The sequence below is a fragment of the Centroberyx affinis genome, unplaced genomic scaffold (genome assembly GCF_046629955.1).
Source record: "Centroberyx affinis isolate AG114_WGS23_722 - 3 ecotype Tasmania unplaced genomic scaffold, CSIRO-AGI_Caff_v1 ptg001699l_1, whole genome shotgun sequence".
NCBI classification, from domain to species: Eukaryota; Metazoa; Chordata; class Actinopteri; order Beryciformes; family Berycidae; genus Centroberyx; species Centroberyx affinis.
This window is the reverse complement of record NW_027280114.1, coordinates 13,220-74,571: the sequence shown is the minus strand read 5'-3', so window position 1 is coordinate 74,571 and position 61,352 is coordinate 13,220. Positions and strand designations below refer to the sequence as shown.

The window sequence follows — 61,352 nt, the reverse complement described above, 5'->3', positions numbered from 1 at the left end:
CTCAGGGTCTAATCACATTCTAACATCATGACAGAAACAAAAACGCAGTCAGTACTGCTTCCAGCCCATCACTGGCCTAACATGAGAGCGGATGTCATGGCTACACCAGGCAGACATCTTATAAATATTGATCAGTGATCAGTAATCAATAAAAGTATTCCGTTTGGCTAAGTGCCCACTCAGGTACTCTCCTGTAGCTTTGTGCATTCATAACAGCATTACGCAGGTCAGTGCATGTTGGTCATTGTTCACCCACTTTGTAGTTGTCATGACATTCAGAAAGAAAACATAACCAGAACAAAGGGCGTATTTTAATGTCATTCCTGGCCGCATAAAAGACATTGTTGAGCGGAAATCTTTTCAGTATACGTCAGTACAAAGCTATTATGAGCTACCCTCAACAGTTAATGTATTTACCAAAACAGTTTATTCACTTGAAAACAGAATTGCCCATTTTGAGTTACTATTTAAATTTGAGTGTATTTTTTAGTGCCTGTGTGTCTATCTTCCAGTCTATGCATTTTTCAATTGTGATCCATTCCAACCCATTCTCATCTGTTGGAATGACAAACAATGCAGTCGAGGGTGGAACAATGAGAGGCTCTCAGTGGGCCTTATCTCCCCAGCACAGGTGCATCCTAGCTTAGGGATCGCCAGTTGTGAGGAGAGGGGAGGGGGTTGGAGTGGAGGAGAGGGAGGGCTTTGGGGTGGGGGGTAGGGGTGGGGTGGGGAGGATTAAAGTGATTCGTCACTTGATTCTGTGGTTTCCTCAGGCGTTTTTATGAACCTCTTCTCTTCCTGGGGGTTTGGTGCGGCACACTGTCATTGGTTGGAGCGGAAGTCGGATGGCTTGCCTCGCCGTTTCTTTCTGAACAGTGGGTGTATTGGGTAGGTGGCAGGGGACTGAGTTTAGTCAGTGGGAGAACCGTTGAAGGCTTCAGCACTGACTCATTTAGTATACCTAACACCCAGTTTGGGTGTCAACCGTGTCAAGCTAGGGTGTATTTCCTGACGGTAAGGCTATGACTCAGCGTATGTATAGTGGAGGCTATAGTTTGCTTGGGGCAAGGGAACGGCCACAGGTTAAGACATGACCTAAATATATAGCTGTGTTACCTAATCTTTTACATCTGCATCTATTCCTGCATTATCACAAAACATGCTGTTTTTGAAATGATTTTCGTCCTACTGTGAGGCATCAGAGAAGGAATGCAGAGTGACCCCCCCCCCCCCCTCCTCACACTCCTAGCTCTTCACCTCCATAAGCCCCCACCATATTCACCTCACTAACTCACACAATCCACCACCCACTCCAGGCGAGGACTGACCTTCCCTCTGGCCCTACTCTCCTGCTCTGGTGGCTCTGATGGAAAAGACACTGTGTTGAAATGACAGCTAAATAGAGCCCTCCCCTCTTTATACCCCCCCCCCCACACACACACACACACACACACACACACACCCCCAAAGGTACCCCACACATTCTCTTGCTACCCCCTCTGGGAACCTTCGGCTCCTCCGACCTTGTTATTCCCCTGGCTTCTGCTCGGAGCCTAACTCAATCAATCAGCACAACCAGGTCACAGTTCTGGATCTAACCATGCCAACTGTGTGTGTGTGTGTGTGTGTGAGATCTAGGGCAGTGGTTCCCAACCATGTGCCATCGAGGCCCAGGAGTATGCAGGTTTTCATTCCTACCAAGCAGTACAGCAGCTGATGACACTGATTAGCACCTTCAACCATAGAGGGGGAACTAATCGGTGAAATCGGCTGCTGTTTGGTTGGAATGAAAAACTGCATGTGCCTTGGGGCTCGATGGCACATGGTGGAGAACCACTGATCGAGGCACATTGACCTGTAGTGCTAATGACCGAGAACTGCAAAAAGTGAAATGTTCCCTTTAGTGCCCCATTTAGTTCTTTTTCCCTATTGATTTTTATTTTTATTTTGGATCTGCATCAGATTGACATTACAGAATTATTTAGACTCTGCTCCTTTATCAGAATACATCGCTAACACTAAAATGTTACACAAGCCTCAGTCTAGAATGCCAAGCTATGATTATTAATATTTTACAAGATCAAAATATTAATAGCATGAAGGATCAGCAACTCTGTCAGTGCCATTCCTACTTCCAGACCCTCGATTTATGCAATGTAGCAAGCGATGTAAAGGACTGTTCATGTAGCATGGTGCCCGTCCATATTTGGCTTTTCTTGCCATCAGCTGAGCCAGAAGGGGATCTTGGTTTGGCCCGAGCAGGCGTCTGCTGTTGTTCACATGCCATCACCATCCCAGAAATAACGAGTGTTGTTGTCACAACATTGCCATAGCTCACAGATCAGGCCCAATATGTGTGAATACATGTGCATCTTTTAGAGAGCAAGAAGTGGGAGAGCAGCACAGATAGATGAGAGGAGCAATGGGGAGAGAGTGGAGCACAGGGAGAGAGAGGAATGCTGGGAGAGAAGAGCTGCTGTAGCTTTTTCTGCCTCCTTATGCCCATTTATCCATCTCTGCTCGCTCCCTCCAGCTCCCCCACCATTATTCCTCACTCACTCATGCAAACACAAAATAGCTGTTGGTTGCTATGACAGCATCCCCCTCCCTCCTCCCCCACAGGGATTGTGTGTTGGATGGAGACTAAATTAGCCGGTTCCCCGGCTTCTAATATCTCAGGCACAGGGAGGGGATGCTAGTGGCTAGCTGAGGTCACTGCTCGCCAAAGCCTAAAAAATGTCTCTTTCTTTCTTTCTTTCTTTCTTTCTTTCTTGTCACATAGCAAAGCCTGTTGAGACAGCAGGAGCGAGTGGAGGAGAGAGTGCAGGACATCGAAGAGCAGCTTTGTAAACTCGACTCTGACAAGTGTGTGGTGGAGGTACGTTTGGCACCCTGCACTGTGGGCGTTTACAGAATTATACTAATTTTACAGAGATTCCACACAGTGTTATGTAATGTTAGGGAAATCGTGAGTGGATATCTGTATTAACGTGTGTGTGTGTGTGTCCATGTTTGTCCTCTATAGGACAGGGTGTGTGAGTTGAAAGAGGAGGTGCGTTTGCAGTACCAGCGAATGCATCAGCTCTTGGAAGAGGATCTCGGTCGGACACTGGAGGCTCTGGACCGGGCCCAGTCCCGGTTCTGCCAGGAGAACGCCGCCCAGGTTCTGGCCCTGGGAGAACAGCGCCATGAGGCCCAGAAGCTGCTGAGCTCGGTCCAGACGGCCTTCGGCAAGGCAGAGGAGCTCAGCTTCATGAAAAACACCAAGCCTGTCAGAATCCTCATGGACAGGTGAGAGAGATGTTACTTGTACTTGTATCTTCAAAATGGATATTTTGCTTTTTACACTTGCTCATGTAACTTATGTTTCTGAGCAGACCTCTTATCTTGCATTCTCTCTGCAATTTGCAGGTCTCAGGCATGTGTGGGCAGCGCTCTCCCCCCTTATAAAGTGGGGAGTCTAAATTCAAAGCTATTCCTTTCTGAAATTTCAAAGAGAGAGAAGAGCTTGAGGAGAACGCTGGAAGGTAGGAGCTCAAACACACTTATCAGGTTTTAATCCAGGCCATGGCTGTCGTAAATGTGTCAAACTTCTAGCAGATTATATTTTACCAATCTGAGTCATAGGTTTTTTTTTACCTTCTCTCACCACCCACTCCTCCCTATTTCTCTCTCTCTCTCCTCAGCTCCCCTCACCCCTCCCTCGACCTTCCTGCAGTCTGTTCCTGCTTATCCCAGTGGTCAGAGCTCTGGCTCCGGAGCAGAGAAACGGAAACACTCCACTGCCTTCCCAGATGGAAACGGGAACGTCGGGAAAACCACTGCCCCCGGTTTCAAAGACTCCTCCTCTTCCTCATCTTCCTCCTCATCGTTGGCCAAGCAGCCCTACCTGGGTTCCAGCTCCGCCTCCGGAGAGGGCCAGTCCACCAATCAACAGCCTCTAGGCCCCTGTGGCCCTTCCCACATCAGCGAGGGCAGCGGGACAGGAAGCGGCAGTGGCTCTTTGACCAACCACCATTCAGGCTCTGTGTTCGGCTCCTCCCACTTTCCTCCCGGAGGCAGTAGCTCCTCCCATTCCTCCCAGCAGGCGGTGCTGCCTCAGTACGGCGGCCGTAAGATCCTGGTGTGTACGATGGATAACTGCTACTGCTCCGGAGTCCCGTCTGTGTCGGGTCACCGTAGCCATCCCCCCTACCCACGTTCGGGCTCTTTCCCCTGGGTCAGCGCCCAGGACTACCCCCTCCCCCCGGCCTGGCCTCTGGGGGTCCGTCCATGCAGGGCTTGGCAGTGAGGGACTGGATAGATGCCTCACAGACACACAGACATGCAGACTTCTATGGGCTCTACGGACAGCCCTCTGCAAAGCACTATGTCACCAGTTAACATAGACACACACACGATACACACACACACACACACACACACACACACACTTAGATTTAGAGACAGACACCCAAATAGTACACCTTTACAGGCTTTATTGACAGGATAATACACATGAACACACTCAGATTTAATGCAATTACATGCACACACTTAAATAGATGTTTATATCCTCACACACACCACACACACACACACACACACACACACACAGATCTAGAACATGTACACACTTTCGGGGGCAGGGTTGATCTCTTTGTGTTTTATTTCCTTGATTTTTTTTTTTTTTTTTTTCTGACATTGACTCATGTAGTGTATTATACATAAAGTGTCAGTGCATAAACAGCAGCCATTCACACTAGCTCAGCATAGCATTTTCCACATACCAACATTCATCGGTCAGAGCAGACACACTGAGCCCTGCACTAGGGGCCTTGGGTGAGAGGATAAGATGCATCATTTTATTTATAGAGCAGGAGAGGGATTGATAGAAAAGGAAACTTATATACTTTTTTTTTAATCTTCTCACACTTCACATAAGCAGAGGCTGAGGCTAAAGGGAATAGGGATAATACGATGCAGTGCTGAGCTTTCTGGTTTTAGTCCCTTAGCGTCTGACGTTTCCCTATGATATTATCCCTCCCAGTTGTACTAAGGTCAATTGCCTTATGTTATTACCATCATATTTTTCTCTGCCCATCGGACTATGTTTGACAGATCCTTTAAGAGGACAGCGGCCTCTTTGTGTCTCTTGATTTTGTTGCTGCACTTAGGCCTCCTTTCTTTGCTGAGTTCAGGGATGTATCGTACGGCTTGAACACAAAACGCTCTTCCATGTTCCCCACTGTGTGGAACACCCACAATGCACTTGTGGACGCCTTGTTATGCCTGGACTACAGATGCCAACCCACAGAAGGACATTAGAGCTGCATCTGAGGGGTTAGTTGACCCTGACCTAGTCCTCTGAGTTCTGGGAATCCAGCTCCTATTCCTAGCACTCCCTTTCTGGAGTTGGGATCCAATCCCCCTTCCTGCTGCCAGGCTTCCCGTAGGACAGAAATTCTTCTGAAAGAGACTGTTTCCATTTAATAGTTACTATGACTTTGTGTTATTTGCTACATCCGTAGGTTTCATGTTTTGTCTAGAGAGACTCTTTGACTCACAGAGACAGAGCCGAGACTGGACAGACCAAACCAATCAACGCAAGCATCTGGAGGATTGACGATGCTGTAATTGTACTTCCTGCAGGGCAAAGATGTCACTTCCTCTCAACAAGCACACTAGCTCCTGGCTTCCTGTTTGCAGCTGTAAGCATGTGGGGAAGAGTTTTATAAGCACTCAAAAAAAAGAACAATGGGAAAACTGTATGCAGTTTTAAAAGAGTGTATGAAAGAAGGGTGGGAGGATTTTTTTCATGAACTTTTTCTAAAGAAAGAGACTGGACTGCTTGATGTAAGCAATGGTCGTCATCCTAAAAAAGAGTTGTTACAACAGTCAACATACAGAAAAAAAAAAAACAAAAGTATCTTTTTTGTAAATATTTTGTGAAATGGAAAAATTACAGACATGTCATTTGGAGGAGGGTTCCAAATAAATCAACAAATTTAAACCGGTCTCTCCTGTTAACTCTGTATGTACAAATCCCCCATTTTCTCACGCTGGCTTAATATTTCTCACATCTGTAAGAAAACAGAATGTCAGGGTTTGTATGTAGCTCAGAGGTTTTCCATGTACACCATAACTCATATCGCTGACATTCAACAATAGGTCATATTGTCATACAGTCATCTGCGTACTCTACAAATGACCTGAAGAGAAACTGGCACCTCCCACTGTACCCCCACCAACATTATATCATGCAAGCCTGAGTCTGCCGTTACTACATATACATGCAAATGATCTGCTGGCTGCCCTGTCTGCTTGACAGTTTATATATTAGCGCATTTATTTATCTCGCAAGAAATATTAATAGAAGGACAGACGCATGTAACCACAGCTTTAAATGTCTGTGTCCACCCAGTACAAACAGGACCCATGAGTATGTGTGGGCGGAGGCCTGCAGAGAGAAAACAGGATGGAGAAGAGGAGTCTCGAGATGAGTTGTCATTCAAACAGAGACTCTGTGTGTGTGTGTGTGTGTGTGTGTGTGTGTGTGTGTGTGAGTTCCTGATTAAGCTGTTGCATTACTGCTTTCCCCCATCCAGCACTTGGAGCTTCAAGCTCCTTCAGACAATAGGGATGATCCACTGTGTATGTATGTGTATGAGAGAGTGAATAAGGAATAGAAAGGAAAGATTAATACCTTTTAGTGTAGAAGAGAGTCAGCCGTTTTTGTTCATGAAGACTAAAGTTTCAAAATGGTTCATGTTTTTGTGTGACATTTAGTTGCTTAAACGCAGGAATGCAGGAATTTCTGTCGCTCCAGCCATAATCAGAGCAGTTAATGTATATGTACATAACAAAATTATCATCTTAAACATTCTGCTTCCTGCTCCACCCCGCTCTCTCTCTCCAACTCCCACCTCTTCCCCCTCTTGAGTCGGTGGAATGAGAGGTCCAATGTGCTGCCTTTCTCACGTCAGCAAACCTCAGTAGAGGAAGAGAGAGAGCCAAGAGCTGTGGTGTCAGAGGTGCAGCATAAATTACAGGACTACTTTTCTATCTCTCTCTCTCACACACACACAAACACACCCCACCCCCCCGCCCCCCTTCTCTCTCTGACACACACATTTTCTCACACTTGCACACACAGCTGCCGAACAGCTGTCTGATCCATGAGGAGAGAGAGGCAGTAATCCCGTCGCCTACGTCTCGGTGATATGTATCTCTCTCTCTCACACACACACACACACACACACACACACACACACACTCGCAGACACACAAATACACTGTCTGGCTCCTTTAAATCACCCACACACTGTGGGGGGAAAAAAACGCTTTTATTCACTGATAAAACAACCACAGAACTTTGTGTTCTCTCCTTCAGAGGTTTCGACAGACGCCTGTAGATAAAACACTAAATAGACTCTGCCCAAAGGAAAATTGGCTCTTTGATTTTTTTTTTGAGTTCATGCAGCCAGTAAAATATTTAATTTTTTCATTACCCTCAAAGCACCGATCCATAAAATGCCTTTGTGCTTCTAAATATGATTCACTGTCTGCGTGTATCATAGTTTCCATAGTGCTTTGTCAGAATTTAACATAACTGGGAGTTAAGTACCAGAAATGAGGAACAATACAAGTACATTCTGTATGTCTGAGTGGAGAGGAAGATTGGACAATGAGAATCTTTGTGAGAGAAGAGAGGCCGTTTGAAAGTCTCCGAGGCGCTCTGAAGCCACATCCTATCCTAGAGACACACACACGCAAAGTTAGACATGAACACACGTAACACACAGAGCACGCTCTTCGAAATGCAATACCTCTTTCTGTCTTCTGAGCAATAATTTATGGCCCCGAATGTAGTTCAGTAAGTATGCCTGTAGGGGACATCAAGCACTTCTTAAGACACACACTGTCTCTCTGTCTTAAAAGTCATAATGAAATAAAAAATTACTTTTTCACCTTGTTAGTTCATTTTGTCATAATACACACCTCTTTACCAGTATGCCAAAGAATGTGCTTTATTTTTATTTTCTTGCTTTTTTTTATATCAAAATCCCATTACTTTTACTTCCTCATAAATTCCAACCAATAAAGCCATCGCATAGTTTGAGCAATAACGCTCCTCCACCTTTCCCATCAAATAAAAGTGCCTTTCTCTAAAGGATACAACATTTGTTTAATTTTTTGAATGACCCCCCCTTAAATTACCCCCTCAACTGTAGTACACATATAGGACACAGTACTGCTGAATGCAAAGCTGCAGCAGGAGACACACACACACACACACACACACACACACTCTGGCCTGGTCTGCTGTCTCCCACAGCGGCCTCTCCAAACAGGCTTTATCACTGTCATCACCAGCTGATCCCACCTGCCATGGCTGTGTTTGTGTGTGTGTGTGTGTGTGTGTATGCAAATGTCTGGTAAGATTAAAAAAAAAATCCCTTCCTGATCTGAGTAAACAGGCGTGCATGAGTAAGTGGAAGCGATTTCTGACTGGTTTCTAAATGAAATCATATCTGGAAACATTTTTTTTTTTTCCTCACAACCTTTTTTTATTCACGTACCTTCAATCCTTGGACAGATTACATTCAAGAATATCAAAAGGAAATGCCTAAGAGTGAATTCCCTCACTGACCCCCGAGACGCACAAAGAAATGCATTGTAACATACGTATACCTCTGTTAAAAATCTGCCAGCACACATTCGATATGCAGATATTATAGACTACCAAGTACAGCTGGGTAACACATACTCTATAACATGTGCATAACGCAACATATGAACACAGGGCCATGCTATTTACACTTGATCATCAAAAAATGTAGTGCCTCTTAACCATTTCATTTCATAATGTTCTTTTTTTTTTATACATATTAACATGTATCACCTCATAACCTTTTACAGGGGGAGTTAAGCACAGTAGACTATTTCTCTGATGTCCTAGAAACCACACACACACACACACACACACACACACACACCACACCAGTTGTTTTGAAAGCATCCTACATTCTACATCACCATAAATAAAACAGTTACAAAAATATACCTCACTTCAAACAGAGCCATAGCAAGAAAAGCGCTTACAGCCATCATGGAATGATAAGATAAAAAAAGAAACAAGACATATAGACCTGCATGAATGAGAGTGGAGAGAGAGAGAGAGAGAGAGAGGGGAGGGGGAGGCGGGGAGGGGATTCTGGTTTCCAGGACAGCATGTAAAAGGTGTTTAAAAGAACAGGCTGGTATTCCAATGAAAGACAGCAGTTACGGGAATGTTTGAGGTTCCACCGAGGGGCGGGTGGAGGCTGGGAGCGGCTGGGACTCGGGTGGCGAGGGACGGGAGGGGAGGGGAGGAGGGTGTTTTCCTGGCATGGGTTCCCTTTGAAGGCAAACCGCCCTCCCCCCCTTTTTTTTTTTTTTAGAAGCAAACGCGGGAGTCGTGTTGAGATTAGTTAACATCGGCGATACAGGAGATGCAGGGGGTTAAAAACGCTCTTCAAGTCCATGTTGGATTAGTAGTGTGTGTACATTCACAGGTATATCCCATCTTACTAGGGCTCAGGAGGGTGCATGTGTGTGTGTGTGTGTGTGTGCGTGTGTATGTGTGTGTGTTGCTGCTGCTCCTCCCGAGTAGTAGAAGACTAGAAGCGGAGCTACTTTTTCTTTGCGTTGACACTCTTGCAGACCCAATTCATGCCCTCCTGAGAGAGGATGGAGAAAAAACAGCAGGATATTAGAGACAAAAACGAAGCACAAAACGATAGTCATTACAATTCCCTCCGCAATGAACACTGTTTCTGTTTGTGCTCCTCACCTGAATCCCCTCGCCGGTGAGGGCGGAGCAGGACTGGATCTGCCACACCCGGTCCCGGATGGTGTGCAGGTTGAGACCCTCGGCGATCTCGGAGGCCGGGGCGGCCGTCAGCAGGTCTTGCTTGTTAGCGAAGATCAGCACCGGAACCCCACTCAGCTTCTCTTCATCCAGCAGCTCAGCCAGCTCCTGCAACACACACACACACACACACACACACACACACACACACACACACACACACACACACACACACACACACACACACACACACACACACACACACACACACACATACATCCATGGATTATACATTATACACAAAGACACACACAAATAACGACACAGAAGAAGAATAGACTCAAATTCTCGATATTAATAGAAACAGCTAAATATTATATGCAGAACACACATATATCGACAAATAAAAAATAGAAATACCTGTCCCGTTTCCTCAAATCTCTTTCTGTCAGCACTGTCGATGACATAAATCTGAAACATATGGCAGTTCCTTTGTTAGTGCGTGTTGCAAGTCCTCAATACATCCATGTGATAGCCATTGATTTCATTCAGGAGGGGTTGAAGTAGATTTTAGTAAAAAACTAAGCTGCTATGTGAGTCTGCTGCTGTGAGTCTGCAGAAACACAACCAGGAGCTGTGGTGCGTCAGGATCTACTCACCAGCACATCAGTGTTCTCGAAGTAGTTTCTCCAGTAGGGCCTGATCTTCCTCTGGCCTCCGATGTCCCAAACATTCAGTTTAAAGCCCTGAGACTGGACGCTCTTAATGTTGAATCCCTGAGTAGTTTCAGTCGGAGAAAGAACAGAAAACACATTGGTTAACGTCAGGTTGGTTAGAGAGGCCAGCTAGTAGGCAAGGGGTTACTGATCTGATCCCAGCACTGAAAATGGCAACAACTGCCAAAGTGCATCCAATCCCCATGTCAGTCTGCTCCAATAACAGGTAATGAGCCATTTGAAATCAGCTGTGTGTGCATGAGCTTGTCCTCCATACCTGTGTGGGGGTGATGTGGCTGATGTCCTCGGATGCTAGCTGTTTGAGCAGAGTGGTCTTTCCGCCGTTGTCCAGACCCAGCAGCAGAATCCGAACCTCCTGGTCTGGTGTGCTCTTTAACTTGCGCAGGATCGACAGCAATCCCTGCAACGAGCCAGCCAGTAGGACCACATCAATGAGCAGAGCCGAAACAACCATGTGATGATACTTGCCAGGGGAACAGGGGGAGCATTGTAGCAGTAAGCCACCATTAGCTATTGTGGAATGGCATCCCTTCCATCCACCCCGGCTCCTCACTACAGGCCGTGCAAGTCAATTTCCAGCCTCCTCCATGGCTTGGAGGATGCGAAAGCACTCTCCTAAGAGGACCAGCAAGGATAACAGGTCCTGTGACTAACTAGCTACCAACATTATCTCTTGTCTGTTGTGTAGATAGCCATGTTGGCTAGCTGCTTCAGTGGAGAGCTAGCTTACGCCAGGCAAATCGGTGCTAAGCATAGCTTGCTAGCTAATGGGCTAGGCTAATCTCCCGTGATAAATGAACGAAGCAGCAACACAGCTTTTGCAGTCAAATCTTTGTTTTTTTCAACAAGCTGCGAACGGCAGAAGAGGTTGAATTGCAAAGGAATATAAATGAGCACTAATTGACGCGGGTCATTGGGCATCTGGTGCGTGATGTCTCCTGTAATGGCTAATTATTACAATAAATTAAACTCACCATCTTGTTGCCTTATCTCCCCGAGAGACGCCGCCGAGGGTTACTAGGGGGAATGACGTCAGACGTACACTTACGCACGATCGAAGGCCGAGCACAACACAAGTGAGGATTACCTGCCACGGTTTCCTCTTTGTGAAAATGACATTTCTTACCCATGCAAGCGTCTACAAATGTTTATTGTTCACAAATTGTTTTTGTTAATTCTGGTGTGATATTTTCTGTATCTTACGCGACGCATAACAAAACATGTCTGTATCAGATATGTAGTTTGTATTGTAGCCCCGTGCGAAATGGTTAAAATTCAAATGATGCAGTCAAACTGGCGTCTATTTTAATATCGGGCACTTTATAGGTTTTGTTCCCCAGAGCGTTTTCATCTTTGTAAAGAAATGGGAAGTCGGGTTTTCACGTAGGGATCTGCCCCAGATCCTGATTGGAGGACGGCATGCCACGTGGACCTTCCCTTACTATACCACACCACTACATTTGATCCGTTGACAGGTTACTGTGTATTGCAGTCGTGGAATCTCTTAAAGGTATGTAATCCCTTCTTGTAGTTGTAGATTGCAGTTTATTTGTCGACGCTGTGACTCATAGTTTCTTCAGTACTGCATGCGGAGCCCGGTCTAGTAACTTGGGTAGTAAGTTGCATCACTCGGTGCTGGACTGACTAGCCTGCATGTGTCAGTCAGTTCACAGCGGCTGGGTAGGAGGACATCCAGAGCGAGCAGAGAAACGCTCCCAGCTGTCCGGAGAACGACTGTGTTTCTTTCATGGATGAAATTGCATATACAACTTTAAACATTTTGCACATGCACCAGCTGTTGGTGTCGTTTAGTTCAGTTTTAGACTGTTCAGATGTATCTTTTCAGCACACAGGCCTATCCACAGAGGGATCCCTCCACCTGATAAAGTAATAGTTATCCAGATGAATTCAGGTGGTTACTGTGCACTGGCGGCTGTGGCCTGCAGATCCAGTTTGTCAAGCCTCACCTAAAGAGGGATATAATGCCTCCAGCATGTCTCAACTATACCATTCCCATTCTTATGCAGTAGACTAGCCAGGTTCAAGCCTTTTCAGCCTTTTACCCCTTTCTGCCTCCTACTCTTTCCCATTATCATTCCTTCTCCACAAATTAGGCTAATTAATTAATTCATACAATTTACAATGAGAAATTGTAGATCTGTGCACAGCAAACCTGCAAATCTTTCATTGAAGACACTATCTTTATTCATTTATTATTTGTGTTATTCCCAATATGTTCTTTTGCCTTTTGCTCCACTTATTTGTCACATTACCACCTCTCTATTTGTCCTGTTCTTATCTATATCCTCTGCTGTTGCATGACCCAGTTCCCTGGGTCATTTTTGGGTCATCAACGTTTCTACTCATCTTACTGATCTAATTCAATCATTATTATTTCTATATTCTTGTTGGACTAAGGTCCAGCTTTACTTTTGCTGGCTTGTGTCCAGTATTCCCCACATGGTGCTGCAGACCTTGACCCTGCTTTCCAAACAAACAGCTCCAGAAACAGCCAGACTTGGGCTGAGTCTTCGTCACCTCATGTCCCCTCATGTCCCCTCATGTCCCCTCATGTCCCCTCATGTCCCCTCATGTCCCCTCATTTCAGCTGATCTGGCAGGACATGTGAGGACACATCACATCTCCATTTACCTGCCCAATGGCTGAATAATTACTATTACCACATGCGAGGAGGAGATGGACAGAGGGATGTTTGGATAGATGAAGTTGTAGTCAGCCAGTTCTGGTTCCAGCCAGCTGTTTCTAGTCTAGTTGGGAAATGGAGAGAATGCTGCAGCTGCAAAACTCAAGCTGAGAACCTATGGAACCATTTGCTAGTGCATGAGTGGATGGTCAATGATTTCTGGTGATAATTTGTGGTGAGAGACAAGATTTTGTGTTTATTCAGTCACAACTTTTTTCGTAAACTGTGTGCATGCAGGAGGGCACACACACGCACACACCTCTGGGCAAGTGTGTGGGAATGGGGCAGAGTTGAAAGGTGATGTCGCCCAGACCTCTCTGACCCACTGAGCTAAAAAACCTGTTAATATTACATCAGCTCAGGGCAGGCCTGACTGGTTAGAAAGGAGGGCAACCCAGAATGAACCAGAATGAACCCAGAGGAACTATGCGTTTTTAACTGGAGTGAGACATGCAAATAATTCTTTGTGTCTTCAACTTCAACTTTGGGCCAGTTTATGTTTTAGCTGCAGCTGCAGCTCTCTCTGGCAGTTAATAAGAACGGTTTAGTTTAGAAGTTTAGATGAAGAATTTTGTCATCTGCATATGTTTTTACAATACACTTGGCTCTTGTATTATTTCGATGAGTATACGCTACCAGTCAAAAGTTTGGACATATGCATTTTTCTTTGTTTTCACTATTTTCCACATTTTTGAATAATCATAAAGACATCAGAACTATGAAATAACACAGATGGAATTATGCAGTGACCACAAAAGTGTTAAACAAATCAAAACTATCTCATATTTTTGATTCTTTAAAGAAGCCGCCCTTTGCCTTGATGGAAAGGCAAAGGCTTTGGAAAGAAATCCATACATAGGCATCAACTTCACTATTTATATTTGTCTAAGAAACAAATTTCAAGCATTTAAGCATAAGCCTTTAGATCAAAATGGCTTTAAGATAATGAAAAACATAGTACATTCAATCAGGTGTGTCCAAACTTTCGACTGGTAGTGTAACTTTGCTTTTGTTTTTTTGCAGGTTTTGACTGCAGCTGCTGAGTGTCCTTTGTCAGGACTCAACAGAGGGCCCAGTGCTGTCCACAGACTTGTGACTTCTTAACACAAGCTGAGAGTGGGACTGATTTTTACTTTGTGAAACCAAAAGAACCACAATGGCTTTGAGCTCATTTGACATTGATGCACCGCGATGGGATCAGTCTACATTTATGGGCCGACTGAAACACTTCTTCAACATCACTGACTGCACAACAGCACTGTTGCCTGACTCGCGCTTGGATGAGGCCAAAGCATTAGTAGAAAGCTGCAGGTAACAGTCACACACAGATGCACACAAAATCTAAATGCTAACTGAAAATGCTCTGTCACACACACAGGCTATAACTGTCTCATGTAATCTCTTACAATAGGCACATATCAACACTGTTCTGTACACACCTTGTATCTTTCAAAAGTCAGCGTTTCAGCAATTGAGAAAAAATGGCTTTCCATTAACACCCATCAGTTTTTGACATTTTGCAATACATTTTAATGGTTTGGCTCAGACTCTGTGTCATGAAGATTTTATCTGTCAGCTGTCAGTTTCAAATAGAAAAGTCATAACTCAAACTACAGCTTTATGCAAGAATGTTTCTGCAGGATGTTGATGGGATGTAAATGTCTACGAACGCCTTCCCCATGTGGTAGTGAGCATGCTCAGTGTGTTTCCTTGGCTCTCTGCAGGGCAGGATCTGTTCCCCCCGGCACTACAGAGGAGCAGCTCCACTACGCCAAGAAGCTGTACGACTCGGCCTTCCACCCAGACACAGGAGACCGCATGAACCTCATCGGACGCATGTCCTTCCAGGTCCCAGGAGGCATGGCCATCACCGGCTGCATGCTGCAGTTCTACAGGTAGTGTAGAGCTGCAGAGAAGTCATTTCACCGCAGCCTAAAGTTCGATAAAGGAAGCATTACAGGTTTCCAAACTCCCTCTCCCCCCCCTCTCTATCCCTCCAGGACAGTCCCTGCTGTGGTGTTCTGGCAGTGGGTGAATCAGTCCTTCAATGCTCTGGTCAACTACACCAACCGCAACGCTGCCTCCCCCATCACTCCCAAGTAAGAGCCTGAGTTTTAATGTCACTGTTTACATGCAGCGGATGTGGGTGGTTGAAAGGAGCCGTAATCCTGAAGGAGCTGTAACTGTTTTTTCTTGCAGGCAGATTGGAGTAGCCTACATAACAGCAACCAGCACAGCTTTAGCAACAGCCGTGGGACTCAACCTCTACACAAAGGTACAAAACAACAAACACACACACAGACAGAAACACATACGGTGCCGACCGTTCACTATTCACTGTATCTGCACAAGGTTGGCTGAGTGCTTCACCTTAATAATGAGTCATTCTTCTTGCTTATTTAATTGCCAAACTCAACTGGAAGCTTTGAAAGAATGAATAAGGATGTGTTGGTGTGAAGCATGGTAGCAACTGGGTGACAAGTACAGGCTCAGGACCTGAATATTAAAACAGTCATGGCCAATCATCAGAGGTTAGTCATCTTGCATTCACTCTGTTTGGAAGCAGATTCTGGTTAAATCTAGCTGGAAACAGGGTGGTACTTTGGATAAATGAACTAAGCTCATGTATTTGCGACATTCTGAGTTTGAGTCTCCCTCTTAACTGCATGTCATCACCTCTCGCTCTCTCTGACTCATGTTACTGTTTCTCTATACTATTTGAGGTCAAATAAAGCAGAAATGCCAAAGTACTTGTTATTCCAGTAATAACACCAGTTATTCCAGTAATAACACCATGTTATATCACATATAGGACAGATTGGATGATCAATATTTTAGAATTTGGGGACAAAAAGATACTCAGTAAATAAACTAATAATACTATCTGACTTGTTTCTTCTCTTCCAGAAAGCTCCTCCTCTGGTGGCTCGCTGGGTCCCGTTTGCAGCCGTGGCAGCAGCCAACTGTGTTAACATTCCTATGATGAGGCAGCAGTGAGTCCCTCTGTGCTGCACTCTGTCCCACCAGAGCAAAATATAAAAACATATGACGAGGCAGGAATCGCATTGTATTGTGCAGGTTTTTTTTTTTTTTTTTTTTGCTGAGGTGTGTTGAAATTTCATCGTCCGCTGTGCCTTTCTCCGAGTGACCATTTTGAGAAGCCTGATCAAGGCAAATGGTCGCTCGTCCTGTGTTAGAGCATTCCTGGTAGTCCTGCACACAGCGTTACTGCTCCAGAGAAATTGTATTAGAGGCAAGACAAACAAGTCTCAAACAAGGCGTCGTTTCATCCTGACTAGGTCTTTGTCAGGCCTTCTCCGGTCGAAGCTGCCCGTCTTGTCTGTAATCACTTTCATGGAGTGGTAATGCTGTGTGCAGGCCGGTTTTGAAAATCTTTTCACAACACCAGCAAAAACTAAAGAGGTAGATGTCCATGTGAGGCTTTTAAAATGATTTTCCTGTGTTTTGACTTTCACAAGTCACTATAGTCTGTTGAATATCCCTCCTTTTCCTTTGTCTGTTTGAACACAAAAAGTTCACCCACACGTTCCTCTCTGCTTTTAGCATATACTCAAAATACCTACCAAAGTAACAGACTGTTTACAAGTAACATGCACTGCAACATGGCTCGATGATTAGAGGTAAAAGAAAATCTTCTCAGTTTCAGTTTCCCTTCATTTTCTCTCTCTTTCTTAGGGAAATCCTGAACGGCATTGCAGTCACAGATGAGAATGGCAACAAACTGGGTCATTCTAAGGTAAATACTGGGTTTAGGACATTTTGCAACTCGTTTATCAAAAAAATATTTTTTTTTTCCTGCACTACTTTCATCTCCTCCTCAGAAAGCAGCGGCTAAGGGCATCACACAAGTGGTCATCTCTCGGATTACCATGGCAGCACCAGGAATGAGTATGCAAAGAAGTTACAGAAAAATCATATTTCAGATTATCATGTTATGTACACTTATATGAGTATGACTACTTTTTTCTCTTCTTCTCCTCCTTTCCTTTCACCAGTCATCCTCCCCATCATCATGCAGAGACTGGAAAGATATAAGTTCATGCAGGTTAGACCCTTTGCCTTCTGCAGCATTCCCCAACGTAAATGGGTGTATCTGTCATCATGCATTTTCTCTCTCTTCACAGAGGATCACATATCTCCACGGACCAATCCAAGTGATGATGGTGGGAGTGTTGTAAGTAGGACAGCGGAGAGGGTTGCAGGGTCAGAGTCGTTTCAGTGAATTAAACTGGCTGGACTGAACTCGGTTGTGTTCTGTGTTTCAGTCTGGTCTTCATGGTGCCTGCTGCCTGCTCCCTGTTCCCCCAGAGATGGTATGCACACTGGTATCTTAACGGTACACCTTAACCAAATCGGCTTTATCAGATTGGTGCCGTCGCCACGTCTGACCATGTTTTCCTTCTCTCTTCTTCTATCTCTATCTCTGTGGATTTGTTTGTTTCTCAGCTCCATGGCTGTGTCGAAGCTGGAGCCGGAGCTGAGGGACTCCATCGCGTCTCGTTACGGAGAGAGCGTACAACACGTCTACTTCAACAAAGGCCTCTGAGGCTGAGAGGCCTTGATTAGCATTATCTCTACACCGGACAGGACAGAATATATCTATGTGCTGCTGAAAATTGTCTTTATTTTTTAATTGTAAGGGATTGCGGGAGATTACGAAATTGCTCATTTCCAACATCTTTTTTTTTTAATCAGTGTTTAATGGAGACTTGCTGTGGGATGTTGGATTCATGTTAGTCTTATCATGTTTTTATCAAATTCAGCTGTCGACCAACCAAGTTGTTTCTGTCTTCCTTCAATTTAAGTGTTCAAATACAAGGGGCACTGTGTACTCCTGCAGAGAAACCAAATGATCTCATCTCAGGAACAGCACATTACTTTGCTAGATTAATTCAATTGACTGTATTAGTTGTCCTTCATGGTGTGACTTGCCTGTAGTCCCTCTCATTGGCCGCCATTCGTGAGCGTCTCATTGTTGTAAAAGTATGTTGCTGTTTTCGCCTGCCAAACCCTTCAAATCAGTGCCTTTCTCCACAGTGGCAGGGGCAATGTTGCTGCTGCGCTTTCTGTTTTGAACAGATGTTGGTTTTACTGTGAAACCAGAAATATGCTTTTATGCATGGGTTTACGTGACATTGTGAGCCTGGGCACACATAAAATGTCAGTCCCAAACACTCTCATTCAGTGATGTGGGACAAATGGTTAGATGTGTGTGTGTTGTTGGATAAAGGTGGAGGGATGCTGCCCCCTTCAGCCGGAATGGCGGCAGAGGCATGACGAGGCTGCATGATTTATCTGAGCGGTTTGTGTAAACTCAGATTTATGCCACAGTCTTCAGTGATCTAACCTGGAATAAAACCACATGGACTTTTAAAATATCCTGTGGCATCCTGTATGAATCTGTGTGCTAAAATGTCCTTTCTTGTCCTTTATTTTTGACAAAACATCCACGTCCACACAGGGGTGGATTGTCAGGTTTTAGGTTCAGATTGGATTAGATGAAAGTTTAATGAACCCCGTGGAGAAACTGGGTCATCTCAGCAGCACAGAATAGGATATGAGTAGGAATGAGAGCACAAAGGACGATTCAAAGGGCTCTTAAAATAAATATAACAATACAGCAAATAAGTACAGCATCTTCACTCACAGATTTAGCCTACATGTTTGAAGTGGATGTGCAAGTGTTTATACATGATTAGTACTAAGTGTATTCTCTATTTCTCTTGTTTCCAGGTGTTATTTATAGACCATTGAATGTTTAATTATTTTGTTAAAATGACTAAAATCACACAGTTTTGTTTTTAAATATAATTTTAAAATGTATACCTTTTGAAATATGCTGTACATACAAAGTGTGTCCAGTCCTGCGTTGCAGCTATTCCCATCATCCAATTTACAGATGGAGCCAACATGTACAGAGAGATGTGCAGAACGTGCAGATGTGCATTGTTGGCCATCACCTTGGAAAATTTACAGGTGAAGGTAACATACCAGATGTGCATTAATAGCGTTTAGCCTATACAAAATATGTACAGGGACACAGACAGAATTGTGCAAACAGGCAGCTAGAAATATGGTAACAAATGTACAGACATATGGTAACAAATGTACAGAAATATGCCCAGAGCGTGCAGATGTGCATAGTCCACTCCATCACCTTGTGAAATGTGGTGGAAGCATACAGACACGAGTTAGGAAAACAAAAGGTTTACAGATGGAAGACTGAGTAGAATATTTTTAGACACTGAACTGGACACTGGGAACGGGAAGCTCAGTATCAGACAGACCCACTGGCCCACAAAATGAATCAGCACAGCTCTAGTTACAGCCGGGGGGACGCGCGCCCCCTGCTGGCCGGGCTGGTCCCGCTGGGGGAGGAGCCGGACGGCCAGCTTTATAAAAACGCCTCGAACCCAGTAACAAAAACACTCCTGAAAGACAGCTGCTGACACCGGCCGAGGTACACGCAGAGACGAGCGGGCACGCCAGCAGCGGGTTTTGACGTTGTGTAAGCTCACCTAAATCCTCAGCTCACCCCCCCCCCCCCGTCACGGAGCTGAGCGCGCAGACCGCGGCCGCCCGTTGTTGTTGACATCGCCAGGTCTCTCGGTGAAAACGGAGGGACGCTCCCGCTGGATCTACACCACAACGCATCTGCGCACCACGCGAGGCTACGGCAACGAAGAGGCTGAAGAAGATTGCATCGGGGTATATAAAAATGCCGTTTTCCGTTAACGGCATCCTTTGCACGCTCGCGGTGTTGATCCTGTGGCGGGCGGAGGAGCTCGCTGAAGCGTGCAGCTGCGCTCCGGTCCATCCGCAACAGGCGTTCTGCAACGCCGACGTAGGTGAGTGCAGCACTGGGACTGTTGTTGTTGTTGTTGTGGTTGTTGTTGTTGTTGTTTACCTGGTCCATGTTGCACTAGGCTTCTGCACATATGACCGACAGAGGCAGTCGCAGAGTCAGTCAGTGTGTTGAAACGGTTTTATTCAGGCTGCAAGCCGCTGGAGGGAGAGGGAGAAGGTAAAGGGTGCAGCTCCTCAAGGCCATGGCCCGACAGTTGGCAGGCGCACTTCCACTGCATTCAAATTACAGACTTGTTTTTTTTTTTTTTTTTCTTCAGTTTTATCCTCATGCACATCCTGTGATGTTTGGTCATCCCATGTTGGTAGGCGTAGACTTCCATCACCAGGTGGCCATTTGGAAAGCACAGGAAAAATATATATGAGATGGTCCCAAGTCTTCTAGGGACACACACACACACACACACACACACACACACACAGAGAGAGAGAGAGAGCTCCCTCTTGACCTCTCATTTAGAAGTGTGCCCCCATAACATCATTATAATATTCCTATAGGGACTCACTTTTGCTGTACAGTTGCCCCCCCTAAAATTCACCATAGGGTTACTATAGTTCCTTTCCTAAGTAGAGCAGGCCTTACCTCTGCTGCCAGAGGTAGAAAGACTATACAGTGTGTGTAAGTCTATCCAAGATACGGGGAGGAGGCTGTGGACCATCAGGGTGTGAGTACATAATGTCTCGGCTGGAGCGCAGAGTGTGTGTTTACCAAGCTTCAGCTTCAGCGTTCAGCAGCTCTGGGACGAAGGAGCATTGCCTAGCCTGCAGCACAACGTGGCACCAGAGAGAGAGAGAGAGAGGGAGAGTGAGAGAGAGAGAGGAGGACTGACAGGAGGGATAGAGAGGAGAGAACGACAAGGAAGGATGATGAGAGGGGGGGGTCAAGATGGAGAAAGTGGAGTAGCGGGCTTGTCTGTGAAGAGAAATTTGGGGGGATTGAATCTCAACCGCAGACATAGAATGTCACACCACCAGCTTTCCTCTCTCTCTCTCTTTCTCTCTCTTTTTCTTTCTTTCCATCCGTCCTTCCATTCCTCCCCTGTTTCTCCCTGTGAGGGGTGGTGCTGGGAGGAATTATAGGAATGCTGCTGGGGTTTTCCCAACTTCGCTCCGGTGTAACGCTGGGACACACACACACACGCACACACACAGCCCGTCGTTAGGCCTACTGCATTGGTCGACTGAGTTCTCTCTCTCTCACACACGCACGCACACACACACATACACACACACACACACACCCTAGGGACCATCTGGCTGCATATGACATCTGGCTGTCAGTTCAGGGTGTGCTCTAAGGGAAAAAGCAATAAAAGTCATGGCCCTCTCTAAAATATGCATGGTATCCTTGAGAATGGTTCAGAAAACTTTCTAGACCACTCTCCTTTGGCTCCAGAACGTCTCCCGCTACTATTCTCTCCCTTTCTTTCGACTCACGCTCTCCACACACACACACACACACACACACACACACACACACACACACACACACACACACACACACAGTGGGAGAAATGGATCTGTGTAATTTCTTCTTCCAACATGACAGCTCTATTTTCAGGTGTGAGTCAGTCTCGGCGCTGGCGAGTCTCGGGGACGGGATGTGTCAGAGGAGAGGTGTATTTGTGTGCAGTTTGCTCATGTTGTTTTTAAGGGCGTGCGAGTCAAAATGCCTTTGTCAACTCTCGCAGAAGGGGAGGATGCTTGTTTAAAGCGCTGCTGACCAACGGCAACGGCGTCCCTCTCAACACCCGTATCAGTGTCCAACCGTGGCTCCGGCCCTGCCTTGAGGAATAAACCAGGGCTTTGGTGCATCCAAAATCCCCCACCCACCCACTGGGAGACACTGCAGAGGCGGAGGTGAAGGAAAGGCGGCAGAGAAAAGAAAGAAGGGTCAGAATGGGTTTGCAGGCTGGCAAAGAGTGATAGAGAATCAGAATAGTTTGTCTGGTTGCCCAGAATTTCCATGTAGGCAACTTAACAAAGTGACATTGTCAACAAGTTTGTGTGTGTGTATGTGTGTGGGGTGGGGGGGGTCTGCCAACTGCTCTGCCAACTGCTCTGCCAACTGGTGTTTATCCTGATGAAAAGGTATCCCACTCAGTAGTGTATACACAGTTGCATGCTCACACACACACAGGCACCAGTAGTGTGCAGTCACCTTCTGTTTTCCGTGCTAAATGATGCTGTAGGCCAGACCGCAAGCCAGAAAAATGAAGCAATGTCATTACACCTACCTCTCTCTCACACACACTCACACACACACAAACATCCCCTTCTCATACAGTCAGTTGCCCACAAAGGGAACTTCCCGGCTGCCCTGCCCAGCCAGACTGTCCTGAGGCGGGCTAGTGGAAGACCAGAGTCACCCTCCTGTCTGCCGACAAGCACCGCTGAACATGCCACAGCACATGCTTACTGATGGGACAAAGATGAAACACATTTCCATTTATGGAATTGGATACTTGTATCCTTGATGACATGTTCATCCATTGTAAGTGAAAATATGACTTGGTCCAAAAACACCTGGAAAGACTATGAAAGCTCGAAAACAGAAAACAAAGGGCGTAAACAGGAGATGCAGTTGCTCTACTGAAAATGAATTGGACACTGTCTTGGAGGATATTTGAGCTTTTATTTTGCCACTGTATCTACACAGTCAGTCTCCCATTCATTGTCAATGGTGCAGCTCCAGGAATTGCATCGTAAAGACCAAGAAAATGATGGCTCTCTTCTTTCCTGCTCAGCTCTTTCCACAAATGTCAACAGTGTCTTACAGAAGCCAAACCTAGCTTCCCATCTTTATGTATTAGCGCTGAACGGTCCGAGATCACAAGGAATCACGGGGTGAATTCTTGTGTCAGGGCGGCTCATCCCCCTTTTTAAACGGACAGGTTAGGACAAGGGCCCACATATGGCTGGACAGTGAGCTGCTGAATAAACCACATCAGGAAAGTCAGGGATGATTTGGCGGTCACTGGAGTATGAAAAAAGAAATGGATAGTCATGCGGTGGGTTGAATGGGGGGTACTTAGGATGTGGTGTGTGTGTGTTCATATGGGGTTTGCATGGAAAACATTGCGTAGTGCAACTGATACGCATGTATAAGTCATTAAGCGTCGCACTGGTCGGGAGGGTAGGGGAGCAGGCGAAATGTGGGTCAGCCGGTGGTTTATGGGACGGGCGGGGGGGTGGGGTGGGGGGACTCATGTCTGCTGATAGACTGATGGTCATCAGACGACAGGGGGATCAATCTGCGGCCGGACTTTCTTGACAACACGCCCGGTAGTCGTGCTGTTTACCGGTTTCGACATCAGGCTGTGTAGTCTGCTTCCGCTGTTTAGACTGCAGAGGAGCGTCTGCCCTTGCTCTTATTGCAGGGACAAGCCTGAGAGGTAAACATCCCTGTGAAAACTGAGGTAGAGGCAGATAAGCTCCCATAACAGCAATCCATCCTGAATAACAGGGCAATTTCCCTGAGTATTGTGTCCTGTTGCTGATTCTTTGCTCATTAGTTTGTGGCTCAGAATGAGGTCAGGAAATGAGAGCGGAAAAACTGAAAGGAATGCAGGAGAGAGCGCCAGCCAGGTATACTGCTGTGTGTGTGTGTGTGTGTGTGTGTGTGTGTGTGGGTGTACGCAAGAGTATTTGTTTGTGTGTACTCTGGCTGCTGTTGCATATTTGCGTAAGCATCAGAATGGAACCAAAATGCAGAAGTTTGCTTGTGGGGAACGAGGTTTGGGTTGTGCAAAGCACTGATAAATGGCTTCACAAAGAGCTCTATAGGATGCTACCATCAAAGACGGATCATCAAGAGTTTATTCCCCCAGTGATAAATGCTGTGATGTGGTTACATGTGTAGAAAAGCATGCGCCTTGGACCAGGCAGAGAGTCTGAGGAGGAGGGGAGAGGAGGTAGTGAGGGAAGGAGCAGGAGAACGAGAGACGTTGTTAACTCTGGGAGCCGTGAGCCCCCATATTTGTGTCTGCTCCATGCCGTAAAATGAACCCAAGGGTGTAAGAGCAATAGCAGTCAACCGTGTGTGTGCGTGCGTGCGTGCGTGCGTGTGTGTGTGTGTGTTTATCTATGTATACGTGTCCTCTGTTCTTGGTTATTTTATGTTTCCTTTTTTGTGTATTGCTCATATTTTCCATTCTGAATGAATGCCCTAAGCATAGCTGAAGCTTGATGTAGTCAGCAGGCTATTAAAACACACTACACACACCCACATTCACACACGCACACACACACACACACAGAGTGAGAAACCTGCATCTGGCCCACTCTTTCTCTCATATCTGCTTTCAAGTTGTTGGTGTATTCGTCGTATCCTTAACCCATTTCTGTTTCGCCTTTTTGAAGTTTTCCTTCTCGTGTTTCTCTCGGCGGAACCACAAAGGTCCGCGCTGCAGGCCAAGTCAGTTAATGTGTCTGGTCCATATACAGTATTGGCATGGTGGGGTTTCCATTGACTGGGCTAGACGCTGAAGCCGAGCTGGGTTTGGCTGCTGCGGCTCATATTGTTGTAGAGTGTGCCTAGATGTGGTATGTACGCTGGAGACTCGAGGCATCTGTAGAGGCTGTTCTGGCTCCGGTCCATCTGCAGTCTGTGAGCCCGGCTGTGTGCAGGACAGGGGAATTAAAAACAGAGGCAGGATGCACAAGGATTATTAATGTGTGTTTGTCGGTTTTGCTGTCCTTCACTTCAGAGAGAGGGCATGTGTTTTCAGAAAACAGATGGTTCATGGCACCTCTTCAAGGGGAAAAAAAAGTTCATAGGCCCTGTTTTGGTGGCTACTTTCTGATAGACTGCCAAATAAAGGCCTTTTCACACGAGTAGCCTCAGTCCATGTTTTATTATATTCTTCCCATAGAGCACCATCTTCATGTGTGATTACTTACAGCAGCGCTCTTTCTGCATCCTTTCTCATGTAAAATGGTTTTGTTTGCTTCGTTGCGCCTGGTGTGTGTGTGTGTGTGTGTGTGTGTGTCTGCCTTTTGAAGGTGAGACCTCTGACATCTTGTTCCCCTCTTTCCCCCAACAGTGATTCGCGCAAAGGTGGTGGGAGAGAGAGAGGTGGATTCTGGGAATGATATCTACGGGAACCCCATCAAGAGGATCCAGTATGAGATCAAACAGATCAAGGTGAGATCACTTAGGTCACTTCCTTCCTTACTTGCCATTTAGGGAGGCAAAATATCCACCAGATACCTCCTTAAAAGGGATTGGTGCACAGACTCCAGCCCCCTCAACCTGACCTTTGACCCCTCGGTGTGGTTTTGTTCCAGATGTTCAAAGGGCCTAACGAGGACATCGAGGCTGTCTTCACCGCCCCTGTGTCTGCTGTCTGCGGCGTCACCCTGGATACCAGCGGCAAGAAGGAGTACTTGATCTCAGGTCAGTGTTCCTTTTATCCTTGTCTGTAATTAAGGGAATACACCACATTTTTGGGAGTTTGGCCCATTGGTCAGCTTACCGGTTATGTGATGAGAACATAGACACCAGAATCATCCACGTGTCCCCAGTAGATTGTTTGCTCCAGTACTGCATGCTAACACTTTACTGTACACTATGTTGAATGCTTGTAGTAGCAGCTCTAAAGCTACATGGTAATCTTAAATGATATGCGGCTAAATGTGGCAGTTTTGTGTATCAGATTGGTAAATCTTACATGATTTTACATGAAATATGACCACCAAGGAGTACTTTCCCTTTATCTGTAGGAAATGAACGTGATGGGCGATGGGAGACTGTGTACAGCTAAAATCATTTGCTAAATAATAAAAAATATAACATATATATAACTTTTTCTTACTAAAAGGACAGTCTTCATAGCTAATAGTCACCTACTATCACTCTGCATAGTGTTAATGTGTTAGCATGGAGCACCAGAGCAAACATGTAAAGCATCTAGCTGCATGATTTTCTCACAAAAACTTGGTGTATTCCTTTAAATATACTGCTGCAGTCTTGGCCAGGTCTGTAAAAAAAGATCCATGATTTGAACAGAAACAACATGCTTAAATGAAGATTGAATTCAAACAAAACAAAGCAACAGAGGGACCGACTGACACGTAATCAGACATGTAGACAGATAGGGAAGCATGCGAATGAGCAGACAGACAGGCGGACAGACACAGAGCATCAGGTGAGGGTGCAGACAGCAGAGCAGACGAGCAGGAAGGTGGATAGAGCGGCAGGCAGGCCATTTTGTGTGTTGAAGGATTAACTGTTTGTGTTATTATGAGTAATGATATGCTGCTGACTAAGCTCTGTGGAGACTGGGAGTGACCTCGTCTGTCTTTTGGTACAGCTTGAGCACGAAGCGCAGATCTTGTTCTCTCTCATTGTGTGATTGCTCAGAGACGGCCGTGAAACTCGAAGACGTTTTACCCCATGAGATAACGCCTTGGATGGAGCATTTTATTGTGGGCTATTCCAGAAAGCATGATTACACTGTATACAGATGATTAATGAAATATGAAGAAATGTGTAATTGTGTAATTGTAATGTGTGCTAATTGACCTTCCATAACCTGATTCAATCCAAAACATTAAAAAAGTATTAGCCTTTATCATCATGTTTCAACAGTGGAAACCCTCACAGCTGTGTGCTAAATCCGGGCTGTATTGTGAGTGAAAGCCCAACACACAGTCAGCAGCAGAAAGACACATAGTAGAGCAAGTAGAAGAGACACAGAGGATCATGATCTCATGCATGCTCTGGTTTCCCCATCGCAGACAGCGATGGACCCACAAACACTCGCCCCTAATTACAGAGAGTTGTAAGGGGAGGAACTGCTGAAGCCAGCATTTCCTCTCTCTAGGACTCAAGATTTTGTTGAAGACTTGAGCGGCGGGGGGGGGGGGTCTATTTTCTGCCGTTCAGGGCAAGTTTTAAGCTGATTCACCCTCTGTGCTGTACTTAGGTTTGAAGGGTTAACAGTTTGGAAGGGATACATCGAGGCGTGAGTCAGCCTCATCTGGGAGGAGATAAGGCTCCGACATGTCCAGGTTTGCTCCGCAGACAGATAATGGATAAGTGGTGAGGACGCAGCCTCAGCAGATCTGAGCACTGAACTTGAAATATGTCTTTGTTTTGACTGGTGCCACTCGTGCAAAGAACATAAACTGTAGCTTTCATGTGGAGGGGTGGTCTGTGTCGGTCCCTGCATGCGCTAGTCTGAACAACAACAGACGATTTTATCCGTTTTCGGAATAGATGACCTTTTGTCCAATGAGATAATTCACGTTTTGGTGTATTCCTCCATATTTGACCTATCTGGAGGAGCGATCTCTTTAGGTGCGACTTCTCCGAGTCAAGTGAACTTTCTATCGCGTGTGTCATAGCTGAGCTCTTATCGTCCGTCTGGCTCCGTTTACAGGCAAGGCGGAGGCCGGTGGGCGCATGCATGTGACCCTGTGTGATTACATCATGCCCTGGGACTCCATGAGCAACACCCAGAAGAAGAGCCTCACCCAGCGCTACCAGATGGGCTGTGACTGCAAGGTGAGGCAGCGGGGGGGTATCTGTTTGTATATTTGTGCTCCAGGAAAAAAGGTAAAACAGCTATTCCCTTCCTCGTGTAAAAACCAGACATAACTAGACGAGAAGAGGCGAACAACCACAAACATCAGAGCGAGACGTGGCTCCATCTAGTGAAGGAGTGGGGAAACATTCAATACTCAAGCAGAAGAAATGTGATTAAAGCTATATATAAAATACACTTTACTAGTATTACTACTATTATCAGTAGAAGGAGTGAAAGCAAATGCGATACAGAGGGGATATTGTAGTGAGTAGATCATATAGAGAGATTGTTTTGTGTGTGTGTGTGTGTGTGTGTGTGTGTGTGTGTGTGCAGATCGTGCGCTGCCCCTCTCTGCCCTGTGAGATCTCGGCTCCGGAGGAGTGCCTGTGGACAGACCTGATGATCGAGAAGCAGGTCTACGGACGGCAGGCCAACCACTACGCCTGCGTCAAGAGGGCCGACAACTCCTGCTCCTGGTACCGCGGCGTCGCGCTGCCCAAGAAGGAGTTCCTGGACGCGGAGGACCCCTAGTCGCTTCGGCGTGCCCCGCGCCTGACTGCCCACTGCACAGCCTGATGAAAATAAATGTAAAAGATTCCATTAAAATTCAGCATAACAACATCTGTGTGAACAGGCAGAGCGATTTTTGATAAAAAAAAGGCAAAGCTAATGTGACTGAAATTAGTTGCTGGTCTGAGAACAATCTTTACCCTCTCTTTTTTGTGTTTGTTGTCCATAAGCATTTCAGTTAATTAGCAATATGGCGGTGCTTTCAGCCAATAGCCTTCCAATGGGGTCATATTGCTCAGCATTTCCTGGTTCTTCCAGATCATTAGACTCTGAAGAGGACAGGCCTGGAGGTTGTTCTCAGATACAGCGCATCTCTGTAAAAAAAAAAAAAAAAAAAAAAAAAAGATAGCATCATGAGACATAGACTGGTCAAGTGATGATGTAACTTCCTCCTGAGGCTGGCGTCAGGAGGATATAAATACTCAGAGAGATAGAGCACTTCCTGCCCCGCAAAGCTCTTAGCTCTGCTCTCAGACCACACCAATCGATCTCTGAGCTACGGATGATCATTCGTTACCCATTGTGTTTATACTTTTATTACCTCATTCTCCATTTTATTCCAAAGCCAAATTCCAAGTTGCCTTGTTTATGATCGTCTCCCTCTCTCTGAATAAGTCAAGTATTATTAGACACTGCTTCTCACATCTTCCCTGCTGGGAACAGTTAGGCCACCGGTGACGTAGGACATCCACGGTAGTCACAAGACTCGCTCCCTTACACGACTGATTCTTTAAAAAGATTTAATTCATCTTGCATGGCTCATCCTGTCTGGGAAAGCAAAACAAAGTGTTGCAGTCTCATTAGGTGAGAATCCTTACTTGCAGTCTACAAAGCTAGATCTGAGCAGCAGCCTTTGACCGTCGCAGGTCTCACTGGACCAGTCTATGCTGTGTGAAGGTGAAGATGAGCTCTCTAAATTTGAACCTGCTCACTGGGCCTCCACAGCCCAATCTGAAACGTCCCAAGTCCTCGCTCTCCTCCCTCCCTTCCCCCCCCCCCTTCACCTCTGAGTCCCCCTCCCGTCTGTCCCCACTATGTAGCTGTACAGTACCTATGCATATACTTTTGTTGTTATTTGATAATTATTATTTACTGCATTAGAACTAGATTTGCACTTTTTGAGGATGAGTTCCAGTAAAGACAGAGCCTGAACACTCGGATGTGATGCTTATTATCGTTCCCCAGACCGACAGATCCACCTCAGGTGCAGATTTTGCCTATTTGAGTGCTTTCGGTGATCCATAATAACCCATAAAATACACTTTGCTAGCTTATTCTTGCTATCTTTGTCATAACAGAGACGAAGTAGTAGGCTACTTGCAGTAAAAAAACAAAAACAAAAAAAAGCAGTGGCGTGTGAGAGGGTCTGATATGAGGGAGTTTTTTGCAGAATTTATGTGTGAAAGAGATACAAAAAGAGCTTGTGGGATGTTATTCAGTGTCTTTGTATTATCTGTCAAACTCTGATTGTAAATGCAAACAGCAATTTTCATGATTTGCCAATATATTCTCGCGGACCGTTCTTTCCACGAGCGACGGGTCCTCACGCTCTTAACGTTAGCGCACCGCTTTGACTCTCGTCTTTTCCTGTTCCTTCCAATTATTAATGAAAGCTTTATAGCTGTCCTAGAAAGCAAGTTACTCAATTGAAGTTTACAGTGCTGTTTTATACACCTCAAGCTACATTAACAAAATAAGATATGATGGAGTATTAGAGGCATAATTTAAAAGTAAACTCTTTCCATTTTCCATTACTTTGTATTTTTTCAGTGTTATTACCTGTCATGATTTTTGTGTGTTTTTCGCTGTCTTTGTCTATGATGTCTAGCTGTAGTGTCGAGTCGAGAAGGTCCTCTTGCGCTGGAGTAACGTGAGAGTGAGAGAGATTAATCCATTGGAGACGTGCAGAGATTGGGAAATGGGTACCTTGTGTGAATAGAGGACTGTGCATGTGTTTGATGCTTTGTGTAAGTCCAGGCGAAGGACAAAATATTCAGTATTATCAAATAAAAACCAAACGTTTGAAAGAATAAACCCCCGTGTGTGTGAGTCATTTGGCTGGGTGTGTGTCTGCTGATAGGAGTTTGGCTCTTGGTGGCGGTGATATGTGATGCTGGCCTCTTCCATTTACACAAGGGATCGGGCTGAAAAGTCATACTTGGCATCCTGCTCAACAGCCTATATTACAGTTTCATGCCAGGTGGTAGTACTCACCACCTACAACAATGTTACAGTATAACGTTGCAGTTTCACAGAGGAGAGAGCGACAGGAGAGACTGGATCCGATAGGCCGGATTCAAACAAAATGTTGAACCACCAGGATGCCCCAAGTGTAAGCGCTATTGTAATTTGTCTTAGTCTCCAAAAGTCAGAGTATCTGCTGGATTGTTTAATAATTCTACCCACTAAATCGATTTTTAAAATAGAAAAAGAACCTCCAAAATGTTGCTGGTATGGTTAAGTAGGCCCATTTTGGCCAGTATTTGGCTGGTGTTAATTTCCCACCCGGGTTTGCCTGTGTGTGTGAGAGACTTTTAGATGCTGTGTTTGTGCGAGCGGAGTGGAGAGCCTGTGTCGGGAGAGGGGCAGACAAATACACTTAAATAGATGTGGTGATCGACTCCACTAGGAAAATATTTCAGAAATGTGCAGACTGAGCCCAGACTGAGTGGTTTTGTCATCTCTGTGCTCTCTCTTTCTAAATAATGCCAAACAGGATCATAATATTCGCTCAGTGTCAGAGGTGATTTCGCTTCTTCCTCCGCGTATCTTTTATTTGTACATGCGAACCCTTTGGGATCGGCTTATCGGTCACAGGGGAGGCTGAGGAGGCAATCATACCTGCGCTTGGATTAAGTGGGTTGATGCGAGGCCAGCCACCTGAGGCCAGAGGATGTCCACTCTGTCCTCCATTCTGCGCCTGAGTCTCTTGTGACATTGGGGTCTCTGAACTGCTTCAAATTCCTGGTTACCCAAGATAGATAGACAGACACAAAAAAACAAAAACAGTACAAAATGTCTCTTTTCAAAGGAAGACTCAAAAGTCAAGATTCAGCCTGGCTGTTATGGGTGAAACTATTGCAACCCCTTATCTGTTGAAACCCTCGAGCTTCCTCATGTCACCATTTCTCGGTATGTGCGACCACAAGGGCAGCCACGCGATTTCACACTCCAGAGATGAGGTTTGACATCACAGTCTTGATACAAGAGTTGCCTTTCTCACCTGATGAGACAAAATAATACTCTGTCCCTAACCAGAATCTGATTGAAAGAGGTTTTGCACGCCAGTAAATTGTTGCAAATCCAAATAAATAGGTTAAAATTTAAAATTTATCCAATGCAGTTACACACTGTGAGATACCTCCTATCTCAAATAATTCACAGATTTCCACAAACAATAACAAGGCACCAAAACGCTGTCCCCTACAGTACTGATGCCACCCAGTGGCAGCCAGGCGTTACAGCAGTCTGTTCAAGCCCAGGTTCACTCTACAACTTCCATCCCACGCTTTGAAGCACCCAGGAAAAATATTCTGAAGCATCACTTAAAACAGACGATAATGAGGTTGTGAAAGTGTTATACTGATTACGAACAACGACGCAGGGATCATCAACATTATCTTGTAAACACCCACATGGACAAATAATACAACCTGTGATATGGATGACTGCAAACCCTCAGCTCAGTACTATAGTAGCTATATTACTCATTTGGTTCCTAGAGGTTTATATGATAAATACAGTTTCTCCCATGAGATACGACAAATGTAGCTGTCAGAGAAAGAACCACCTCAATGTATTTGAAGTTTTCAGATAATTCATGTGTTCAACTTTCATCTCCTTAAGATGGTGAGTCTGACTGTTGAGTGCGCTCATAGTTAAAGGCAGTAGAGGTTGTGTCGTTGCACCCACATCAGCTAGAGTATTCACACTCAAATCAATTAATCTGGCTATACAACTGTGAGTACATTGGCTCTTCCAAAATGTTCAAAATGGACTTGGTGTGATGAAGTGTGGTCATTTGTCTATCTTCAAATGATTGGACTGCAGACTGATTTTTGCCTCCTGGAAGTCAGAGACAAGCAGAAGAAAGTCACAGTCCCTAACGAGCGAGAAGAGCTGGAGATCCAGTGAGCGATCATTAAAATGGATCACATTCTGTTTCCTACCTACAGGAAAAAGAAAAGACAATCGCTTCCTGTTCTCTCACCTTCCACTCTCAGCTGTGTTAGTTGGCATGGCAACCTGATGCATTTTAGAGAAGGGACGAGAAGGGGCGAGCTGAGAGAGAGGGAGTGAAGAGAGGGAGAAAGACTGTGCGCGCGTGTGTGTGTGTGTGTGTGTGTGTGTGTATTTGTGTAATTGCCCCCAAAGCATCGTCACTGTGACAGACATTGCGGAGTAATTTGAGTGACAGTTCTGAATCATCTGTCCGTATGATATCTTTTTACTTTTCTGTCAGGCAGAAGGTGATGATGCGTCTTCTGATGATGTGTGGTGCTTTTTCTCACATGTTTTTGGGTCCACTCATCTCCACATGGGCACTCCATCTATATTATATGGAGAAAGTTGTCTCAGACGACATTTGGCTATCTCCCGAACCGCTGAGCTGGGCCGATATCTGGCTAGTGAGAAGGCCCAGAGACACAGATAACATTCTTATCGGCCTGTTCAAACCGCTGGGTGTCAATAGGGGCTTTATCGTCCTGCAAGACACAGAGCGATCACCCTCTTCATGACTCAGAATCATTATGTTAGCTCTGATTAGAGTTTTCCTAACCTCCAGCGGGATGGCTGAACCTAGATCATGCATGAAATTTCACTCAACACTGAAACAAAACCAGCAGAGCTCTTGATTATGGGGGGATTTTACATCAGCGCTGCCATTATGTTGTCCACACCCTGTAGAGCCGAGTGAAGGGGTTGATTGGGCTTTTCTTCTTGACATTTTTGGATTTATTCTGAACATGGTCAAAGCAAAACCCACATTTGGTTTTTGGCTGCACTCTGCCCTGGAAAACAGGGAGAAAAACACTGAGTTGAAGTCTATCTGTGAAAGAGATGATGTTGACGAATTTGTGTCGCACAGTATTTGGGTTAAAGGAGAGGCAGAGGCAGCCAGCGCAGTACAAGGAACTTTAACCCAACTGCATATATTATCTATATATAGAATGGCACAGGCTCTACACAATTCGTCAACAACTCTTCATCGCTTTGAAAACACAGGCTGTGTGTTTTTCCATTTTATATGGAAATCAGTTAAAAGTTCACTGAGGTTGCTTACATTGTGCCAGCTACTCTGCCTCCTTTTTTTCAGCACCACCTGTCAATAGAGCCTAGTTTGCCTGCTCACTTACTTTGTTAGGACTGCATATGCATAGGTACTATTTTTGTGACATGGAATGCTATTTCACAATATTTCCATACAGTTATTATATTGAAAAGCTACAAAAGCAACAGACAAATCTACAGTAGAAGCAGCCTGTACATGAGATGTTTCCTGTGGCTGTGTGCAGTTTCATCTGTTGGAAAAGAACAATGGCGTTGGATTAAGAAATTATGAATCCACCAAGGATTGATTGGTGCCAGCAAAGCTCAATGGCAATCAAGAGTGGCTGAGGTCAAGTGCAGCAGAAAGAGGTCAGCACAGGAGAGAGTTTTCTGAGAGGAGAGGAGAGAAGAGAAGAGAAGAGAAGAGAAGAGGAGAGGAAAGGAAAGGAAAGGAAAGGAAAGGAAAGGAAAGGAAAGGGGGACGGTTGGGACGTAGGATTGGACCAAAGGCATGAATAGATTTAATGAGTGAGTGAGAGAGAGAGCAAGAACAAGAGAGAAAAAATTAAACGGCTCCATTGAAAAGGACAACGATAAGAAATGAATTGCATGTGAAAACACAGGAGCAAAGGGGGAAATCAGAGAGTAAGGGGAATCGAAAGAGCTAAGTAAAACTGAAGATAATCTGGAAGGGTAATGATATCACACACACGCACACACACACACACACACACACACACACACACACACACACACACACACACACACAGTATCCATATACGTGTGTAACAGCACTATGTTCTCATGTGTCCTTGCGTTGGTATGTATATGAAAGATATTTATATATTTAGCTATAGTGCATGTGTGTGTGTGTGTGTGTGTGTGTGTGTGCGCGCGCACGCACATGGTGCTTGAGCTCTGACTAAACTGGGCTCTGATGTGTGTGTGGGGGTGTGAAACAGGAGGATGCAAGTTTGCGAGCATGTGTGTAAATTTGTCATCACTTCCAAGAATACATTAACAACTGTTCAAAATGACACCACACTGTGTGTATCTGTGTGTGTCTCTGTGTGCCTTTATTTGTATGCATGTGTGAAGAGTAATTTTGCAATCACTTCCAAGAATTCATTAATATCCGTTCAAAATTACAGCAGAGTTTGTGTATATGTGTGTGTTTGTGTGTGAGTATGTGTGTGAAGGAGTGTGAGATAAGACAGAATTCAGGAGTGAGGTCAAGTGAATGAACAAGAGCGAAGAGGTGGTGGGGGAGAGAGAGAAAGAGAGAGAGAGAGAGAGAGAGAGAGAGAGAGGAGTAGACAGTGTTTATTTGAGTCAGTCAGAGTGTGGTGGCAGACGGGGGAAACAGTGGAGCCTGGCTCTCTGAAGGGACTGTATTGAGACCAGAGCCCAAGGCTAGAGCTTCTGGTGGCTTTCAGTGTGACGCCGACTTCAGAGGGAGCCGAGGGAAGAGATGCGCAAAGGAAACCATTATACTTAGCTGCAAAACACCATTTTGTCACAAACTCACTCTCACACACAGTGTGGTGATGGGGACTGTAAGTGAGCTGTGTGCCTCCAGTTTCCAGGCATTTCTCTGTCCGTCGGTGCGACCTGCGCCACCTGCAGCAGCTACAGGTAAGCACTCAGCACCTTCCAGCACAACACACTCTGCTTTTTCTGTCACCTCACAGTAGAAATGCTCTCTCAACTATTTATGAGGTTAGAAATAATTCTGGGGCTCCCTGTCACAATGCAACCTGCCTGTTGAGCTGAAGTAAACATTGTTATGTTCATTGTTTTGTTTTGTTTTGTTTAATTTGCTTGTTTATTGATGCCATTTTTTTACTTCAAAAAGTGCTTTTAATTGTTATTATCACTGTTATTAATGCAGGGTTTGAGGCTTTCTTGGTTATATATTGGTTTTACCTCTAGACTAGCCAGACAGACAAATACAGCGAGAGATGGAGAGGGAGACTGGCACAAAGTGCTATCAATGTTCAGTTGCCGTGGTGATTTTCTGTTAGGTTATCAAGACACAGAGGGTTCTGTAGTGTGTGTGCATCTGTGTGTGCATGTGTGTGTGTGTGTGTGTGCAACAGGCAGAGAGAGCGTTTGTGCTAGTGGTCATGCTGTGTTTTGACATTTCTCTTTTCATGTACAGACATGACTCAAGTAAAAGGAGAGCAACTGGTCTCTCTCTGTCCCTCTGTGTGTGTGTGTGTGTGTGTGTGTGTGTGTGTGTGTGTGTGTGGACGATGGTGGGCTTGATATGAGAAAATGACGCATATTGATCATCCTGGAGCCCAGGATCCTCTTCTCCAGTGGGTGCTGTAGTGACATAATCACCAACGCTGCCCACTATTCCCTCTCCCTGCTCCTCCTCCTGCTAAAATCGCCCTGCAGGTGCTTGTGCAGTAATATGGATCATAGGCAAGATTCAAACCCATTTTTAGACAATAAAAGCACCACGTTTGAATCACCACTGATCTGAGCTGGCACTCACTCAGAGGCCTTTTCCATTTGCCTTATTGCTTGTGTGCTCCTTTCGTATTTTTCTTCTTTTCTTCTTTTCATTTCCTCTGCTTTCTTCTTCATATGCTTTATTCTGGCCTTATCGCCTCCTGCCTCTGTGACTGTAATGATTTCACAGATAAACTCTTTAGCGGTAAGGCAGATTTACTAAATAGGCTGCACCTTCCCTTTCAAATGGCTAATATCTTTAGACTCACCATTTCTTTGCCAAAAGTATTAAATGTGTATACCGGCAGCAGCTATTCTCTATGTCCCCCTTCACCCCCCACATATCCTGTTTTTTGCTGTGTCCAAACTCTGAATAAAGCACTGATTCAAGCGCACAGCTGCAATCCTGTATCCTCCTTTCCTCTATCCTTCCCTCTGTCCTCTCCCCACTCCCCCCCGCTTCCCTCATAGACAAACCTCACTCATATCAACCGTGCCTCCTACTTCTTCTTCACCCCCATGTGGTTAAATAAATCTGTCTTCAGAAAGGGGGGAAATATTGCCAGACATTTCATATTTTTTTTTTACTTCTATTCCACTTAAGTCCTGAATCCTCAGCCCGCTTCAGTGAAGAGAGACTGTTTGTCAGTTTGCCTCATCTTTCATCATTTTGTACGTGTGTGAGAGAGAAAGAGATATGTTGAGAAATATGTGGAGAAATGCCACAACACGAGACAGTAAGTGACCAAGGAACACACACACACACACACACACACACACAGGGTAGAGTACTGAAAGTTTGAGCAATAAAACATAAAACATTTACACATATCCAAAGGCCAAAACCCATGAAAACCAGCAGGCAAACACAAACATGCAGTCACACAGTCACACACATGAATAATGGATTCTACAATGTCTTATATGCTCTTGCTGGTTTCTGGATGATTTGCATGAGTACAAGTGCTCAATTTGGGAACTGTTTTACCTTATTATAGACACTGGTGATCGTGTACTACATGTTTTCATGACAAATATTTATATTAGGCAGAAGGCAGGGAAACACACTGGACAGGTTGCCAGTCCATCACAGGGCTTTACATACACAAACAGACAATTGCCTATTGCCTAAAGTCTACAATTCACCTGACCTGCATGCCTTTGATCTGTGGGAGGAAACCCAGGCAAACATGGAAACTCCACACAGAACAGGATTTGAACCCACGATCATCTTGCTGGGAGGTGACAGTGCTAACACTGATCCACCAAACCAAAGAATTAATCATTGATTCATTAATTAATTTCACTATGGTTTGAATGTATAAATTGTTGTTCGGGTTTTTGAAAATTTACATTTTAAATATACTGCATTGGCAATATAGTTTCTGCTAAACTGTGATGCCAATAAAGTAACTGAATAAGAGAGGGGGAGTAGAGAGAGAGAGAGAGAGAGAGAGAGAGAGAGAGAGATGGAGAGAGAGACAAAGAGAGAGATGAGAGAGAGACAGATGGGGGGGGGAGCTTTGTGCTTAAGTGCTCTCTGATTGGCTGTTTTTATTGAAACCACGCCCACGTCACCCAACCCCACGCCGGCTGTCCCTCCAGACACAGTTGTCACAAACTGCCAACTTAACTGACTGGAAAGCCTTATTTCTCGACCTTTAAGTTACTTACAAGTAAAAAGGTTAGGCTCATTCTGGTACTTGGTGTTACCCAACAATACAGACATGGTGCTGAAGTCGGAAGATGGAGTTGGTAAGTTCCCCGACCTAGTTTAACGTTAGTTAAGTAGCGACCTAGGCTAACCAGGTTAGCAAGGCTAACGTTAACTTAGCCACTAACCTATCGAAGAAACTTAACTAGCATGCACGCCAGTTTTCTCATAATACCAGGTTTACTTTCATATGTTTTAGCATTTCATTTGTTATCAACAGAACGAGAGCAACAAGTCTAACCATTTTTGTTAATGCTCTTTGCCAGTCTTTCAGTGGTACAAGGGATCTATTCTTATTTGCATGGATTGAGGCCAGGCCATATTGGGGTTATGTGCTTACTGTGCAACAGTTCATAATGCATGTGCCTATAAATACCTTGAAAGCACCCATTGATTGGTTGGAAATGAAGGAATTGCTTTTAAAGACTTTAGTTCTTGGTCCACACTGGGCTGCGTGGATCTCTTTACCCAACTTGTGACAAAAGGGTAGTGTCAGTTCTAGGAGCTTGCTTAGAAATAGAGTGGAGAAACCACAAAAGGCTAGTATAGAGAGGGAGCATTTACCACAACTTACACAATATAATTAACTGGTATACCAGATTTAATTAGATGGCAGTTCTGTCAAGGCAGCACATTCAGATAGAAGCAGTCACGGCCTGGGAGCCAGCTCCTCCTCACCTGCACCAGCATTGTCCTCAGTTTCCTCATTTATCTCTCAGTCACATTAAGATATTTTCTTCTCTCTCTCTGGGCAAAACTTGTTCTCTCTGCCCTTCCTCTTGATTTGTTTTTGTCCCTACTGTTTATCGGACTTCTCAGCCCACAGGCTGTGTGAATGCAGTCAGTCACCAGGGAGCTTACCATAACCACATGATTATATCATTCTGTTGAGCCTGTTATCCTGGGGCCAGTGAACATTTAAGTGGACAAATATTATGTTGTGCACAGTTGTACACTGGGTGGCTAGACCCTAAAACTCTTTATCTGTAATACAAATAGTTTATAGTCCTATCATGAACATAGGTCATTGCCTAGGGTCCTGAGTCAGCTGCCTGCGAGGTGGAAATAATAGGACCAATAGATCCGCTGACATGAGGGAGGTTTGTGTGTGTGTGCTTGTTTGCTTTTGTTTGTTTGGACTGAACATGTGATGAGCAGAGAAGGAAAAATGAAGACACATTTAAGTCAGCCAAAACAGAGGGCTGTTGTTTAGTAGTTCGTCATTCATTGAATTTAGGCCTGCACTTGACTGCACTTGATTCTTGGTGGTGTTGACATCTGTGTCCCAGAGAGGTGAGTCAACCACACATTCACCATTCGCACACTCCGCTCAATTCTTTACCGCATACTGTTTTGGCCACACACACAACCTGTTTTCCTATTTCTCTCTCTCTCTCTCTCTCTCTCTCTCTCTCTCTCTCTCTCTCTCTCTCTCCCTCTCCCTCCCTCGGACACTCATGTCCACGTGGGGGAGCCTGTGTATGATGCTCAGTGAGTGAATGAGGGAGGAGTCAAGAGGGACAGAGGGAGGGGGAGAGATGAGAGTTCAAGGGTTTTTCCCCCACACTCTTAGCAATCAGTCAGGCTGAGCACCTCTCTCCCCTCACACACACACACACACACACACACAACAACACACACTCGTCCGCTCTTGCAGGCCTGCTCCCCTCCTTCTCTCTTTTCCTCCCTCTCCCCTCTGGCAGAGTGACTGCTGGAGGATTAAGAGGCAGGGCGAGCCTGGAGGGCGACCAGCAGGGTGGTTGGGACTAAAGGACCACAGGATTGGGATTGGGATTGGAGGGCAGTGCACAGACAGGACTGGATTACTGCTGTACTGTTGGAGGCGCTAGACTGGACCGTAAGAAACGGGCTGTTCGGTACTGGAATGGGTGTTCAAGTTAGACTTGTGGACCCTGGAACTGGAGCTAGGAATACAACTGGAGCTAGAATCGAACCTTGAATGCTGAATACTAGAGAACGGAGACGGGGTACTAGTTTAGACGTGGGGTCTGCTGTGAGTGGACGGGCTACACTGGGAAGACTGGGACCACTGTGGATGGGACACTGGTGGTGTGGCCACTCTGCAGACAGAAGTTCTCACTGGTATGACGCAAATGTGTAGGTGTACAGTGTGTCAGAACTTCTGCATTAGGGCCATATTGCAGAAACCTATTTGAGTGTGTGTGTTTGTGTGTACGTGTGTGTGAGCATGCGTCCGTGTGTCGTCATTTCTTCCTTTGAAACCTCATGACGCCCGGAAACTCAGCCAGAACATATGGTAACTACTGATAGAACAATGTGGTTTTTGTTTGTGCGTGTTTTCGAGTGTCATTGTGTCATTTTCGTCTCCAAAGGATGCAATGCGTTACGTAATGCTTATCAAGCTTAGAGAGGAGATGAGAGGGAGGGAGAGAGAGGAAGGATGGAGAGCAAAAGTTAAGGCCTAGATGTGTTTGTTGTCCAGACCAACTGGTCAACAGCAGCATTGCTGTGACGAGGTGTCCCATTACTTGCTAACACAAACACACACACTCAGTGACGTGGTAGACGAGCCAGAAGACGCATAAGTCACCAGTTATGTCAGAATGTGTGTGTTTCTGTGTCTGTGTGCTAAAGAGAGAGAGAGGGGGATATGATTATTTTATAAGCCAGCCTAAATCCATTGGCTCTAATATCCTCTCTTGATGAAATGCCATGGATAGGAAGTGTGTGTGTGTGCATGTTTCACTGTGTCACTGCTCACAATGGTGCGTTATTCTTGTCACCAGGTTTATAATAGGAGCTGCTCTGGCCTACTTAAAACCTTTCTCTCTGGGCGGTGGGTATGTGTGTGTGATGAGTGAGAATGTGTGTGGAGTATGGAAATTATATCAGTATTTGAGGCTGTGACAACTGTCGCACCACATTGGACTTGATGGATTTGCCTTGCGCGTAAGTCCTGAAAAAGTCTTGAAATGTCTTGAAAATTAGGATCTAAATTCAAGGCCTCAAAAGTCCTTGAACACTGTTGAAAATAGACTTAAATTCAAATCAGCTGCAGAACGCAGAACTATACTCCAATATAACTGTACTTTTTTTCATTGTCACATTCATTTCAGTGGCGAAATTGGTCTAGCTTAATATTTCAGTCTAAATGGCATTAAAATTACCTTTAAAAGTCTTAGGTTTACCTTGTTGAAACTTGAACTTCTTTTTTTTAATCAGTTTGTTTCCTTCCATTGGACCGGAGGTTAAAACCTTGTTAACTTTGTGAAGATAGGAAAGTGAAATGATTACTTTACTGGAATCCCTCAGCATGTGCTCCTCTAATGAGGACTGAAATAGTCGGACACACAGCAGCACTGCAGCCTGATCTGTCTCTCTGTGACTCTTGTTGCTCGGCTCATTTGTGCCCTTTCCTCACCTTTGTCATTTGTTAGAATATTTGTGTGGCTTAGAAAATAGCCATAGCACAAGCTTTAGCACACAGTGGAGAGTAACAGCAAATACGAAAATGTGAAAATCTTTGCAAGGCAGACTCAAACATACAGCATCAAAAATACTTTATATGGGGCTAGGCCTGCTGTAATCTTTCTCTCTCTTTTTCTTTTTTTTCTGCCTCTCAAGTTCTCTCTGTCAGTCACTGACTGGCATGTGGTTTCCCTCCTTCGCTTATCATTCTCCTGCAGATATTTTGGAGAAAATGAGTCTCTCTTCTGTTCTGAGTACACACTTGTGGTTAAGGGTGTGAATGTGTGGAGGGGTGGGCGGTATGCGTGTTAGGGCCCAACAGATACAGTGGATATCAAAAGTCTACTGTACACACCCTTTTTCTAACTTTTAGGCCTGAAATGAATATTCACTAAATCAGGAATTTTTTGCTGTGTTTTGGATATAGTGACCAGCAAAAGGAAGGTAAAAACAAAAGGCTACTCATTTTTGTGAAAGAAAAAATGGTTTTGACAGTCACTCAAGGTTTTGGGTCTAAAGAAGGCTGAGATGAGATGTTTAGACTACAATGAGTGACAACATTTTTTAGTGCTCAAATGGCCTTCAAAGTAGCTCCTTGTTACAGTTACTATTTTTGTCAGACAAATATGAATGCTGCTTGTTTAGAAGTAAAATGCAACTAAGTCTTAAATACTAGCATCATTCTTCCTCATTGTTGGCATTGGTATCAGGGCCAAAAGTCTTGATGTATCAGCTAGATCCTTAGTGGGTGTGTGGATAAGGGTTTGTGTTGCCATAGTGACCCAGAGCACTGGGATTCTCAGGTCTCCTTCTCTTTGTGTGTGTGTGTGTGTGTGTGTCAGATGTCTGTATTTGGTTGTTAACTGTACCTCTCTCCTCCTTTCTCCTCAGTGCCTGATGACCTCAGCCCAGAAGAGAGGCAGGAGTTGGAGAGCATCCGCCGCAGGAAACAAGAGCTACTGCAGGACATACAAGTAACAGACACACACACACACTCCCACACACACACACACACACACACACACACACACACACACACACACACACACACACACACACACAACCAGTACCACGAAGAGAGGAGAGATTATTCCTCTCCTTCTTAAACTTAAACTTGTAATCAGGGATGGAACTTAAGAATTTAATTTCCAAGCCCGCCTTTCAAGTCATTCCAGCCAAATTTAATTCAGCTGATTTTTCTTACGGTACATTACCCCCCCCCCCCCCCCCAACCTTAATTGCTTAATCAATCAGGTAAAACTTAAACTAAACATTCCTCTTGAATTAAGACTCCTAACCTCTTTCCAAGTCAGGCTTCCGCTCTCTTCAGTGATTACTGCTTAGACGAAATGCTTCCCTTATTAAATCTTTGTATTTGAAGACCATCACCACTGAGTTCCTCCAAAATGCAGTCAGCATGATGTGCTCAGTGATGTGGAGGTCATCAACAAAGAATGTGAACCCAAATGCCTCCCTTGAGATTTTCACATCCATAGCTCTCTTCTTCGTATTATAAATATTTCATCATTTAAATCAGACTGGGGAATGACAAGAATGACAAAATGCCTGCAATGTTTTGCTTTTGCATTTTCCCTCATGGTCTGTGAATGCACATTGCATTGCTGAGCTGGTATCCATTTCTTCTCTTTGTGTCCTTGGGTAGATTTCTGACTCAATGTCTAGATCAGTATGCCTAGGGAGGTGTGTGTGTGTGTGTGTGTGGTTGGGGGGTAGGGGAGGTAGGCGTATGACCACCAGAGCGTTACTGTACACATTCGTGACAGATGATCCTCTTTGTGTAGAGGGGTGTGTGTGTGTGTGTGTGTGTGTGTGTGTGTGTGTGCAGGGGGGGGATGCTAGACTTCATATTAGTGTCTGTCTGTCCTCTAGCCATCTCTGCCTGGAGGGACAGGGCAACCCCCTACCTCAGTTACCCCTACACCCCTGAATAAATGAACCAGGACTGGCCGTGCCAGAGGCAACAAAGGCCTTATACCCACCCAGCATGTAGCCTACTGTATGCCCTTGTGTCCAAATCTGCATAAGAGAATGAATGGGAGTTTGTAGGACAAGGGTTTTTCTTTGTTCTGCAGGATCTTGCATGTGTTGGATTGTCATAGGGTTAGACTGATAAATTGGTTTGCCAATATTTTGGGCCAATGTTGGCCTGTTATTAAATACCGGATATCTTCATGTGGTCCAGCACCAATATGATGGAGTTTCCTCTCTGACAACAGCTACAGAAAAACACTCTGTAAAACAATGAAATGTTATTTTCTTTGCCCACTGATTCATTGAATTGTTCAATAAAAATAATTTAAAGATCGTAATCTATCCCAGAGTTTCCCCTGCCATTGAATAGGTGCAGCAGGTCACCCTGTCTTAAAGAGCTGCTAACACTAAGAATTAGTCTGGGTTTCAATGGAGGGTTTTAGTGTCCCATGATGGTCTAAATGCTGTTTCAGGGGTTTTTCCACCCTGACAAGAATAGAATTCTGGGGAGGAAACACTGAATACTTTAAGCATGAAAATGGAAGGATTTAAAAATGGATACAAATTTGGCATAAAATATCGGCAGCTTTGATAGAAAACTATTGGTATCAGCCTTCAAAAGCCCATATTGGTCGAACCCGGGTTTGGTCCTGAGCCTATGTATGTATTTTGAGAAAAAATGCTTCAGTCAGCAAGGCGGACATCCAACACAGACAGACAGACACACACACACACACACAAACAAGCGCCCTCTGGACAGTGATACTGCGTAAATAGATTGATGGAGTTTATTAGTGGGGTCGACTCTTGTTGCCCGCTTCTCTCCCCTAAGCCCCGCCCTGTCCTGCCCCGGGGGGCTGATGGGTAATGGGCCATGAAATATTCCAGTAATGGAGACAGAGGACCCTGTTAGTTTAGAGGGGGGCGTAGCCATGGAAACCTATTTGGAGGGGTCCAGACAACTGAAGTATTTACCTTAGGTGGCAGTCAAGGGTGATGTAGCCTGCTTTGTACCGACTTTCTTTCTGGCTCGCTCACACACACACACACGCACGCACAGAACATTATACACATTTTCTTTAGATGATTCTCGCGCTAATCTGAGACAGGCCTGTCCCAAACCCTTCTACCTCTCTTTCATATTTATCTTAATCCTTTGCCCCTCTTCTCTGCTGGGCTCAATATTTCTCCTGTGTTGAACACTATTTCCCCCCATAACCCCACGTTCTGATCTCTTAAAAGCGGCTCTGCTAAGCCAATCAAAGTCTTTGATCCAGAGTATTCCCGTCTCCCTTCTAACGTGACACTTAGCGGACAGACTGGGGAGAATGTTGGGGGAGAATGTTGGGGGGAGGGGGTGGGGGGTGGCTGATTTTAAATCTGGGTCAGAAGAGGGGGAGGAGGAGTGGGGAGGAAAGGAGGGGAAGGGTGGTCGGCTCTGACCCCAGAACAGGTGCTACAGCTCCCAGAGAGGATTTTCTGTTCCAGATAACTCCTGCCGAGAGGAAGAATGAGTCGGTCTGAGAGAGAGTGAATCATGTCTGCATTTTGGGGTTTTAGTGGGTCAACTCTTAGCAGGATGTGTTTGTCTGGATGTGTTGGGCAGAAAGATGTATCTGGAACAGACAGACAGACACACACACACACACACACACACACACACACACACAGTTTGTGCCGGCAAGATCAAAGCATCCCCAGGGGTTGAGGCAAGGGTCAGACATCATAGAGAAGCCTTAATGTCATTTGTGTGTGTGTCTGTGATTTTTTTTGAGTTTGTTTGCTCAGCAGCTCAAAAGCTTCATCTCTCACGTAAATTCTCAACCTTATTTTTCCTCCCTCTCCCTCTTTACCTGTCTCATCCCTTTCTCCCACCATGCCTTCCTCTCCCTGCCTGCTTCTCAGAGGCTGAAGGATGAGATTGCAGAGGTGACCAATGAGATTGAAAACCTGGGCTTGACTGAAGAGAGGTAGAGTATTGTCCACTCAGCCTTTGTCTGATACTAAGAACAGAAGCTACTGCCTTGTGGGAGTGATGATGATTTTACTAATGACAGTGTGTTTGTGGGGAAGGGAGGGGTCAGGGAGTCTGGGCCGGGAGTCGCCCTGAAGCTATAGAGTCTAAGAGGGTTTAATTGGCTGGATTGGCTGTTTATTAAGGTTGTTTTGTGTCTTAATGATGAAGACAGTGTTAATCTATTCTGTTTGAAGGAAAAGCATGCAGAGAAACAAACAGGTGGCCATGGGCCGCAAGAAGTTCAACATGGACCCCAAAAAGGTGAGAATAACACAACCTTCAGCTATTGCTTTAATGTAATAAATAGATGTAAGAATACGGTGAAACTGCCACCCAGGATTTGAGTTTGCCTGAGTTTTAAAGTGAAACAAACAATGATATCTGCACACTGAATCAACGGTCTGTCAGTGGTTTCAACCCCACCTGACAAAGACCATTATCTTCACCTGTTTTGGATGCGCTTCCTATTTGCTGATGTGTGTTCTGATCAATGTTTTCCATTACTCAGGGGATCAGGTTTTTGATTGACAGCTCCCTGCTGAAGAACACCAGTGATGACATCGCCCAGTTCCTCTACAAGGGGGAGGGGCTTAATAAGACTGCTATTGGCGACTACCTGGGTGAGAGGTGAGCGATGCTGTCCAAATTTCTTGTGACTGGTGTGTGCTCCTACTGTCTGTCTCAAGAGAAGAAATGGTGATAACGGACATAGTGAACCCATTCCAGAACAACAGTGGATAATCCTAATCCTTATGTTTCCTATCTGTGGACTTTTTCCAGAACTCTGTATTAGACTGTATGTGTTTGCATGTATGTACGCTCGCATGTTTGCACATGTGCAGCAGGGGGGAAAAAGTGGGTCATATCAATATATTTGAGCTCATGGTGAATTAGCACATTTAAACGATCACCTGTTCACCTGATCACCTTTTTATCCAATTAATCACATCCCATATATCTATTTTGGATGCCAAGTCAGTGTGCCAAGCAGAGCTACAGTCAGTTCTTGATCCTGACTCTCTGTTGACTCCCCGTGTGTGTGTGTGTGTGTGTGTGTGTGTGTGTTTGTGTGGGATCGCATGTGTTGTGCAGAGATGACTTCAACATCGAGGTCCTTCATGCCTTTGTGGAGCTACATGAGTTCACAGACCTGAACCTGGTCCAGGCACTCAGACAGTTCCTCTGGAGCTTCAGGCTTCCTGGCGAGGCTCAGAAGATTGACCGCATGATGGAGGCCTTCGCCCAGCGATACTGTCACTGTAACCCTGGGGTGTTTCAGAGCACAGGTGTGTGTGTGTGTGTGATAGAGAGACATCATTGCCAGCAAGAATAAAAAATAGGGTTTCCAGTCAAAGGTTTCAAAACAAAACCCTGTTGCAAAGTTATAATAAGTAATACAAAGTACCAAATTGAAAATACATAATTTATTTAAGCAGGAGTCAGTAGTAAATGAAAAAAAAACAGTTTTTTGTGTGTGTGTATTCCAATGTGCACGTCCCATAAAAATACACACTCACACATGCTGTCTCTTGCTTTACAGACACCTGTTATGTGTTGTCGTTCGCCGTGATCATGCTGAACACCAGTCTACACAACCCCAACGTGAAGGACAAGCCCTCCGTTCAGAGATTCACCGCCATGAACAGAGGCATCAATGACGGAGGCGACCTGCCAGAGGAGCTGCTCAGGGTGACAAGATTTCATTTTCTTAAAGCTTCAAGTTGTTTCTCACACTGGAATTCTCCTTTGGAATCGATTTATAGTTTAATGGACACAACAGTCTCTCTAAGCACTTGCACATACCCTGCCTATATTCTCTGCTTGGATGGCATCCAATAATCTATATTATAAAATTTCCAAATCCCCTCTCCCTTTTGTCCTGCCCTCTCTGCAGAACCTGTACGAGAGCATCAAGAACGAACCCTTCAAGATCCCAGAGGATGATGGGAATGACCTCACACACACCTTCTTCAACCCCGACAGAGAGGGCTGGCTACTCAAGCTAGGTATGTGGTTCCCTTTGGTTTGAATATCCTTAAGTCTGTGTTTGTATACAGCCAGTCTGGATCAATGGCTCCTCTGTTGGCCCACCATGAGCTGGAAGGCCCTCTAGTGGATAGGAAGTGAAATTGAAATAGAATTGAAAAGTGAGGGGAATGAAGCTTTGTTGCTCCCTCATCTTGAAAATCAAACCACTGACAATCTTGGACACTATTCCACCAATTTGTGCTCTGCTTATGTGTTTGTATGCACATGTATCAGACTTCCAGTAGATTTGAGCCTACATGCGTCCCAACATGTAATGTTACATTAAGGTAAATGGGTGTGATAACTGCTGACTTCATTTTTTGACATTCCTCTTGTTTGTTTGTTTTCCATGGGTTTTGACTCCAGGAGGTATGTACTCTTAAAGCTCCAACTCCCCAGCTTTAACACGCCGCTTTGCTTCTCAGCCTGCCCCCGCCCTGCCTTACTCCCAATGGCTGTGTGCATTAGCCTCTGTATACCTTGCATCACAATTTCATCTGCAAGAATGAAATTGGGAATTCATTTTCGTACCTGATGGCGTTTTACCCTGCACCTTACACCCTGATGTGAAAAGGCCAGTAAAGTGGTTTCACATTGGCTTCTAATTGTTGACCCAACTAAGTTTTTAACCTGTATCACCCAATGAGCCTCTCTACGCTGCAATCAATACGCTTTACGTTTTATGCCATCAGTGTGCTTCAGAGTGTTACTGTCATAATATCAAGTCTCCTAACAGGAATACTCCCAGCTCTAACTACTGTGCTTCTCTGATAGCTTCCTCTGTGAGCTCTTCACTGACCTGTAATCTCTCCTCAGGTGGACGAGTTAAGACCTGGAAGAGGCGCTGGTTTATCCTCACAGATAACTGCCTCTACTACTTTGAATACACCACTGTGAGTAATTGCTATTTTGACTGCATGGCTTAAATAAGGGTGAAGATATAGTAGTTATCCTCACACCACACACACTGTAATTCCTTTTCTCTCCTGCGCCCACAAGGATAAGGAACCCAGAGGGATTATTCCTCTGGAAAATCTGAGTATCAGAGAAGTGGACGACTCCAAGAAACCGGTAAACTCCTGGTCTCTCTTCTCTTGCTGCCACACGTATTATTGACCTCTTCTGCTGTTTTTCTCTTTCTCTCTCAATCTTTGTTTCCATCCAAATATTTTTACAAAAATTGTGATGGACCAAATTAGAAAAGCGTGATGGAAATGGCAAATTTGTATTAAAAAAAGAAGAGGAAGAGGAAAAGGAAAGAGGATTTTGGTCAATTAAGAAATTATGCAATGGAAACGTATTTGTGTTTTATAAATAATGTAGTGATGTCTGTAAAATATCTGGACATCATGTTCTCCCAGAAATGTACATACATGCTGTTGCTCCCATTGTGGCTGAATGTCCATTAGTAGGTGCAATAGAATATCGCCAAGTGCATTTTGTCTTCAGACAGCATGAAATATGTCTGACGTTAGCTGACATGAAAGAACAATAGCAACTTTCCCCACTGCTAATCAATTCTTTGAAGACTTTCATGGATATGCTTTTTTTATATTGCTTCTATCTTCAGGAAGCCTATTTTCCTCCAACCTAATAAAACACCTAATTCGTATTTTTACATACATAGCTAGTGACAAAGCTCTTACGTCTCTCCCACAAGCTTGACTGATGCATCTTGTTCTGCTCGCTCCCAGAACTGTTTTGAGCTCTTCATCCCAGACCACAAGGATCAGGTGATCAAGGCCTGCAAGACGGAGGCAGACGGCCGTGTTGTTGAGGGCAACCACACTTTCTACAGAATTTCCGCCCCGACCACAGAAGAAAAGGACGAGTGGATCAGCAGCATCAAGTGAGTCACAGTTACTGTGCATATTCATGAAATCTCTCCCCTGCACCTGATCAGTATGGTACTGGCCTGGAAGTACTTTACTCTGAAGACAGGCTCTCGGTTGCTCACCTGTCTGTCTCACTCCCACCCTCCTCCGTCTCTCCTCTGTTTCTCTCCCACCTACAGAGCTGCTATAAGCAAAGACCCTTTCTATGAGATGCTGGCTGCCCGGAAAAAGAAGGTCTCCTCTCTGAAGGGGCTGTAGAGGAGGCTCAGGATTCAGCGTTGAAGCAGCAAGCACTGGCTTCTCAACGCAGCGAACTGGACATGGACCTGCACTGTGAGGACCTGTACAACTGGACCTAGAGGTGGAGTGTGAATACTGATGGCTCCACTGGGGCTCATTCTATAGGGGTTATGTTTGGACCTGGCATAGAGGACTCAGCTCTCTAAGAGGCTCTTCCTTTGTGCTGTTGGACCCTCACGCCTTGACCTCGCAAACCTACAGTGCTCGCTTCTCTTTCCTCACAGGTTTGACCTGAAATCTTTCAGTAATGGACCTATATTATTTTATTTTCTCAAACATCCCTCTCTGAGAGTTCCACTTTGACAGTACTGTCATGATGCTCTGCCCCTCTGGTTCACTACAACAAAACATTAGCACTCCCGCTCTTCTTAATCTGTTGTAGTGACTACTGAAATGTGTCTGATTGACCTATGAGCCATTTCATGCAGACTGAATGTTTAGTCTGCTTTTGTTACACTGCACTCTGACAGCTGCCCCCAAGTTTTGTTAAGTGGGAGATAAGTGAGATAAGTGGGAGGAAAAGAGCAGGAGATAGATAATTACTTTTGTAAAAATAGCTACATATACATTTCATTTCATTTTATCAACATTTGATAAAACCTTTCTACACCTGCTGAAAGACGTGCAATGCATTAGAACAGGAGGAAATGCTGGACATTTGATACCCCATAAAGCAGCACATCATACAGTATGTAGTGTGATTCAAATACATTTCAAGATATCCTAAAGTTCTGATGCTTTCAGTTAGTTTACAAGCGTTCTCATCATTTGGATCATGTGGAGTCCAGTGTTTTGCCAGATAAATGCTTTTTTTCTAAGCCTATGTTTTCTTACTGCTATTTTGTTCTGTCAAAGCTCTGTTTATGGAAATGAAGGTAATGCATAGTTTAAATATTTATTCATCCAGATTTCTTGTAATTTATTGTTTTCGGTTTTGTCTCATTAAAAGTGTGCAAAAGAACAAAACAAAGACTGGTATATTGTTCATTTAACCTGATGTCATGGAAGGTAATGTCCTGAAGCTCTTTTGAAAAGGTGAAGCAGCACCAGGCTTGTTTTTGGGGGCTTAGGTCTACACAGGCTGCACCTTTCTGAAGTCCAGCTGAACATGCAGCAAATGACCGCGGGCCGGATTCGAACCCGGGTTGCTGCGGGAAGGACTGAGCCTTATGGTACGCGCTGTACTCTGTGAGCCACCGGGGCGCCCCGTATTAGGGTTTTATGGATTTTCCCACGCTGTTACTTCCTGCTCCTGCTATCTGTTAAAAAAGCAATTAGCCGCTCGACTCAGTGTTTTACAAATTTTGGAACAGCTTAGAGAGTGACGAAGAAAGGCCTCTTGTGGCTTATTGCTTAAATAGATAAACAGGTTTTGAGATCTACAACTACATGAACTGTCAAAGCCAACAGAAAATATATCGACATTCAAATAATCTAATGTGAAAGACAGGGCCTAAAAAGACCTTTTACTTCACAAAGGGGACTGGTAAATTGAAAAAGATTAGGCAGTGAGGGCTTTACCAGCCCAAATAAGTATTTGTATAAACTGCGTATCAAATGCATTTATGGGTAGAATTTGTGCTGAGATAAAATGTAAACCATAGTCCTGACCTTTGAGGTCTCATTTTGTGTGTAGCCAAGGTTCATTCGTGAGTTCAGTAGTTTGCCTGCTACTCAAAGCAGCATCTTGAAAAACTGACATTAACTTCAAATAAACTGCTGACACTGAAGCGTTTAGTTAAAGCCATCGCTCCAAACTCAGTCACACTTTTAATCCCATTTTAAAAACCCACCACCTTTTAATTTACAAAGATAATACACAGACACTGTACAGTCACTGTGATGGCTGTATGAGGTGTGGGCCGAGCAGTAAACACATTGTTAGAGCTTCCAAGAACTATAATTAAGGCTCCTTCAGGGATTGTAATGTGTCGCCACACCTGTCTGCCGTCACACCACTCGTTATGTCAGGAACCTTCACTGATGTACAAAACAGTTACTGCATCACACAAAGTTCCTATTGCTCGCTTGTACATGCCAACAGATATTTGTGGAAATATATGTAACAGAAATGATTCTGCTGGTAGTTAATGCCACTACAAAGACAGAAATCCACAGTGCTATGAAGTCAGGCCTTAGTAAACCACATGGTCTGTCGGAGTATTGGATATACAGGTAACCCACAGACAGGTCCAATGAACAGTCACACGATCTGGAGTTGATGATGAGGATTCCCTCTTGAATTTACCTCGGACAGGGTCTGCTCCTGTGAGTGTGTGTGTGTGTGTGTGCGCGCACACTGGGGCTTTCTGGGACGCAGACAGGAGTTTCAGTAGAGGAGCGGCTGAAGGAGCAGACTCAGACTCCCAGCATGCCGGAGATATTTGTCAGGTTGTTGCTCATGGAGGCCGAGAGCGCGTCCGAGTGCCCCGTCTACAAGACCCGCGTGACTGGACCCACCAACATCTGGACCAAAGAGAAGCCACCTGCCTCCAGACAAACACACACAGAGACAAAATGTTTAGCACAACAGTAATTCACAAGGCAGAACTCTGATAGTGGCCATCTGCAGGAGGAATATCTCATGGCAGAATCAAGGTCAATGTATAAAACCACCATGAAATGTCACGGTGGCTCCACTAGAGGGCAGGCAAGTCCAGCACAACAGCAGCTGCCTGCCGTAACAGCAGATGTGTTCAGCGCTTCATCCGGACGCTGCATGAACACACAGAGGAATGCTGAAACACGGGCGACCCTGCCTGCACCTCAGAACGGGCCTTTCAGTGTGACGGTGAAAAGAGTTTGGAGGGGCTCCAACCTGTTGTCACTACTTTCTAACAATAGACAGCCTGTGTCGGCGATAAGGACGTTTTATCCTTTTAACCGGCAAAGCTATTGTTGGAGGGCTGCATTTTGTTTTTTCCTCTGTCAGACCGTGAGATAAGGGCTAAAGTACATAGATTACAATGGCAGATTGATTCAGCACATGAGAGTGAGAGTGGACAAACAGGCCTGCTTTCTCTAGCCTACAAATATCTCCTTGGCTGAACTAGTCTGGGACTAACTGACAATATTCAGACAGGTTCCACTGGCTGCTGATTTTGTGGCTCATCTCCTCACTGTCATGTTTGTATCGCTTGTTTTCCATCAGTGTGAATGCACAAACATCAGCAGTCCTGTTATAGTGGTAAGGAAGGATACATTTTTCCACTATCTAAAAATGAAGGTAATGCATGAAAAGCTTATTGGTGCAAAGCCCAGCACAATATGAAAGTGGGCAATGCAATATTACAATATTCTAATATATGGTTGAGATAAGTGGTTATTTTGCTATGATGTTACTGCCTGTCAATTACATAGGGAGAACAAGTAGGTTGTGTTTGCTCATGATAACTGTGTATAACAGACGCCCTTGAGGTTCGAAACCGATTAGATATGAGCGGAGAATGTTTTTTCAGTCAACAGCTGAGGATTGCCAGTCAAAACAAAGGCTGTGAGATCCTATTAAATGTAGATTCACATCAAGAGTTACAGATATTTGAATAGCATCCACTGATTGATTTATTATTTATTGAATAGTATCCAACTTGCACAATAACTTGGACCCTAGCCCCTTAGTTCCCCATTTCCCTAACCAGCACTAATAACTCTTGACCATGTTGCACATGGATATTACATACCACTGGAATATATCCATGGACTTATCCAAATCTGCATTTATTATTTGAATTTATTTGCATTCATTTGCATTGTTGGCACTGTCTCTATTGTTGTATGTTATGTACATTACCTTTTTATTTTTTTTTTTATTACCGCGTACTTGACACATACTTGACTTCCTTGGCATTGTCTGCCAATTGCTGCTATGGCACCTGAATTTCACCAAGGGGATCAATAAAGTACTATCCTATTTTATCTTATCTTACTTTATCTTATCTGTTGACACTTTGGATCTACGCTCATCACTTTGGAAATTAAAATGGTACAGTATGTAGGAGGTTATAGGACAGTCAGTTTTGGTTGGGGAGTATTGGTGTCTATGTTGATTGCACAACATATGTAACATGTTTGTGCGTGGTCCGCCATTTCAAAAGTGCTTCCTTTACATTTATTTGGCTGTGACTCCAGCTGTAAAATTGCCCCTGCAGCTAGAAAAATGTAAATAAAAAAGAAGATTCATCATCTGGCCTTCTTGCTCAGCCTACCCAAAATAAATTATAATTACAGCACATTTCCATATGTCATGATCTGAATATGCAAATACGAGCCATTCCTGGAATCGCCATTCCTGGACTCGCCCATTCCTGGAATCGAACCAAAATTAGCCCTACATCCCACAGCTGTAAAAAATAAAGAAAAAAGAGAAACGCTATTTCAAGGCGCCAAAAGTATTGCCTTACATTCTATAAATTAATTAAACTTATGGAGTTTTAGAGGAAACCCAGAAACAGTTCTGACATGTTAGTTTCAGGTTGTTTCTCAGCCAATGTTATGAACACTGTCATAGCCATACAAGTATTAAGCTGTGGACTACACTGCAAAACATCATACTCCTGCTATGGAGCATAAACACAGATGCAGATAACTTAGTAGCTGTTTCCTCATACTGATTTTCCTCTTGATCTCTAGTGGGGGAGGAGGAGTAAGAGTTAGAGAAGATAATGACCCATCTCTGCCTGTGTTTTAAGCTCACAGCCATTGTATCATTTGACACTGAAGAGCACAGAGCCTACTGTGCTGTTGTCCAAATATATTTAGAGCTCAGATTTAACAGGCAGGTTGTTGGATGAAGTTACTCGGGATGGACAGCTCAGTGACACCCGTTATGCCGCCTGTCTTTGCGTCACTGTGCCAGTAACACGAGGGCTTCCAGAACACAGCTCACTTTTCCAATAACAAACGTGAGCGTGTGCTCTTGTGTGCATATTTCATTTTTTTTTTATAACTTTGTGACTTTGCGCATCTCCATTGTGTGTTTGAAAGTAATACACAAGTGTTGACAGGCATATCTATTTACAACTGTTCCCTTCTGGCAGCAGCTCAATCACATTGTTTCCTCAAGTCCTTGTCCCAGGTAGAGATAAGACACCACGTATTTACCGTCATTATCCAGCCCCCAACACTTCCTGTTCTGCAACAAAAAAACAAAAAAACTGCTGGGTGGATTCCACTCCATCTTCACCTGCAGACTGAAAAAAAAACCCCCCAGTGACGGTTTTGTCTCTGCTGCTTGAGCCATGGGAAGGGGAGAGGAAGGGGGTGAAAAGTCTGCTCCCATGACGGGCCGGGGTGTTCAGAAATGAACACGTCCTTTTGCAGTGCGTCGTCTTGGTGATGTTTTTATGTGTTTTTTACTGCCTTCCTGCAGTCATCGCCCCGTGGGGATGAATGGAACAGGAGACTAACTTCAAACATTCTTTGTTTTCAAAAAACACCGATTCACTGCCAGTGGAGCAGCTCTGGGTCTCTGGATGACATGATAACTAGCTCTTCGCCAAGAGAAAAAGCTGATCCGTTTAACGTGGACTGAACTGGCCCAGATAATAGCATGTTAATTCTGTTAAGGGTGGATTTCCCCTGAACCCTCTGACTGCACCGTTTCAACTGATACCTCACCAAGTCCTGACAGGACCTCGCATCCCCGACTCGCACAAACCCCGACCACACTGTCAAATCATCACCATAATACCGCGCTGACTCACTTCTTGACAGAAGTGAATCAGCCGACACATTGTCCTACTCTCACTTGGGTGATTTGGGCAAGGCTGCTGGGAAGACGAGGACTGGGCCTGCGATTTGGGACTCGCCACAATGACTGCAGACATTTCTAAGAAACCACAGCCTGTTTTACAGAGTTTGTGTGTGTTTATGAAACAGTCTGGGGCCCCGTTTTGTCCGCTTTGCACAAATCACAGACGAACTCGCAAAATGCGAGTTTAAAAATGGAATTAAGACAAACGCAGAATACCATGGAATCGTATGGTTTTGGGGAAATTTTAAAACATGCTGAAAAAATAAAGTTATTTAAATACCATGGAAACACAAGCTGAGATGTGTTTTTCAAATGCTGTGTGTGTGTATGTACTTGTCTACATACTGTATATGTCAGAAAATGGGGAGTTGTTATAGGCTGAGAGTCAGTCATCTGTATAAATGTGAATTAAAGTGCATGTTTAGAGAGTACGTGCGTGTCGGCGTGTTTTACCACCTGGTGGCGTCTCAGAAGAAGTTCTTGATGAGGGGAGTGACCAGTTTGACCCACAGCTTGACGCGGCGGTCCGGCTGCTCGAACGTAGAGCCGGACACTTCTGTGGACCTCTGGTACAACATCTCTTGCTCCTGAGAGATGTGGTGAAGTAAAGGTGTGTGTGTGAGTGTGTATGAAGAGTCGTGATTCATCAATTCTGGCTTTGATGACAGGAAAAAAAAAAAAAAGCTTACCTCCTGCAGCTGGGCCTGCAATTCCTGATTCGCTGTTACTATGGCGATTTGGGCCTCCAGGTCACGGTGAACTGAGCGGTAACCGAAATTAGGAGAGCCAATTAGAGTGAGGCAAGGCCGATCCTGCCCCTGGAGGTAATACCACAGACCTGTAGGAGAGCACAAACGGAGGGAGTGAGCGAGTGAGGAGGTAATGCTTAAGAGCATTATCCAAGCAGTTTCCAGTAGAGATTTTGGTTGGCCCAAACCACAACTAAAAGGAAGCACATGCAGAAATCCCCAGCGTCTATCCAAACCCCAAGTATGAGAGAGAGTGAGTGTACATCCTTGTCCTGAGGCCATGACAGAATGACTGTACAAGCCATGCTCTCTCACGCTACATGCCACTGCAACCGCAAGGCAGGCACAGCAGTGCAGGAAAAGTAATACGTTGTATTCTTTTCACTCACCCAAACAAAACCAAATTGGATGTTGAGCCCAGGCTAGGCTCATAATCTCTCTGGTAGGCTACACTGATGTACATGCAGTTTGTGGGAATGGTCAGCATTAATATGGACAGGAATGTGAGTGTGTGTGTGCATGTGTGTATCCAACCCACCCTTGGCGTGGAAGGTCCACTGTGACCTGTGGTATTCGTGGAGGTGCACCCTCTCCTGCTGGCCTAACTGGCACACTTTGTTGTAGAACTGTCTGGCGATGTGAATGTAAGCAGCGGGGATTGCCCCGGCGACACCCTTGGCCCCGAAGAAGCCGTTGACCTCCGGGGAGGCAGTGAGGATGTGGTAGCTGGCTCCGGCCCCCAGCACCAGCCCCATGTATGCCCGGGTCAGGTTGAAGTAACCCGACGTCAGAAACACAGTGGAGTCAGCACCTGCGTCTGTCAGCAAGCGCTGGAGGTTCAACGTGAAACAGAAAGTGAATGAATGTCTCAGACACAGTGAAGCAAATCATTCCATAAAGAAGATATTGAAGACATCATGCGTTATGCATCAGGTTATATAGTGGGCAGGATGGTGGCATTTCTTGGAAATTCAATTACAATCATACAATGAGTAGATCTAGCCAAGCGACTCAAGGATAGCAACGTTGTTGAAAAATAGAACTAGTGTGGTAACCAATCGTCTTTCTTTAGTTTTTATTCCTATGTGCACTACTTTGAAAAAAAACAATCAATTCATGTGTGTTGGTACCTTGACACAACTGCCTAGTTTGTGCACAGCCACATCACCATCATGTTCTGATGTTGAGTGTGTGTACTGTCTTGTTTTGCAGCCAGCATGCATGCATTAAGACAAATTATCTTTTATCTTATATATTTGACTGATATGGCATAAATAAATGTTGAAGTGGAATCAGCCTGTGATCACATCAAAGAACGTACTTCTTGAATATTATGATGCAATGTTAGGTGTGATGCAAAACAGGAAAAAATACTGTGAAGCACAGCATTGCTTTTATAAAACACTGGTAAATAAATAATAATAAACTATTGTAATGAAAAGAGAATGCAAATATATAATATGTAAATGAACTGTTCTGCAATCACAGGTATGTGTTTGTGTATTTTGGCTTCAAACATGGCTCAGCCAATCAGAACTGAGGACAGGAACTATCTGTTTTATGTGCATTATGTGTTTTGTGGTCAGGTGTGGAGCCTCACCTGTGTGACCTGCTCGTCCACCTGGATTCCCAGAGGCTTCATCTGGACCAGCGGGAACACCCACGTGTCGTCCTCCCCCTCCTCCTCCCGCTCCCCCATCCCCTCGTCCTCGGAGTCCTCCGATTGGTTCAGCAGCTGTTGCCGTGTGCGGGCCGTGTTCACCACCTCCATGATGCGCTTCCTGGCCGAGGACGAGAAGTCCTCCCGGTTGCCTGGTAGCCAGAGGTTTATGATGTGTACACACACACACATACACAAAGGTGAGTGGGTGCAGCTGGAGCAGGTCACACTTTTCATTGGATTATGGTGTTCTGGGCAGTGTGTGTGTGCCTGTGTGTGGAGGGCGTCAGGGTTAATACCTGAATTTCTGGAGCCACTTTACAGGCATGAATCACAGAGGAGGATAGGGAAGGGAAGGGAGTGGAAATACAACCTCAGCTCTAGAGCTTTTATTTGATGAAAGTCTACTCTCTCATCCTTCCAAATGTCATTCATTATCAACCTCAGTGTCTCTGCATGCCTCTGAATGACTGTGCCTGTATGTGTGTGTGTCTGTGTGTGTGTGTGTGTGTGTGTGTCAGTTCCCACTCCATATCGTCTTCCAGCAACACTGTGACATCACGACTCTATTCCTGGTGTTCGTTACAACTGCGGTCCAGTGCTGCAGACATGATGTCATTCATCCCTCGATCTAACATCCTGGCAGGCTGCGCTCCAGTTACGCACACACTGTACGCTTGTGTTTGTGTGTGTGTGTGTGTGTCTGTGCGCGCACAAAATCCTGACAAGTTCACATCCGGCTGCATGGCTGGCCAACCGCAAGAGCTCTCTCCATCTTTCTCCGACACTTAGCTTCTCTTTCTCTCTGACACACACACACACACACACACACACACACACACACAGTCCGTCTCTCTGACGATCACTTATTTGCCTGTCTAAGCTTTCAAGCTCCATTAGCAAAATCCATCGGTTCCCCCAGCTGAAAACCCTGGCTGATGCCAGCGTAACTGAGCATGAAGTGTCAAAACATTTAAAAAAGGTTACAGGGTGAACATTGGTCTGTGTACACATGCTTTTTTTTCTTTTGTGCTTCTACCTTTATATGGGTGCACCATGCCCTCCAGCATGGTTACAGAGTCGTCAGGCTGGAGCTGCAGGGAAACGTCTCCCACAGCTCCCACAAGCTCGGAGAAGAAGTCGGCCACCTCCCCGCAGTTCTCCAGCAGCACGCAGCGGTCCTGTCTGTTGGTGAAGTATGAGTCGCTCAGGTTGGCCCTGAAAGACGGCAGGGGGGCAGAGAGCGAGAGATGAAGGAAAGAGAGGGACAGTTTTATATAAACGGCCTGAACTTGTTGTTGGTGCGAGTGAGTTAACGTACCCGCTGATGATGATGCTGTCGTCAAACAAGTAGACTTTGATGTGCTGGACTCCGATGGTCTCGTTGAAGCGCTGAGGCACCAGCATCCGCAGCAGCCCCCTCAGGTCAGGAGTGTGGTACAGAGACACGCGCATCTGAGAGCTGAAGCGCTGCAACAGCGGCAGCAGCATGGTCCTGGAGTTTATCTCGCCTGCACACACACAAAGCAGAGTCGGGATGATAAGCGTGGTGGGCTAAGCTAGCCAGTGACATGGTGATCTCATGGAAGAGCACACAAACCTCTTGAGCCGCGTGTGTAGTCTAGCAAGATGGAGACCTTCAGGTCAGGAGCGTGGCTGTCGTCCTGCGAGCGTTGTAGTGCTTCCTCCATGCAGTCCACCTGAACCACAAAAAAGCACAGAGTGTCAAACAGACATCAAAACATGACTAGACCTGAGTATCATTACTTAGGGTGCAATCACACATACAGTTTGTTTTCTCTAGTCCAAACCATAGTGGAAAAGTTTACTTTGTTGCATTGTTGTATTTGGTTAAGTTGGGTTCACGCGGCCCAATTACAAGCGAACCAGGGACAACAAAAGTCACATGGACTCAAAAGCAGCTTGTTTATTGGACAGAGTTTTGGTAACCCGTCATCCCACGAGGTTAGAGATTCCAGTCTCTGTAACTTTAGCTAAGCATGACGGACTTGTCTGCGCTCTTTGCTGTAATTGACCTTCTCTGGTGTTCATACCGGTTAAGAAGACATAAAGAAATGGCTGAATATGAGCATCCGTCCAGACTGCGGTTTGCCCTCGGTTCAGTTTTGTTATGCTCTGCTTTCCAAGCATGAGGAACTGCTGGCTATCAGATGTTAACATCGGTCTCCTTACAGCCATAAAACCTTGCATTTTGGGTTTGTTTCTTGTAGTTAGTATAATTACGTTCTCACTCCTAACGAACCGCACCGCAGTTTGATTAGAAGAGGATCAAGTCTTGCAGGTGTCTCAGTGTGGTTATTTGGTGCCACCTGAGTTCAAATGGCTTTGTTCTCACCTGCCCAAAAGAACCAAACTAAAGGAGTAAACGCTCCATAGTTTAAATAAACTGCTCCAAACATGCTTTGTGTGAACTCACCCACACACACACACACACACACACACACACACACACACCACTATTCTTACCAGGTCCTGCTCCAGCGGACCTGTTCCCAGATACAGCGAGGCCATCACCACTCGCCTCTTAGCGGTCTTGATGCGTGCCTGAAGGGGGAAAAAAAGCTGTCAATCTTGTTATGCCTCAACAGCACAGGACTTGGTGCACTGACATTCTATAAGCTTGGTTAACTGTTGCCAAAATAAAAAACACAAAACTACAACTGTGCATGACTGTGCAAATATATAGGGGTGTGGGGTTTCTGGTCATGAATGACTGCCCTTATGAAATGCTATGCAGACAGTAAATACGGAACCGGGTACATTTCCAGGCAGGTGACAGTGACTAAGAAGTTCAGAATGTGTGTGTGTGTGTGTGTGTGTGTGTGTGTGTGTGTGTGTGTGTGTGTGTGTGTGTGTGTGTGTGTGTGTGTGGGGTAGAGAGGTATGAATGATCTATAAATACATCGAGTACAATGCCATTCTAACAACCTTTCCACCTCTCATGGTTCTGGGAATTTAGTAGAAAAACAAAGAAAAACGAAATTTTTTTAAAGTGTGTATCACACCCACTCACATACTCCTTCTACATGTATCTACCCACAGCCAAGACAGACTTTGCAGACAACACAGATCATGATAAACTCACTGGAACCCTAACATGTGCTATGTGTAGCATTTTTAAACATACACACACATATACAGTAGTGGATTTGTACACAAATTTCAGGGGGGATGGTGGGGTCTTATAGACAAACAATTTGATAGCGAGGAAGACATAGTGGAGGGTGGGGGACCAGCTGTTTACCCTTTTGTTTATATTGTAACAGCATAAAGATAATTCTATACTCAAAAGACATGCATGTTAGGGATGTTAGGTCAGATACTACTGCCAATGCCCTTAACCAAGGCACTGGCCTCAGAATTGGAGTTGGTACCCAGGTGCTGCACTGTGACTGCCCACTGCTCCTGAGCAGTTAGGACAGGTCAGATGCAGAGGATCACAAGGTGAGCAGGAGCTCATGGAGGTTTGATAACTATAAATTTAAAGTTTAGATAAGCTATGTAGATAGCTACATATTCCTTCACTCTCCTTGCCACGCTAGGTGGCAATAGTTACAGTAATTTCAGTTACAAAGATGGATCATGTGAAAATGACAATATTTCTGTCAGTTTACAAGTTAAATTCACCTGAACACGTTGCTTTATCACTCACATTGGTTTGAAAATAAGACAATGTCTAGATTCTTCTCTCTACATTTTCACAACACAACCTGTCAGCTCCGCTGCTCAGATTAAACTGTGTGTGCCTCTCATTTGATTGTGCTTTTGTTTAGAGTAGAGTAGTAGAGTAGAGTAAATTGTCCCCGAGGGGAAATTTGTCTTGGGCACAGTTCTACAATCCGT

The 61,352-nt window shown here is 44.9% G+C and overlaps 6 protein-coding genes across 11 annotated transcripts in view; 4 read left to right on the top strand and 2 right to left on the bottom strand.

Moving 5' to 3' along the window:
* Window positions 1–2,782: 2,782 nt before the first annotated feature.
* Window positions 2,783–6,004, top strand: LOC139651674 (E3 ubiquitin-protein ligase TRIM8-like; the record flags this gene model as incomplete). Its single annotated transcript, XM_071528686.1, is given in 5 exon segments — window positions 2,783–2,878; window positions 3,026–3,291; window positions 3,412–3,527; window positions 3,687–4,235; window positions 4,238–6,004. Coding segments are annotated over 5 exon segments (1,173 nt in total), but the record flags the coding sequence as incomplete, so codon positions are not given.
* A 2,536-nt stretch (window positions 6,005–8,540) lies between these two features.
* On the bottom strand, window positions 8,541–11,879 carry arl3b (ADP ribosylation factor like GTPase 3b). Its single transcript, XM_071528684.1, has 6 exons — window positions 11,544–11,879; window positions 10,826–10,969; window positions 10,492–10,608; window positions 10,253–10,303; window positions 9,815–10,000; window positions 8,541–9,701 (listed from the first exon to the last, which is right to left on the bottom strand). The coding sequence occupies exons 1-6, from the start codon at window positions 11,544–11,546 to the stop codon at window positions 9,654–9,656; spliced, it is 549 nt and encodes a 182-aa protein (XP_071384785.1). The 5' UTR covers window positions 11,547–11,879; the 3' UTR covers window positions 8,541–9,653.
* Window positions 11,880–11,888: 9 nt separating this feature from the next.
* On the top strand, window positions 11,889–19,072 carry sfxn2 (sideroflexin 2). Its single transcript, XM_071528683.1, has 12 exons — window positions 11,889–12,079; window positions 14,297–14,584; window positions 14,998–15,168; window positions 15,274–15,372; window positions 15,473–15,548; window positions 16,181–16,266; window positions 16,970–17,030; window positions 17,116–17,182; window positions 17,290–17,339; window positions 17,419–17,468; window positions 17,560–17,607; window positions 17,741–19,072. Exons 2-12 carry the CDS (start codon window positions 14,430–14,432, stop codon window positions 17,838–17,840), a joined length of 963 nt encoding a protein of 320 aa, XP_071384784.1. The 5' UTR covers window positions 11,889–12,079; window positions 14,297–14,429; the 3' UTR covers window positions 17,841–19,072.
* A 727-nt stretch (window positions 19,073–19,799) lies between these two features.
* timp2a (TIMP metallopeptidase inhibitor 2a) lies at window positions 19,800–30,284 on the top strand. The gene is made up of 5 exons (XM_071528687.1): window positions 19,800–20,142; window positions 25,204–25,304; window positions 25,448–25,556; window positions 27,544–27,668; window positions 28,024–30,284. The coding sequence occupies exons 1-5, from the start codon at window positions 20,013–20,015 to the stop codon at window positions 28,219–28,221; spliced, it is 663 nt and encodes a 220-aa protein (XP_071384788.1). The 5' UTR covers window positions 19,800–20,012; the 3' UTR covers window positions 28,222–30,284.
* A 4,776-nt stretch (window positions 30,285–35,060) lies between these two features.
* On the top strand, window positions 35,061–50,253 carry LOC139651670 (cytohesin-1-like). Of its 5 annotated transcripts, none has more exons than XM_071528678.1 (13): window positions 35,079–35,166; window positions 42,047–42,129; window positions 45,053–45,117; window positions 45,359–45,425; window positions 45,673–45,791; window positions 46,257–46,450; window positions 46,705–46,853; window positions 47,059–47,170; window positions 47,559–47,561; window positions 48,009–48,085; window positions 48,192–48,263; window positions 48,887–49,041; window positions 49,207–50,253. In XM_071528678.1, the coding sequence occupies exons 1-13, from the start codon at window positions 35,079–35,081 to the stop codon at window positions 49,283–49,285; spliced, it is 1,263 nt and encodes a 420-aa protein (XP_071384779.1). In that variant the 3' UTR covers window positions 49,286–50,253. The 5 variants fall into 5 exon arrangements, with proteins under 5 accessions (XP_071384783.1, XP_071384779.1, XP_071384781.1 ...); XM_071528680.1 differs by lacking the exon at window positions 35,079–35,166 and adding an exon at window positions 37,609–37,746; XM_071528682.1 differs by lacking the exon at window positions 47,559–47,561 and having other exon boundaries at window positions 35,061–35,166.
* An 828-nt stretch (window positions 50,254–51,081) lies between these two features.
* The window catches only part of LOC139651677 (CDP-diacylglycerol--glycerol-3-phosphate 3-phosphatidyltransferase, mitochondrial), a 16,506-nt gene continuing 6,235 nt past the window's right edge, over window positions 51,082–61,352 (bottom strand). The window contains exons 3-11 of one of the 2 annotated variants that reach the window (XM_071528689.1): window positions 59,976–60,053; window positions 59,089–59,188; window positions 58,810–58,999; window positions 58,528–58,706; window positions 57,429–57,640; window positions 56,367–56,658; window positions 55,769–55,917; window positions 55,536–55,666; window positions 51,082–51,817 (exon numbers count right to left, since the gene is read on the bottom strand). In XM_071528689.1, the coding sequence (XP_071384790.1) occupies window positions 55,547–55,666; window positions 55,769–55,917; window positions 56,367–56,658; window positions 57,429–57,640; window positions 58,528–58,706; window positions 58,810–58,999; window positions 59,089–59,188; window positions 59,976–60,053 (1,320 nt within the window). In that variant the 3' untranslated portion in view covers window positions 51,082–51,817; window positions 55,536–55,546. The remainder of the gene's footprint in view (window positions 51,818–55,535; window positions 55,667–55,768; window positions 55,918–56,366; window positions 56,659–57,428; window positions 57,641–58,527; window positions 58,707–58,809; window positions 59,000–59,088; window positions 59,189–59,975; window positions 60,054–61,352) is intronic. The other variant, XM_071528688.1, reaches the window with a different exon arrangement.

What these genes read in the sequence shown, in the direction of transcription:
- arl3b (XM_071528684.1), bottom strand. An exon ending in GCCACATCACCCCCACACAG is followed by an intron (nt 10,609 to 10,825) that starts GTATGGAGGACA and finishes GAAACTACTCAG; the next exon opens with GGATTCAACATTAAGAGCGT. An exon ending in TCACCGGCGAGGGGATTCAG is followed by an intron (nt 9,702 to 9,814) that starts GTGAGGAGCACA and finishes ATCCTCTCTCAG; the next exon opens with GAGGGCATGAATTGGGTCTG.
- LOC139651670 (XM_071528678.1), top strand. Translation starts at nt 35,079, where the DNA reads ATGGGGACTGTAAGTGAGCTGTGTGCCTCCAGTTTCCAGGCATTTCTC. An exon ending in GCCACCTGCAGCAGCTACAG is followed by an intron (nt 35,167 to 42,046) that starts GTAAGCACTCAG and finishes CTTTCTCCTCAG; the next exon opens with TGCCTGATGACCTCAGCCCA. An exon ending in GAGTGGATCAGCAGCATCAA is followed by an intron (nt 49,042 to 49,206) that starts GTGAGTCACAGT and finishes TCCCACCTACAG; the next exon opens with AGCTGCTATAAGCAAAGACC.
- timp2a (XM_071528687.1), top strand. Translation starts at nt 20,013, where the DNA reads ATGCCGTTTTCCGTTAACGGCATCCTTTGCACGCTCGCGGTGTTGATC. An exon ending in GTTCTGCAACGCCGACGTAG is followed by an intron (nt 20,143 to 25,203) that starts GTGAGTGCAGCA and finishes TTCCCCCAACAG; the next exon opens with TGATTCGCGCAAAGGTGGTG. An exon ending in GAAGGAGTACTTGATCTCAG is followed by an intron (nt 25,557 to 27,543) that starts GTCAGTGTTCCT and finishes CTCCGTTTACAG; the next exon opens with GCAAGGCGGAGGCCGGTGGG.
- sfxn2 (XM_071528683.1), top strand. Translation starts at nt 14,430, where the DNA reads ATGGCTTTGAGCTCATTTGACATTGATGCACCGCGATGGGATCAGTCT. An exon ending in GACTCAACCTCTACACAAAG is followed by an intron (nt 15,549 to 16,180) that starts GTACAAAACAAC and finishes CTTCTCTTCCAG; the next exon opens with AAAGCTCCTCCTCTGGTGGC. An exon ending in AAAGATATAAGTTCATGCAG is followed by an intron (nt 17,340 to 17,418) that starts GTTAGACCCTTT and finishes CTCTCTTCACAG; the next exon opens with AGGATCACATATCTCCACGG.